Source organism: Anopheles coustani, chromosome 2 (genome assembly GCF_943734705.1).
Source record: "Anopheles coustani chromosome 2, idAnoCousDA_361_x.2, whole genome shotgun sequence".
Taxonomy (NCBI): Eukaryota; Metazoa; Arthropoda; class Insecta; order Diptera; family Culicidae; genus Anopheles; species Anopheles coustani.
Genome location: NC_071289.1, coordinates 50,621,102 through 50,693,190, shown reverse-complemented (window position 1 = coordinate 50,693,190; position 72,089 = coordinate 50,621,102). Strand labels below are relative to the sequence as shown.

Here is a 72,089-nt window from a genome sequence, read left to right as displayed (position 1 = left end):
TGAATATTCCCCCGTTCGATATACCCCCTTTACCACCAGCATCAGCAAACAGAAAATTGTAGTGAGCGCCACTATCACCAGAAGCTCAATGCTGTAAAAGTTTTTTTGATTGTAATAACCTGATCCGCTGTGATCCGGTTGCCGGATTGCTCTAATCGCATGTGGAAAGTTCCAAAGATCCTTAAACTGTTTTGTAACCTCCAACAATTGTGCTTTTGTAGAAGGAAACTGTAAACAAGAAAATAAAACTTAGCTTATTAACTTATTTACGTTTAGAAAACTGTTTGCTCAAATTGATCATCAATTTACTATTAATATTGTATATGGAAATATATATTTTCTTTTCAGCTTGAGGACCTCGTCCGTCACGATGAGGACCTCGCAATGCACTGCCTCAATCCTTTTGCTTCCAATCCGAATCCAACATCACCACCTGAAAACTATCTCGACCACGGCTATATGTTGCCACTAGGTTATATGTGCCCCCCCCTCCCCCCCCCCCCCCCCACACAACTTCCTTTTCGAAAATCTCTCTCCTTGTCCTGGACCATCACTCCGTTTATCTCCCTCAACTTCCGTTTACGTCCTCAGACAATACACCTTCACCTTCCTGCCCAAAGTCCCTCAAATACTAATCGAAAACGGCGAAGGACCAATAAGGGTAGCGAAGTAAGTGAGCGAGGTCCTCAAAGAACTCATGGAGGCGACCGTGGCCAATTCACGCCTGCGGAACAAGAGATGACGTCGAGGATTCAGCGAGCCATGCTGGAGGCCGAGGATTGTGTGAAGGCCAAAAGGCAAGCGATGTGATTGCAATGTGTATATTGGATGTTTGATGTTACAAATGTTGTTTTCCTCTGATTCCCACGTTGTGTTTTCTTTTAATTGAAAACGCGTGCTTCTCGTGCCACTATCCAAGCGCAAGAGGCCTACGATACAGAAAAAACTTAATCTAGCCAGCTGCGTTGGTTCCTTTGCACCCTTGAAACGCAGTCAAGAAACGTCTACTCGAATCTACTCGTTACAAATTTGCACAATTCAAACCAGCCGTTCCGTTCTGAACGAATGTCATGTTGAAATTAAATGAACTTGAACAGCTGATTGTTAGGCTATCTTATTGAAAGGAAAACAATTTGATCGCTATATAATTTTTAGCTGAAAAATGATAAATTTACCTTCACATATAGAGCTGTAGTAAGGCAGGAGCAAGTTTACTTGACTATATTGCTTATAGAGGAACGAGACACCTACAATAAAAAAAGAATGTTGAATTTTGTTTTGATCGCACGCGGATAACTCACCCGAAACCAATACTGCAAGCTACTGAATGTTTCTCCAGTTGCCAAGTAGCGCAACGTCATACACCTAACACAGATGCTGCCTGGGTTTGGTTTTCTCCGCGCCTACCAGCACCAGGTTGGTAATGCAGAGTCACCAATAAGCCCAGCATGCCCAAAGAGACAGCAGACCACGTACTTCGCATCTGCACTAGGTTCAACGTGGAAAGACGTCTTCTCCAGCGGCTCGACGGGTCATATCCAACGCTGCGCGAATTGTGGCAGGCAACCTGCTCCACCATAAGCATAATGACGCACCTGCAGCAGATTTGGAACTACGAAAGCCCACCATGAGACGAGAAAGGAAATGAGACGCTCGTTAAAATGACTCGTGATGTCATGCATCACCCAAAGCGAGGTGTAATAACATCACCCCCACCCATGCCAATCTAATTAAGACGAGGTCTGGGAGGAGATAGAGTGTGGAGGTCGGGGTGAGGGTTTAGTCCGTAAAAATGGGACACTTCCCACATGTCGCGCCCAGGTGGGCGTTTTTTAAAAGTTTCCTCTCCGAAAAAACGTGATTGAAACTAATCACACAACAATTAAGAGTATTAAGGGAGGCCATTGGATGACCCATCACCCATCGATGGAAACAAACTAACAGTAGCACTCGATTGTCTCGCGATGGCCATTAGATTATTGTAGGCGATATCGTGTCCTCAGTAATGTTAAATTAACAGAAAGAGTATGCAGTATAGTATAAGTTTAAATAGAGCCAACAGCGGTGTTCACAGCTGATCGGGTATGTGGTGATCGATCCCCGGAACTCGGCCAAAGATCAAGGGCCGTTGTTGTCGCGTGAGGCATAGGCAAAATGAACGCGCAGCAGACAACAAACTCTTTTTCATTTCGGGCAGCGGACATAAGCCGACATCGATTTATTGCATGCAAGTTTTCTATGCTGTCGGTAGTCTGCTGCTCAATTAGGAACAAAATTCCCAACCAAAAGTCCCGCAACAGATCACCTTAATTAGTGTCTTCATTACGCCCTTTTTGGACGAGGATTTTATCTTTCATCTATGTCCAGACAAAGTAGGCTCTGTCAGGGAGTTTGACATAAAAATGATGTCCGCTCGTGTAGTAGCGCGACGTTCCACAAAATGGGTTTTGCAGTTATTTGATCATTTTCATGCTTGAATTTATCGTATTGTTTGTTCATCCTAGAGTAATGAACAAAATCTGGTACAAAAAACAGATCAAAAAGTAGACAAATCGCCACTTTGACGTTTTAATTCCAGTCGAAAGAGAATCGGAACCAGTCGTGTCGGATTCCGATTTTGAGGAAGGAATGTATCTGTCAATCGCTAGAAAACTTCTGGGAAAATATGACATATAAAGTCCTCGTGTAATAAGAGTATTATCGATCCTGATGCGCTTTGTTCTCGATTTGAAGTCACTAACTTGCCCCGGAGGTTTAGTATTTTCAGTTCGTAAACAGATATGGAACATGAACAAAAATAGCTAAACTATTAACTTTCGACATAAAGTACCGAACAGCTGTTCCCATTACACAGCATTGATTGCTATTGCTATTGCTAATTTTAAAATGAAGCGTTTCACCGGACCCGGGCCTTTTGAAATACTTTCAATTGTTTTAAGTAAATAAAATGCTCGACACTGGGTAACTAGCAAGGGTCTTCGTATAATTTAACAAAAAAAAGCAAAACAAAATGCACCACAAACAAGTGGAGGCGAATTTCCTTTGCACTGTTTTCTCGAATACCGGGATACACGATTCTTCAAGTGTTTTAAACCGCATACAAAACAAAAATTCATATAAAACACAGTCACAAACAAAACGAAAATATCGTGAAGATGCAGAAATCAACCAGAACGCAATCCAGAGCTAACTCCGATGGACAAAGACACAGAAACTGAAGGAGATGTTTGATAGATAGTTTTTAGCAAGAAATAGTTTCAAAGCTTCTTAAGAATGATATGAAGTCGGACAGTACCGATTTCAATGGTTTGAACTGGACTTAGAATAAAATGTTGAATGAATGTTACATTTAACTAAAATTCCATATTTCACCTCTTAGATAGCTTTCACATAAAAACTACATAGTACAGCCCGTGTAACCGGGCAAATGACTTAGTAGTGTTCAAAAAAGATGGTTTGTATATCTCTACTGCCAGCGGAAAAAAGCTGTTGCGTTTGCAAACCGCTTAAAAAATCCGGCCCATGCACGATGGAGCAAAGCCGGGATAAAAATCAAAAATTCATTTTTAGATTTCAGAAAAATGAAACATGTTTTCTTAAACTACAAGATGAAACTAAGAAATGACCCAAAAACTAGAGCCTTTGTTCTTCCAGGTTCTGAGAAACAGCCCGTCAAAGTCAAGATTTGTGAAAATATCGCATAAAAAATTGAAAAAAATCCATCAACTTTGAAGGTCTGTAACTCCTATATTAATAGCCGGAATCGGATTTCAAGCACAGTTTTGGAAAGGTATATTATGATGCTTTATAATTGTTGACTGTTTGAGTAAATTGAAATTGAATGTCAAAAAATATTAAGCATTGTTTCGCAAAACTCCCGGACAATTTTTCAATTTTCTGTTTTTAACCTTACGCCATCGCTAAGGATTGTGAAAGATTGTAATATGATGCATACCCACTTATAGTCTAGAATGTTTGTAACAATAAATGATAGTTTTCTTTGCGCATACGCGCGCATCTTTACATTATTCTGTACTTCATATGTGAAGCTTATAGTTTATCACCTACTAGGCGTCTCCATCATGCCATATGCAACATCGTGAGTGGTAAGAAATATTTGAAACTAGCTTGACGCCCCGACGTTGCTCGGTGACGAAGGGATTGAGAAAAGAATTATGGTTTTACTCCTTACTTGAAAGTTTGAATTAATTTATTAGTTACAATAACGGCAAATTTAAATGTATGAAATTTCATGAATTTCCCCGTGATGTATAAACCTAAGGGTAACTATGTTGGATACACCTTGACATTTGTTTACATGCTTGTTTTGTTAGTGTTAGTAAAACTGAGTTTAAATTGTAAAATTTAGATAATTTTATCAAAAAATAGTGATCAAGCAAACCTTCAACAACATCTGCAGTACTTAAACTTAATGTGTGAAAAGTTTCAGAAGCGACGGTTCAGTATTGGTCGAGTTTTTAGTGTACACAGAACTCCATACATAAAAAAAAGCTAAAATATGTAGTAGATTCTCATTCAATGAAAAATGTGAAGCAGGGCAGTGGTTGAACATCACGTAAAAGGTGAAAGACAAGCCAAGTCACTGGCAAAGAATGAAATTTGGTTTGGTTTGCTTTGAATGTATCAGGTCGCTTTATTTGTTCTGCAGCTCACAAACCCATCTTTTTATACCCTAAATTCCTCGGAATAATGTACCCTACACTAATCATTTGTTCTGTTTGTACCCTTACATATCGTAAACGTTTTGATAAACAATGCTTCTTGCAAGGAAAATATTTAACATGCGTTAGAGTTCATTGAAAGTAAAGTAAGCATCAAACCGTGAGCATCAATCACACTGCGTGTAGATTATATACAAATGCAGAAATCAAATTCAAATACAAAAAGCAGAAATCTTGCGGCACCTTTCATCTTCTTTGTGTGATTCACTAAGCGTCGTATTATTGTGCTCGTGGGGCATTGACGGATCTAGTGGACATAGCATTTACAATCAACCGCTTCATGGTTCCGGAGAAAATACTGCAGCAGACAGTGATGTACTAGTATCGGTATTAACGCATATCTGTCTTTCGTTCATCAGTGACGATTCAGATATCATCTGGATAAACTTGATGCCCCAAAGTGTTAGGTTTTGCAGGCCAATTGTGATCGAGTTTGCGAAAAAGTAAAAAAAAAAAATGTTATACAAACATTAGACGAAATCAAAACCCAAATAACCAGGTTAGTTCCTTATACAATTCAGCTAAATGAAACAAGTTATGTGGCGGTAAACTATTCATTTTACACGAGTTTAATTCATCGAAAAATGTTGGCATATTTAACCGACACTCTATCTATGCAAACATGTTGTATATATGGTGCAAAACCAACAGAAATGAACAGTGTAGAGCAGTTAGGAAATGGATTTATTCGAAATCCTGAGAATTTATCTTATAGAATATCTCCACTGCACTGTTGGGTGAGATTTTTCGAATGCTTGCTTCACATTTCGTTCAGAATTGGATAAAAAAAATGGTAGGTTACTAAAAATTATAAAAACATGTACAATGATCGAAAAAAAAATTTATTGGAAAAGATGAACATGGAATTTGGTGTTAAAGTAGATGAACCAAAGCAAATGGGTAGAAATAGTACGACGGGAAACATTTGTCGTCGGGCTTTTTCAAACATAGAAAAATTGAGCGACATTTTGCAAATAGAAATAGAACTTATAGAAAGGTTTCGAAATAACTTAATAGCCATCAACTGTTCACAGCCTTTAAATCCAAAAACTATTAGTCTATATTGCCATGATACATACATGTTTTACATACATCATTACAATTGGTACAAAATGCCTTCTACCCAACTGGCGGATTTTATCTTGTTAACATATTGTTAGCATGTTGTTAGTTAATTTTTTTGATGGATAACAAGACAAAGTGTTGCACCAAAAAAGGGGGTGGGGTGCAACATTCAATCGGTTATTTTGTGGTGGTGTTAGTGTCAAACAGGGGGTTATGAAGGTGTGCGTGTTATTTCACCATATTGGCATGCACACATTTATACAATGCTTTCGGATATCAAATGAGAAAACAGTGTTGTGTTCTGCGCAATCCGTCGACGCGGAAATTTCTATTCTTCATAAAATTCGGATTCTTCTTCTACACTCTCCTCTCCCGGAACACTAAGGGCGGCTTCTTCCTCCGGTGTTATTGCTGTTGAACGAAACAAACATAGGAAATGAATTAACGAATCGCTGTTTTAACGGTCATGATGTTGCTCTATCACACTGTTTACTTACCGATTCCAAGATCCTTCCAAACGATCAAATTTCTCATCAGTTTTACGGACCAGATCGTCCATGAGCTGACGCCGTCGCGGACTTGTTGATGGATGCACTTTTTCTCCTTTAAGTTTCCCATTGGGCACCATGAACTTTGGAAAAACACTTTACACTTTTCAACACGACTGTTCTGGCGCTAGATGTTTTGAAGACTCAAAATTTCACCGCGTCGCGATTGACAGTCGGTGCGTGATGGCATTCATACAGACGACCATTTTTATTCTCTACATGATTGACCGACATAAAGTGCACCAACACACATTCGGGTTGCTGTGCAGTGTGGGAATGCTACACGATCGGCTCCGCTATTGTAATGTGTCAGACTGAAAGGGAAGATGTGAAAGGGCAGATGTGACTTCCCCCCTAGCACATCGGTTCATCATTAGAACGAGTGGAAAGATAAAGTGTGCAAGAGAAAGCTGACAGTTCTGGACTCGCGGGGGTAGGAATCTGTGGAAACGGGGCAATGTTGCATGTCGCCGTCAGTTGGGTACTGTCCATAAAGTTCTTGCGCATGTAGGCGAAATCATTGTAAACGCCCCAGCACCATTGGGATCCTTAGGAGAGGAAGCAGCAGAAGGTAGAAATAAAATATACAGAAAGAATAGAAGAGAACATGCCCGTAAAATGTTACGAGAATTCAATATTAAAGACATTTTTATGAGAGCATTACAATCATGCGATCCATACATTTCAACAATATCTCTGGCTAAATCGTTGAAAAATAAAAAAAATCCCATACCCAGACGCAGTAAAAACATTTTTCGTAGATTACAGCTCCGTAAATAGTAACAATCCCTTGCCAATTCAAAACCAAAACCATGATGGTTCAAGTTCAGAATATTCAGATAGTAGCTCTTCGTTAGGCGACGTTTCTAGATGACAATGTTTTGAATGATAGTTTGTAGTAAATCTAGTTTGTTTTATATTAAACTAAAAAAAATCTTTGAGTTAATATAAAAAGAAAGATTGAAAAAATAATGCACCCATAGAAAATTCCAAAAATACGTGGTTTTTGCAGCGCCACCTGACGGGATTGTCCAGAAACATCATAATTTTGTGTAATATAATAGTATTACACGATATTACAATGAAAAAATTGCAAAACATTTGATTCCGAATTTTATTGCGGCAATTTGCTCTTTTCGCTCCATAGTGCCATGGCGCAGCGGTAGCGCGAGGTGACACCACGTCATAGGTGTGGGTTTTAAATCCCGTAGCAAACATGTTAATGTCCGTCAAGACATCTCGCTTTACTTGACCACTGGATTTTAATGGCTCAATCCAGACTTGTTAAGATTGTTTAAAAAGTTTGGAGAACATGCTTCTTCCCAAATTCTAGCCAATGGATCACTGTCACCTGCGTTTCCAATTCAGAGATCTGTGAGTCAGGGGGATCCGCTCACTGTCCCGCGTCTGTTTGTGTAACGCTCGCCTCTCCTACTATCCCGACCCCGCCCTGTCCCCAGCCGGATGATCGAGCTTCACTAAATGTATATTACCAGAACGTACGGGGACTGCGCACGAAGCTAACCGAACTGACACTGGCTTTTTCGGAGGATCAGTTTGATATCATCGCTTTCACCGAGACATGGCTCCATAGCAGCATTCCTTCGAGCCTACTCAGCTCAACAACAGCGCATACACTCGTGGTGGTGGTGTTTTTATCGCCTGCCTGGCTACGCTGGGCCCTGTCGAAATCACGACCAGCACCACTACTATCGAGCAAGTTTGGGTAAAACTGACCACGACTTAACCCGCTATCTTAATCCGTGCAATCGGTGTTGTCTCAAAATGTAACTGTTATCTCTTCAGTACATGAAAGCATCTCTGAAGTCACTAATCGCCTGGACGCGAAGGACTTGCTTCTCGTACTGGGCGATTTTTTTAACTGGGCCCAGCCACGTGCTGCCTTGGATGCAAATTATGCTTGGTTTACCGCCTTCGAATATTATGAGCCATATTATATCGCTACTAATGGATTCATGTTCATGGATGCTGCATCTAACAATCGACTTTTCCAAATTAGTGACGTGAAAAACCATTATGATACACAGCTTGGTTTAGTGTTCGCCAACGCAACGGCCACCCATGCACGCTCAAAGATAAAGAACGCCGATGACCAGTTGATGAGAACCGACCCGTACCATCCACCACTTGAATGGAAAATCGCCGTTCGCGCACCCAAGAAACGATCCTCCAACATCCATCCGCATCACACGAATTTTGCCAGAACGAACATCCCAGCACTCCAGACTCGGATTCGAGCATTTGATGAGCGTTTCAGCTGTTCTTCGTGTGATACGCTCGATCAGGCAGTTGATTTATACACCGAGTTCATGAATGGAGCTTTCGCATCTTGTGTACCTGTTTCACAACGCAAACGTAGCCCCCTTTGGGCCGATTCTACACTGGCTCAATAGAAAACAAAAAAATTTGCTGCTGCCAGAATCCATCGCCGCCATAACAACCCTACAATAAGAAGATACCTCTCGTCTGTGACGGGTATTTTCCGCTCATACAACCACATCCGCTACCAGGGCTATCTCGTAGGTGTGCGCAAACAGCTTATTTCGCGCCCTAAATCCTTTTGGGGATATGTTAACAGTAAACGCAAAAACCAGGCACTCCCGCGCTTAATAACCTATAAAAACTACTCGGCCTCCACTCCAGCTGACATTGCGGAACTTTTTGCCACACGCTTTGAGGACAGCTTTGTGCCGCAAACTGCATGCACTACCCTCGCCACTAACGTTTTACGTTCCACGTAGTGTTGGGTCGTGTGCTACTGTGCTATCCAACACACACAGCACAGTAAAGTGTGGCACCACACACGGCACAGACAAAATTGTGGTACCACAGCAAAAATTTACCAAATAATACAGTAATATCAATAATTTGTATGAATCGTTCTTTGCTTCCTTTGTGTACCAATTCCTTAACTACCACAGAATAGCAATAAATTGTCCAGTCTTTAGAATTTTGAACATCGTTATTTACATAATCCAAACACTATTATTTGTATTAAAAAACTGCCACCATACGAAAAAAGGCTGCAATTGAAGCGCGATAGGCTCAAATATACATGAAATAAAAACGAAAAGAATCTAAAGTTCCAAAAACAGGATTTTCGAATAGATCAGCTTTTAACAACAAATGATTTTTTATAAGGAACACATTTTAAACACTGACTCTAATCGCGTTTGGATTATATATTACGGTTAAGCTACAGCCCTTATCGAGCATGCATAATATCAAGCAAAATTATGCACCTTATCCGTGTTGTTCCTTAGAAACTGTGCACTAATTTTGTATTGTTCTATTCTGGGATACTTTTGCATTCTTTTGTGATTTTTTTTACGCGCAGAGTTACAACACTCTGCACACCCTTATTGAATTGAACATTTTGCACACACTGACCATTTTGAATCGAAACGGTTTTGCTGAATAAATAGAGACGTTGTACGACTGTATGACACTTTACTGTGCTACCACAAATGCACAGCACAGTAAATTGTGTGTGGTACCACAGTACGGCACATCAAAAAGTGTTTCTTGACCCAACACTAGTTCCACGTGATGCTATCGAATTTCAATTGCCGGAGATCACGGAGTCTATGGTACTCTCCCCAACCAGGAATTTATACGATTCTCGTTGGAAACATCGTGATATACCTCGCCAACGAATTATATCGCGAGACAACCAACGAGAGGACGACAATTCTCGTCAGATAGCTTCGGCTATCGAAAAAATAAAAAGATGGCTCTCGGGTAGTATCGAACCCGCATTGATCCCAGCTTGATGGATCAATTATCCTATCCTGCCATCAGATAGGGCCATCGGCTATCGATAAGAGATGGGCGCTAAAACAGAAATATAAATTAGGAGAGTCCTCTGGAACGATGCTGGATGAACATCTCTCTCCAGATGAAGTATCTAAAAATAGATTGCGATGATCGTGCTTGGATTGCTTTCGTGCAAAGTGAATTCCCCACAAGGAGAAACGGAGCTTGCAATCGGTGCGATGAATATTGGCACACAAACAAACGATTCGCGCTTCGGATGCTGGTGGATCATTCGTCGATACTAGACCGATGGACACGGCTAATACATCTGAACAGACGAAGCGTGGCGCGGCCGGATCGTTTGAGTTTCATATACGCTCAGTTCATTTATCTTACGAAAATTCCTGGTTGGGTCGTGTCTCGCGAGCATCAAGCCTTCTACCAACCCGGGACCTGATGGTATCCCAGCGTTTGTTCTCCATCGCTGCCGCTTTGAGCTCGCTCCAATCCTCGCTAGTATGTTAAGAACTGGCCAATTCCCAAGCATCTGGAAAACATCTTGGATGATACCAACATACAAGAAGGGGAAACGCAGGCTGAAAATTATCGTGGAATCACCTCATTGTGCGCATGCTCGAAAGTGTTTGAACGTATTATTCACGGTCCTCTACTATCCGCAGCGATGAGCTACATAAGCCCATACCAACATGGGTTTGTGCCGAACCGGTCCACCACAACTAACTTGGCTGAATTTGTTAGTTTTGCGAAAAAGCAACTGGACAAGGGAAACCAGGTAGACGCGATCTACACCGACATAAATGCCGCTTTTGACAGAGTACAGCATAGTTTCCTGCTCGCCAAACTCACTGAATTGGGTATATCACCACCATCGATAAGATGGCTACAATCTTACATCTCTGAGCGGAAGTATAACATACAGGTAGAAGCACAAACCTCTCGTTCAGTGATTAGTACATCTGGCCTGCCACAGGGCAGCAATCTCGGTCCGCTACTCTTCTTGCTGTTCATTAACGATGTGACCGTAGCGATTCCGGAATGCAGGCACTTGATGTACGCGGACGACATCAAATTATTCGCTGGCGTCCAATCTATAAGCGACTGTGATCAACTACAGCAGCACGTCGATAGCATCAATCATTAGTGCATCAATAACGGGTTATTGTTGAGCATCTTTAAATGTCAGGCAATCACCTTGACCAGAGCACGCAATCCAATAAGCTTACCTTACTCCATCGGCAATATCCCACTAGAATGAGTCCAAGTCATTCGCGATCTTGGGGTACTGCTTGACCGTCGCCTTGATTTCATCGCGCAGTAAAATAGCATCATTGAAAGGGGTAACCAGATGCTCAATTTGGTGTTGAGAATAACAAATGAGTTCTGGGACCCGCACTAAGACTTTACAGGGTTTGCCACCTATGTTCAGCTCTAACCCACCGATGATTGAAATAGCTCATCAACTGTTGTCTCTAATGCAACTGGTATTGAAATAGCTCATTGACGGTTGTCTCTAACTCATCTCATTTTGTCTCTAACTCATCTCACTTTGTCTCTAACGCATCTGGGTTGCCTCAAGGCAAAAAACAAGGAAAAACCAAAGTAATTGTGATTATGAGATGTTGTAGAACTCCAAGAACAATAAACTTTTTTTTTTTTGGTATGCTTTAAAGCTATTCTTATGTATTTTTGAACAATTTTGCGTTTGCGTACGTGCCTGCATACGTATCAACTAAGAAGCCTGCATTGTGGTGTTCAACCCGGTGGCATAAACGCACTACATATCGAGTTTTGATTATATACATATCCAGTTATGGCCATTTCTGGCCACACCGTTGTATGGGGGCCCCTCCTTCCCGCCCTCGGAGGGTCACGAAAATTTTCCTGAATTTTCCTGAAATTTTTTCCAAGCACTCGTACCAAGTTTGGTGACGACCGGTCAATCCGTCTCGGAGTTACAGCTTCTGTCCACGGTTTGTACTTTGTGTGGAAAGTTGCCCGAAGTACGATAAAATGGCGGGTGAGGGGTGAGGTAAGGTAGAAGGGAAGAGTGGATCCATTCCCTTTGCTTGCTTCTTCTATTGCCGGTCCCTAGTGAGGTGGTATGGTGTTCGTTCCCCTTGGCTGCTTACCCCAAGGGGTAAGAGCTCGGGTACCAAAATATCTCTGTCCACGGTTTGTACTTTACCCCGACTCTACTGCTGTCTTGCGCTAAGGCAGTGATGTCAAATTTGTTTCACCTCGCGGGCCGCATTTCCTCCCAAAATAGGTTCGCGGGCCGCATTTCCTCCCAAAATAGGTTTGATCCAAACATTCAATCGTGTTTAACGCCTTCTAATTTTTTAAATATTATGTTACTTTTTATAAAATTTACAACTTTTAGTAAAAGATAAGGTCGCTTTAACACTATTGTGCATTTTGATTTTTAGTAAATTTAAGATATCAAATAAGTAAATGTGCATTATTATTACAGCTAACTTATTGCTCCACATCGGTTATTTTATTTAAAATGCTCTTTGACGTTTGTTTATAACACTATTTATTCGCTTGTCTCGAACATCTATGTGATTTTTTTGCTCTTTTTAACCGCAATATATGCAATATATTAACCGCGTGATGTGGATCAAAGTTGTATATCACTTTCTTACAGAAATTGTTTAAATTTGAAGTTCATTCAGTTCTTTTGCAATTCATTAGGTACGGTCACACGAGACGAAACCTGCTCGAATTTGGACGCTCGGCGAACCTTTTTTTGAATGTGTTAGTGAATCGAGCAGAGTTCGCGAACCTTTTTCGAGCAGAAAAGGTTCGCCGATTTTGGTGGATAGCACGAACCTTTGCCGCGAACCTTTTTGACAGTTTGGTTTCCCCATTTGTTTACAATGCTTGCTTTGATTTATTCTTACCAACTATCAATGAAACTACATCAAAGATTCGTTACGTGTGAACGCTAAAAGGTTCGGCGAACCTTTTTTTTGCATTCGTTTGTAATAGTGTGCGAAAGGTTCGCCATCAAAGGTTCGTCTCGTGTGACCGTACCTATTCAATTCACCAAAAAACATTTTGCTATTCATACAAAAGCTAATATTCAAAGATCGAATCTTTTGATGTATTGCTTCAAAGGGGTCGCGGGCCAGATCCGATGTTCTTGCGGGCCGCATGTGGCCCGCGGGCCGTATGTTTGACATCCCTGCTTTAAGGGCTAGCGCAACATTTAACCCTAATATCTACGACCAAAAACATACACCGGAAATGTGAACGAAACATTTCCACCACACCGCAATCAATCGATAACGCTCATTAGTTTGACAAAAGCGGTTTAAAAAAAATATTGGGTTAAGATTAAAACTAATAAGCGTAATCGATCGATTCCGGTACAAAATGCATGAAATACCCTAGAATCACTGCGCCTTGTAAAACGCCGCTGGGTAAAAACTGGATTCTCGCCAGTATAGTCAGATTATATCCAGCTCGAGCCGAAGATAAAAACCGAAGTTGCCACGACAAAAACGAAAAATGGGGGCCCCTTTCGGGGCCCTCCCTCTTATTTTCTTCTATTCCTTCTACACATTCTCATGTCTCGAGCTGTTTTCGGACTTGAACTGCGTTGTTTCCACTCCGGTCTCTGCGCACCTACCGCAAGACCGTCGCTCTTTGTTGAGAACGGTGTGCTAAAAGGCCAATATGTATCTACTGCGTAGCCGTTTGTATGGACTGTATGGGAATGCATCGTAACACGCTCAACCCGCTCTAGCCATTTAAACCTCTCGCGGAGCGAATTCGTATGGCCAACGCGTTTCGGTTTTTGCTCTTCATTTAGCGGTCGGCTCGCGCTGGATATTCAATCGCTCGTGCTGGGTTTTCGATTGCTCGCGCTGGGTTTTCGATCGCTCGCGCTGGGTCTTCGAAGACCCGATCGCGCAGGGCATTTAAACTTCGTATCGTATTGCAATGCGCATGCGCACTTTGATGACTTCACACATGAGGGTTCGGCTAGCCAATCACAAACCGCGATTTTTTCAGTTCGGATCGGCTGCCTCGGCAATAGATGTGCGCGGTAAGGAGAGATTTCTGGCGGTGGCGGGACGGGGGAATTTCTGCGTTGGTGTAAAAGAGACAAGGCTATCACCATCTCGCTCTTGCCCATTGAATTCCCTACCTCGACCCGAAGCTTGTGGCGCTTGGGTATCCGGGTGTGGTGGAAATATTCACCGGGGTAGGTTTTTGGTTGTAGATATTAGGGTTAAATGTTGCGCTAGCCCTTAGAGCAAGACAGCAGTAGTGTCGTCGTCTTTTTTTCGCAACAAGGCCGTTGATCTACTAATATCAGCGCAAGCTGGTAAAGGTGTACCCACTCACACTCGTTACTTCTGCGCGTCTGGTTTGGCCAAACTGTTTTATCGGTACAGTAATAGTGAAACGGATAGAATTTTCGGTCGGAATGACAAGAATGGAAAGTAATGCAAAATCATAAACGGAGTGAGTTTGGAGTGTTCGATGTTTAGCTTCAGATAAGTATCGATCATGGAACGAACCACACCGCTAACAAATCTCTGCTTTCTTTTTAGTAACCACCTGGAGGCAATTAGATACATACAGATTAGAACAAAATTTGTCCAGGATGTCACGCCGAGATGCCCCTGGATCAAACGAGCAACATACACGGGATGGATGGGAATACCGCTGCCGAACATCGGAGTGCAAAGGTAAGTGTTAGATTAGGATCGTTTTTTGCAGGGAGTAGTGTTAGTTTGCTAGATTTCATGATAGTAATTTACGAATGGTCGCAGGGAAGCAGTGTAGTCAGGCAAATTAGGGAAGGAGAGGTATCGAAAGGGTTTGCTATAAAGGTCAACAACCAGCTTAGGGAATTTCTTTTAGATTGGACCTGTGAGGATAGGCCACTGATAGGAGGTGAGGGATGCACAGTGGAGGTAGATGAGACATCACTAGTTAGGAGAAAGTACAATAGAGGCAGGGTTAGCGCAGGAAACACGCAGTGGTTGGTAGGTGGAGTGTGTAGGAGTAGTCAGGAGATCTTTTTGCGCTGGGTAGAACGCAGGAATATGGAATCCCTCAAGGATTGCATCACCAGCAACGTCCGTCGAGGGACCACGATAATAACCGATCATTGGCGGGGGTACAGTCGCTTAGACAGAGTTGGTTATACTCACCGTACTGTCAATCACAGCGAAAATTTCGTGGACCCTAGGGATCCATTGGTTCATACCCAAACCATAAAAGGTTTGTGGGAAATTTTTAAGGGTCATAATAGGACCCCGCGCGTCGACGCGCATTTGGCTGAATTTTTGATTAGGAGATTTGATAGCAGCTCAGTATTTAGGAGAATTTTAGATGGCTGATAGGAGTATAGGGCTTAAAGGAGAAGGAGGTAGGGCATTAATTTTCCTTTCTTTTCAGCTGGCCAGCAAAACCCTATCCCAACCTCCTCGTGGTGCTGGCTGGAATATGTAATGTATTGCATATACCGACTGGGAAGGTGCTTTGACTTGTTTTTTATTTATTTATCTATATCTATAAAATTCTTGTGTCACGGTGTTAGTGTTCAAACTCCTCCTAAACGACTGAACCATTTAAACTCAAACTTTGCACACACGTTCCTTAGGTATGAGAATAGGTTTTTAACTATGTCTCATATCTGTAAATTTTATACTTTTTTAATTAATTACAATTTTCTATCGTTATACATTGGTTTGTTTGTTTTGTTTACATTCAGCAATGACACATAAAGTGAACTACAACAAGTATAAACGGACACAGCAACATGCCTTTTGACATACTGTGGTGGTGAGTTTAATACAAAAGTGGTGAATTTAATTCAAACAAGTCGTTTCATATAAGTGACGATAATAAAATCTTTGTTAATTTTTGGTAATAATAACTAATGTTGTTTATTGGTGTAAGTAGAATATGTGTTCAAATTATTGTTGCTTAGAGCAGTGAGAAAACCTTCTCATTTACCAGTGTTGTGAAAACGAATTTCAGTATAGTTACTACAGCGAGGCTATGAACTCGCGAGTAGGGACGAGCATGCTTATTCGTCACGTTTACATGCAATCCAACGTGGCGTAAGTTTTACTGTTACCAGGACAAAATGCGGCGCATAGTCATGATAGAACAAAACGTGTGTTCAAACATTAATGTCGCTGAATTTAGTCCGACAAGCTATGATTAGTATCGAGGATCGTTGCATGGTAATTAAAAATTTACCGCTAAGTTATTGTTATGTTTTAGGTTCGCCGAATCGAAGTGCATTTAATTTGATGGACACTGAAATAAGTCGTGAACTGCAGCATAATATTGCAGTCATGTTGGATATCGTTTCTCACAACGTATCAATGTTGACTGATGAACAAGCATATGTTTACGAACGCATTATCATGGCAGTATCAACGGGACAAAGTGGTATCTTTTTTTGGATGCCCCAGTCCGAACTGGCAAAACATTTCTCATATCGCTCTTGCTTTCCAAAATACGAGCAAACAATGACATTGCAATACCAGTTGCTTCATCTGGAATTGTAGCTGGAAATGGAGGTAGAACGACGCATTCATCATTTAGGCTACTTCGAAACATCAATAGGAACACAAAAGCCGTATGAAACAACAAAAATCAATCACTCATGGCCTAGGTCATGCAACAGTGAAAAATAATTATCTGGGAAGAATGCATCATGGCAAAGAAGCATTCTCTTGAGGCGCTATACAGAACACTCAAATACGTGAAGTGTAATAAAGATTGTTCCAGTAATACAGTAGATCCCTGCAGTACGCTATTCTCGATATACGCGAATTCGCAATACGCAATTTTTTACAACTGACAGCCCATAGAGTTGCTCGACTTCTATTAGTCAGTTTTACTTTGTTTTGGTAGAATGAAGTTTTTAACATGCACTTTTTAACAGAGATATAATGAAACAATGGAAAATATGGAAAACTTATTAGTTATTTGGATAAAAGATATGTTAAATAAGCGGTTCCCTCTCAGTGTCAACTCTTCAATATGAAGTATAAACTATATGGCAGAGGAAATCCCCAATACGCAAATCGATATACGCTATTGCGTTCGGTCCCAAACATTCGCGTACTGCGGGGACCAACTGTACTGTGTTTCTCCTCTCAGGTGATTTCAGGCAAACTCTTCCCGTAGTGCCACGATCCACCTATGCTGATAAGATCACCTGAACTTGCCTTACTCATCGGTGTTGTGGAGCAATATTGAAAAACTTTAACTAAGCATAAACAGGCACGTCCAAATGCTACAGGATCCATCAGCTTTTACTTTCTCCAAACAGTTATTAGACATCGGCAATACACCTTAGCAGATTCTTAAAAAGCTCTAATAGAAACCCAATTTAGAAAACTAATATGTACGTCATACATGGCTTACCAGGCGTACATAAAACATCGTTCATTCAATTGGTCTGCTTGATTATTAACAAAATAAGGATGATAATCAATAGCAGCTTTACTATAAGCTTTTTACGACGTAAAAAGTGTAAATACAATGAAATTAATGTACTTAAGAAATATAATGTGACCGTTAAACCAATTTTTAAAAAAATCAAACGGGTCGGCTAGTATTTTATGTTTAATCCCACTGCCTGCACAAAGCGTTCGACATGACTTTTTTTTAGAAATGATGACTGATGATGAACAAATATTCCTCGTTGCGTCTTCCTTTTTCATTTACGAGCCCTTTATTTTGACATGAAGATGCATATTTACAAATTACATGCAGGCAAGAGGCGAACCTTACGTCTAGCCGACACGAGAACTGACAAAGAGAACGATTACAAATTATCAAACCCACACTAAAGTACACGTAATGACGATAGAAAACAGGGATACTGATAGCGAGACGACAACGGACTGATATCAATAAGACCCGGTTGACAAAATTCTATTTTTTTGCAGCTGTCATGTAGTTACAACAAGCTTTTCCACGGCAAATTGCTGGGACCCTTGCTGGAACTACATATAATACCAGGCATCCAAAGTCGGACACTTGAAAATCGAACATAATTTCCCTTTGGGTTAAGTTATCTTCTTCTTCGAAGCAGCTAGTGACACGAAACTTCACAGGGGACTTCTCAAACCTTTGTTCTTTGCGAATATGCAAAAAAGAGAAACAAAAAAACTCCAATTGCGTAAATAATGGGACACGAACGAAAAAAGTCTTATTTTCGAGCCAGGCACTAAAAGTCGGACACCTTATTTTATCATAACAATTAAATCAGTAGCTAGTAGTAGGTGATCGTCAAGTGTAGTCGAAATTTTAATCGTTGATAATGCCTAAACAAACAACAGTTGATGTTAGAAAAATCGTCATACACAACATGACGCAGGGCAAAAGTGTACGAGAGATCAGTGAGTTAACTAATATTAGTCGGTCAACGGTGCATGATATCATTAAGAGATATAATGCACACGGTAGAGTTAAAAACAAAACTAATAATAGAGAAAAAAGTCGTAAAATTCGCGACCGAGATGGACGGTACATTATTAGACAAGTTCGGTCAAACCCATTCACGAGTGCTGTTGAAATTCAAAAAAATCTACGTGACATACTTGGGTTATATTTGGATGTTTCAACAGTACGGCGTTTTCTTAGAAAATACAATTTGTTCGGAAGAGTGGCTGTAAAAAAACCAGTCATATCTGAAAAAAATCGCAAACTACGGCTTGAGTTTGCAAAAAAATACATTGATAAAGATATCGAATTTTGGTCCAAGGTATCATTTTTATTTTACTCAATTTTTCTCAAACAACCTTGTTCTAGATAGTAATAGTTATTTGACAGGTTTTGTTTACAGACAAAACAAAAATCAACCTTTATGGATCAGATGGCCGCCAATATGTCTGGAGGAAAGTTGGTGAATCTTACGATGGAAAGTTCACCATAAAGACTGTGAAGCATGGGGGAGGATCCATCATGCTTTGGGGTTGCATGGCTGCCAAGGGGTTTGGGAAACTCCATGTCATTCGTGGAAAGATGGATGCAGTTTCTTCTTCTTCTTCTTGGCGTAACGACATTGAGCCTGCCCGTTAAGGGCTTACGAGACTTTTTTACCCTATTGTACGTGGATAGTCAGGCCTCTCGTACAGGGGAGGGTCCGGTCTCGGTTGGGATTCGAACCCACGCTGTCGAGCTGATGAGCCACGGCGCTCATGGGCCGATTTTCTCAGCGATCATCATTAAATAAAGAGTGGAACATCTTTGCCATACACCGATCGAGCCGATTTTGTAGTATAAAACCGACTAGAAAGAAGCAATTCAAGAAGACGACAGAATCAAGCGCGAAGCCGCAACGTACAGTTGGTATTCGACATACGCGGATTCGGAGATACGCGGTTTTCAAAATTTGACAGTAGATTGGGTTTATAACATTGATGTAAATTCTCCACTTGACAAATGCCTGGTGACATTCTAGCAAAATTCTATAAATAGACGAAGAAGAAACGTTGGACGTGTATTTACTATAAAAAGTTCTACATATTATTAAAATGTCGTCAATCCGGAAACAAACTGATTCCCGCCAGAAATGTTCCTTTAATTTCGCCGATAAATTGAATATTATCAAATTACACGATGTAGGAAAAAGTTTCGCAGCGATTGCAAGAGAAACCAAACGGCCCGAGTCTACCATAAGGACAATAGTAAACTCGAAGCAACGGTTCCTGGAATCCGTGAAGAATAGTGCTACGATGGAGGGAACAATAATCACACAGAGTCGCGACGAAAGCATTATGAAAATGGAGAAAATGTTGCTTGTTTGGATAGAGGACATGACATCCAAAAAGATTCCTCTGAGCATGAGGAATATTCTGGATAAACCGTTATCCTTGTATAATGATTTAAAAAAAGGCGATGATACTGAATCAGCATTCAAAGCAAGTGGTGGGTGGTTTGCACGATTCAAAAAGCGTGTAAACTTACGCAACATAAAAATTCACGGCGAAGCCGCAAGTGCGGATGAAAAAGCTGCAGTGGAGTTTATTTCTAGTTTTGCTAAGATGATTGAAGATCAAAATTATCTTCCGAATCAGATATTTAACGTTGATGAGACAGCGCTTTTCTGGAAAAAAAAATGCCGTCTAGAAGCTACATCACGAAAGAAATGGACACGATGTCAGGCTACAAAGCAGCAAAGGATCGAATTACCTTAATGATCGGAAGTAATCTAGCAGGAGACTTAAGCCACTTGTAGTGTACCGCGCTAAAAAACCACGAGCTTTCAAAAACATTTTTTTTTTATATTGCACGACATCCCCTAGTGGGACAAGGCCTCTCTCCGAAGTGTGTGTTTGTGTGACCGAAAGACGGTATATTATAGATCGGTGGTCAGCCGTTCGTAATACCGGAGGATGCCAGACTCTAGATTCGATCCCACACCTGTGGTGTGGTGTTTCCTCGCGCTATCGCTGCGCCATGGGCACCCCCATATTCAAACATACACATGAAAAAATTACCGGTCACCTGGAAACACAATTCTAAAGGCTGGGTTACGCGATCTATTTTCATCGAATGGTTCAAGGAAAGTTTTGTGCGTAGATATATTATTTTTACCACCAAGAACAACTTCAATTATCCAGCCAATGGATCAGGGTGTCATAGCAGCATTAAAATCCATTTATCTCAGACGCACTTTCGCACAGGCAATAGAATCTATTGATAGAAGTTCATGTACATTGACTCAATTCTGGAAACAATTCAACATTTTACACGCTATTAAAAATATTGGTGCTGCATGGAAGGAGTTAAAATCAGATGCGCTGCAATGTGCTTGGAAAAAAGTTTATCCTGCTTTTTTTTAATGAAGACCAAACTAGCAACTTATCTACGTTGATAGAGAATGGGGTGAATGAATGCGTTGCATTGGCTCATTTGTTAGAAATAGAGGTCGATGTTCCGGAAATTAAAAGTCTTGTATATAGTGTGGGAGATCCTCTTTCGAATGAAGATCTAATTAAAATGCTAACGTTAGAAATACTTGAGAACTACATCGATGAAGATGAAGATAAAGAAGAAGAAGAAGAAGAAGCAGAAAAATGCTTCACATTAAAAGGTCTAACGGATGCCTTAAACCATTTGGAAAGTGCATTATCCCAAATTGAAGCCATGGATGACGACGAGGTTCGATTTAAAACAATTAGCAGTCGAGTACGAGAGGAAATTGATGTGTATTCGAAAATACTGAAAGAGAAAAAACAAGCTACCAAAAAATTAACCATGGACGCGTTTGTACAAAGACAATCATGAACTGAAACATTAATAAAATATGCATAGTATAAAAATATGAATTAATAAAATATTAATAGTATAAAAGAAATATGTAAATTACACATTTGCATAACTTACGATTTTTACGATTATCCCAAATTGAAGCTATGGATGACGACGAGGTTCGATTTAAAACAATTAGCAGTCGAGTACGAGAGGAAATGGATGTGTATTCGAAAATACTGAAAGAGAAAAAACAAGCTACCAAACAATTAACCATGGACGCGTTTGTACAAAGACAATCATGAACTGAAACATTAATAAAATATGCATAGTATAAAAATATGAATTAATAAAATATTAATAGTATAAAAGAAATTTATCAAAGTGTAATTTGATAAACGCACAATTTGAGTTCGTGTGTGACGTTGATTAATGTTTACCAACTGCTAGTTTTCTGTTCCGATCCTTTAATTGTTTATTAAACTGAGTATGATTTTCTTATCTTACCCTGAAGAATGTATCGCTAAATTGTGTCGCTTTGTCATGCACTCTATTTTGGGGTAAGTTACTTCCGCTTGGGTACCGTATGTCTGAAGCCCATGTTATTAATTGAAGACTTCACGATCTCCCGGTGCATCGTTGTCGGCGATCCATAACGGAACTGAACATTGACACGTCACACTATGGGGAAAAGGCGGACATTAGGCGATGGAGAGTATGATAAATTCAGTTACATTTCCTTGTAGTAGACATGTTAACTAAGACCAATCCTAATTTTTAGCCTTTTAGGACTAGTAGATTTCGAGAAATAATCTGTCAAAGTCAAAAAAGTGATAAAAAATGGTCCGAACTTTTATTGAATTTTTATTGATTGCTTGATGTGAACTTTTATTGATTGCTTGATGGCAACCGTTTTACAAGTATTTAAACTATGACCAGGATGTTTTATACATCGTTGGAAAGGTAATATATTAAGCTTTCATAAAAAAATATTTAATATGCACATTTACCATGTCTTATTCACTTTTGCCAAGTAAAACTGTGTGGCATTATGGAAATAATACGCTTTTTCAACTTTGGTAATGCAGCAAAAAAATGTTTCGATGTGTTCTGGTCTAATTAGTGTCTAGAAACATAGTTTAACTCATTTTAAAGTATTTAGCAAAGTTTCACCGCCGGCATGGACCCGGATCAACCCCAACCGAAATTTCGAAAAAAAACACTCTGCTAATCTTTCCTGGTCTCTATGAAAAAACAATGAAAACGATTTGAAAATAAAATGATCTGAACAGTCAAGTTCTTTATTCTACTATGTAAACACGCGTATCAGTCGGTTATCATAGCTGTCAAGCTGTGTTTAATCGTTTTTATTTATCAGTGATCACGGAACAACCAGGCATGTGTTGTCCTATTTGTGGTGCAACTCCTTTTCAGATGAGTGATCTAACTTTGCTTGAAACATGATGTAACGAACAACCTTCCGCATTATTGCATGGCATATCCCCACTACATTGCTTTGCGTTGCGGTTTCATCAATGTTTATTAAATATTTCCTATAGAGTCATATTTAAGAAATGGAGGGTTACTCATGATTACACCGCAGAATATAAAGCGCAGAAAAAAATAATTCGACAAAACCTCTACGATGCATTCGGTGTGAGAGTTGACCAACCTCGAGCAGGATCTTCAGGAACAAGCACCTCAGGGAATGTTTCTGCACCCTGCAAAGCCATCCAGCGGAAAATGACGCGAGTTGCAGTTGGGATGTTGCCTTGGGGCGATCGGGACTCGTTACCTCGGTATGCCACGCGCTGCCTGCTGCTGGGGTTGGAGCCACTCGCCGATAGGAGAGTTAACGCTCAGCAGACGTTTGTATTCAAGCTTTTAAACGGATCTATTGATGGCTCCGCACTGCTTGAGTCCATAAATTTTCACGCGCCATCACGCTCTCTTCGTCCCCGAGCAATTTACAAACAATGTACGTGACGCAGCAGCGCAGAACTGGGATGTAATAATCCAGAAGTTCCGAAATTTGGCCTGGCTGCACAGAGTGAGAGACTTCAACTTGGTGCAGAGGGTGATACTTCTCAACGCCTTTCTGTTGACGAAGTCGTGGTACGTGGCCTCGGTCTGTGGTCCCCGTGCAGTGAACATAGCCAAAGTTATGAGACTAGTAGGATCTCTCCTCTGGAGCGATTCAGGTGGCATACGTGTTCCCCTTCAACAGCTGGCCTTGTCACGAGATCGAGGTGGTTTAAACCTCCATATTCCAGCGGTAAAAGCAATCGCACTGCTCACCAATAAATATGTGACCGAACACCAGTGTCTCGAGTATGGAACCCAACATATCTTGGTTGCAACAACATATCCATGGCTTCGCACCGTCATCCAGAAACTGGCTTATGTTATGGTGCAGACCTGCGGCAGCAGCCGTCAAACAAGGCGTTCCGCATAACGCTAGTGGGCAGACTGCCTGACGCCAAGTTTATGGCCCAATTCCCATCAATAAAATGAAATAAGGTGTGGAAAAACATCCACGGCAACAAGCTCAGCTCAGAACAACGATCCGCACTGTACCTGTATGTGAATGGCAAGATTGCGCACGGAGAGCTGCTGGAGAGGATGGGTCGGACATCCTGGGCGGCTTGCATGTATTGTGCTGCACGGCAAACCCTGGAACACAAGTTCGTCGCGCGTGCTTGTGCTAGTGTCGCGTGGAAGCTGCTGCTGCAATGCATAAAGGGTGCTGCTCCAGGATTCCCGGGCTCGTTCCAGTCCCTTCGGCCAGTGTAGGAGCGGATACCATATCCACAGGATAAAATTATCTTAAGTTTGTTTGCTAACTACGTCATCCACATCGTTGGCAACAACGATGCTGCGATTGACATAACAGTATTGAAATGTAGCCTTGGCCTGGAACAAAGTGGTGGAACCCACAGCATCACAGCGAGCGGCTGCTGATTCGGGTCGGGGGCTCCGTGTTGCGATCAAAGCGCCACATTCGCTGCAGTTGGAGGATCACCTATCTAGGTACTTCGACGTGAAGGCGGTCACCGAAAAGTCGACACAGATCAGCCGGGCCCTGGGATTCCTTCTAAAGAACCACGGTGGTCCGTCTTCGCAACGTCGGTGATGTGGTACGCGGCCCCGGTTTGGTGGTAGGCGACGGAGCTGCAGTGTTACCGGCGCAGGCTGAACCGGGTACACAATCGGTCGACAAAAATGGTGGCCAGCACGTTCCATGCGATAAAGTACGACGTAACCACCGTGGTCGCTAGGCTACCGCCGATTGTAGAGCTGATCCAAGAGCACCATCGGTGCCACGAGCGCAGCACCCGCGACTTTTTAGGAAGGAGGAGCGCGCCGAGCCCGTATCAACCAACAACCTAGCCTGCTCCACAGCCAGGAGGCGTGGGGACGGATGGACGAGGCTGCCAGGCTCATCTGCTCCGAGCTACAGCGGCACTGGAATATCGAGCAGCAGTCTGGCGGTGGGTGGCTGTGCGGGCGGCAGCGGTGGAAGCGGCCCGAAAACGCGCAAAGGCGGGGCGCTTCGGGCGAGACCCGACCCTTCGCGGACGAATCCATCAGATAGACGATGAAACCAGGCGAGTCTTCCGGACAGCTACTGGGCAACATCCGGCGACTTCGTGGACGCCAGCACCGGATGCCGTAAGGAGTATACGCGGCCACGATGGCGCGCAACGTGGCGCCGCTCCATCGCGTCGCCAGACCAACAGCAGGCAGCGGAAGCGGCGCCAAAAGACGCAGAGCGAGAGCTCCGGAGTGCCCGACGCGAGCGCCGGTACAGTGCCAGACGCTCACTTCCACACAGATCTACCGTGCAGGTGCATGCTGTGTGGGAGCATTAACGAGCTAGAGGAGGCACTAGCAAAGTTTTCGAAAATGTCTGTGATATGAGTTAAGTATTAGGATTTGTAGCGAAAAAAGAGAGAACCCTCATATAAAAGACCCTCCAACGATAAGCGACTTACCCACCCCACCGCACGTCTAGCAGCCTTTTGCCGCCCGTGCTCCTGCACAGGAATCGACTATTCCGGACCGATGACAGTGGCCAGTGGTCGAATAACAGAAAAGCGCTGGGTCGTTTACATGCCTAACGGTCTGGGCTATCCATATCGAGACGTTTGCCTCCTTAAACTCAAGTTGCTGCATAATGGCCATCAGAAACTTCATCATGCGTAAAAGGACACCGATAGAAGTCGTTTGCGACTGGAGGACTAATCTTATCGGTGCAAGCCGTGAGTTGAAGGTAGCACTCTCGTTAATATGAATATGTGGGTCCATTAGAAAAATAAAGTAAATTTTTGACAATAGTTCTTAGTTCTATTTATGTATTCAATTTGTCGGTTAATGTTATTTTCAAAAGTTGTTGATATTTTTAATAGTGAAGAACAATCAGCATTCATCTTGTTTCGCTCTTTTTTGCCGAAATAATGCGTGTAATGTGAAAAAACATGTGGTAAATGTTATTTTACATCACTTTCCACAAGATTGTTGGATGACCCATTACCCATCGATGGAAACAAACTGACAGTAGCACTCTATTGGCTCGTGATGGCCATTAGATTATCGTAGGCGATACCGTGTCCGTGTTAAGTAAAGTCAACTGTTCGAAAATTGTAAGCAAACGCTACCAACCGCCACACACCCGTCTGCCTACGCCACAATAGCAATATATTTATCAACATGGAGCAGAAAAAAATTCCAGATGTTAAGTCCAAAAGCAAGGCCTTCCTAGTGTGGAGAAATTCAAAACTAAATTTGTCCAAGAGATAAGTGATGCTTTGTATGAAGGATCCAGGGTTCACTTAGAAGATTTGGCTAACCTGGTGAAGAAGCACGGGATAAAAGAGGTAGATTCTATTGACAACAGGGCAAACTGGGTGGAATCCCAAGTAACATTTCCAAGACCTATTAGACTTCAACAAGTTTTATCAATGTTTTAACATGGGTGTACCAAGTCCAATTGGTATTATAGAGGTTTCTCAGCAGGCAAAATAGTTTTAATAATTTTGACATCCTTAAAACCTTTTGAGGATAGCTATAAAACCGCTCATTAAGTCTAAAATCTTAGTAGACTTGAAGAGTCTGTAAATACGCTGTTAAGTCCTTCTTAAAAGCTTCTCTTAAAACCAATCAGTGATTTTTGGTCTAGAAAAGGTTTTAAGGGATGGTTTTGACAACGTTCTGTAGAGTGGGCCCTCTTACACTTAAAACGGGTTTATGAAGGTTTTATCACAGCCTTTAAGATATTTTACTCTTGAGATGAGACTTAATGATGAGCATGAACAACATCGTTAGAACCATGATAAAACTTAAAATGTTACTTGGGATTCTTCCTTGTCCATAACGATAAGAGATATCGTTCAAATTATGGAGAGGGACAACCGTTGCTAACGAAAGTGCATGAATCAGGGAAAAAGAATGAGAGAATTGAACTAGTGGTTGACGAGACAGGGCCCCTTGTCTACGAGTTCTCCCCAATATCTTGGAATTCTGTTGCCGAACTATTGGGAGAGGAAAAGGTGAAAGTAGCTTTAGATTTGCTCTCCCTGCAATATCCGGAGTACGCCAAATGGCCAAGATACCCACTATAAACAACTTCAGATTCCATTTGGCTAAAGAGGCTAGTGTCACTTTCGACATAGGTGCATTGCTGTGTGTATTGACCTACCTTCCTGGGTATGGAGCTGTCATACAATCATTTTTCTTCTTCTTCTTCTTCTTCTTGGCGTAACGACCTCTTGGTCAGGCCTGCCCGTTAAAAGGGCTTACGAGACTTGTTTCCCTGTTGTAGTACGTGTATAGTCACTGCTCTCGTACAGGAGAGGGTCCGGTCTCGGTTGGGATTCGAACCCACGCCGTCGAGGTGGTGAGCCCCGGCGCTCATGGGCCGATTTTCTAACCGGCGCTACCGCTCGGCTGTCACGGACCCCCTTTTTTATATGTATGAAAAACATTATTTGAATCTAAGGTACTGATTTTTTTTTTTTTTTTTGGGACATACATACACGTACATGACGAGGAAAACGGAATGGCCGATATGCTGAGCCGAGTCGGAACAATTTCCTCGGACAAAATCGACTACGAGCAACTGGCGCAATCAAAACACGCAGCTTGTCAGCTTAGTATTTTTTTTTAAGTCCACCAAAAAACACAACAGTAATACTTAAAAATATCTGCCTACCGAAACTTCCGTTACCTGGATTGCAACACAAAACCAGCGTTTTCACCCAACCACATCGACCTCATCGGTTCTTTGCCACCATCAGAAGACAATTATTATTGCCACATGATGATCGACTTCCTAATCTAACCGCCGAAACCGTTGCTAGTACCGTAGAAGCACCATACTTGGCGCGGGTCCAAACTTGGCGCACTTTCTAATATTTTCTTCGATATTAGACTATTTCCAAAACATTTCAGCCAAAAATATGTAGTCAAATATTTGTTTATGTTTGTACAATACATCCGCATCAAAACATGTTATTGGTTTTTGGTTATTGAATGTATATTTAATTAAATGAAAAATACCATCCCTCAAGTGCGCCATTTTTTACCCGCGTTAGCAACGCTGCTAAGGAGATGGTGAAACTGTTTCCAATCATTTATCCGCAAAGGAAAAATTATTAGGGATTTTTTTTATCAGAAACTGTTAAAACGTAAGTATTTCCAATGAAACGTGGTTAGATTCGGCACTTTTTGAGGTTTTATACCAATTTTGAAGCAAAAATATTTTGCGCCAAGTTTGGCTCACAGTGTTCCTAATTATTCACCTCGGAGAATATGACTGTTCGTACTGCTAGATACTTTTGAATCATAGAAGGCTTTGATGAATGAGATTATAAAAGTTAGCGATGAGATAGTTTTATTTTCACAAGAGAAGCCAAAGTCCGCGGCAAAAACAAAGCTAAATTGTTTTTTAAATTGCTGTTGAAAAGTGTTTCTATTGTTTTAAGTTGAATTTTTAATAAAGCTGTTGAATTCAATGAACTACATCCACTTTGTTTTAAGTGCGCCAAGTAAGGAACACATCGCGCCAAATATGGAACATTGCAAAAACAATGCGCCAAGTTGGGGACATAATGTGCCACACAAAGGGCTTCTGAAACTTGAAGAAATATTAATTTAAGAGTTTCTCACTTATTTTACTTGCTTACTTGGTAGTTTGGCTAGCACTGTGCAAAACGTAGTATGATTTGAACGAAAATTGATTTTTGTTATTCAACTTTTTATGCAGAATTTCCTTAACTGCGCCAAATATGGTACATCTACGGTAGTCGTCAGTAGAACTGAATCGCGGCGTGCAAATTCGGCGTGCTGGAGAAAATCACAACCGATTAAACCAGACAACTCACAACAATTCTTTTTATACCAAAAGTTGTTGCCCATAAAGAATTAGACACGTTCCTCAACATCAATCATATAAGATTAACCGAGAATCCAATTACTTGGTGGTAAAAAGAGGCCAAAACATTCCCAAAACTGTATACTTTATACAAGCGTCGGATTTGCATCCCGGATACGTCGGTTCCTTGCCTAAGGATCTACTTTCCAAACCAGGGAACATAATCATCGAAAAAAAAGAACAGACAAGTGCAAAAACGGCTACAGGAAATAAGGCTCATACAAGAAAATTTTTGGTTCGTAGAGCCAGGCTGGCTATGATTATTTATTTATTATTTACCATGTGAATACAACAACCCATTAAAATATTTGAATCAATCTCGTCGAAAGATTCAAAGAACCCAACATTAATCGAATGATGTCGCAATCGCCCAACAATGGTAATAACCAACGTATTCTAATTTCAAACTGCGTTCTAAAAGTGGCGCTTGGAATGAGAAGTAATCTCGAATCCTTACGGGGAGTCGTGAGAAACAAGTATACAGCAAGTAATTATTCACGAGAAAATCAAGTCTACAGCCCACATTGATAATTTGATTTAAAAAATGGCTAAGCGTTGTGGTCTCTTTCAATTAAGGGGTGGGACCTATGCTTGGTTAGTAGGATTCTGTTATATAACTCTCTGATTATGCTTTACCTTGGCTTTTGTTCGTCAATCCTGTTTCCTGCTTCATAGACCCAGTTTGACAGGCTACAAGGTTGCAAAATAAAGCCATGAGATATGTATAAGGTTGTAGTCGGTTCAATTCGTCTCACTCGGGGTCCACACTACAGCGCGACGTCGCCTAACAGGAGCTGAACTCCATATAAAAAAAACCTTGCGCAATGTCGCGCGAATCGCGCTAGGTTTTTTTTGCATGGAGTTCAGCGTCTGTCAGGCGACGTCGCGTTACGCGACGGTGCAGTCTGGAAAGCGTGTCAGACTATGATCAACATCTTGGAATGTGAAACTAAGAAACGTGTACCAAACTGTGATATTCGTTCATAAGCTTCATCAGGGTAATTTACATTAACCGAGAGTGGCGAGCCATACTACGATAAGTAGTATTCAGCGTAGGTTTACTAAATTAGGTCTTTATTACGCACCGTGGTTCAGGCCTACTAATCAAATATGCTATCGTGATCGTTGCTCACTATTAGGTTTGCAACCCCTGTCCTATAGGCGAAATGTGGCCCTAGCTACGTTTATAGCCAAACTATTAAATAACGAAATTGACGCACCATCCCAACTAGATAAACTAAATATTTCTGCGCCGCAGAAGGCCCTGAGATTCAAAGACGCTATCAGAGTCCCACATACAAGTACGGCATATCATATGCAAGTATCCGATTATCGCTATGTCAAAAATGTTTAATATATTCAGCGCCTACCATGATTTTAATGTTAGCACAGCTAGTTTCAAAAATAACATACTATTAAGATGGACGTCTAGCACTAATTAAAAATGTTCAGTTTATGATTTTGTTTTAAATTGGATGAATTGGAAGATTGTAAACTTAGATTTAATACCAATTTTAAGTTCAAACAGACCTAATTGTCCATTGAATAAAACTAATAGCAATAATAATTTATTATTATTATTTATAAACTACCAACCACAATTGTAAATGCGGACACACTACCTGAGTTTAAAAAATTGTGTGCAGCTTATGTTTTTTTTTGATAGGGTATGTAAGTAATTAAGATAGAATGTATTGTATTTGTACACAGCATTCCACAATCAGATGATGATGATTAAGAATTAAACTCAATATAATTTTTATTTTACAGCCTTTTACGATGGATAGCATAAGTTGAAACGCGTTGAACGCCTTTGTAAACTCCGTTATCGCGTCTGGAAACCGGAATATGACATCTTGCAATCCTTCATCGCGTTTGTCACCTTCATTAATGATTCTTTAAACTCGAATATGATATTTGTAAACTTCATTATCGCCCTGTCAGATTGGAGGCCGGTTTGTTTTGGGTTTCATAGATGCAAATTGTGTACACATACATATATAGTCAACCATTCGAAAAAGACGTTACTGTTCACAAATTGTATCCACGCTGTGAATCAATTATTTTAAACGATTGAACGGTTCTATTGAATATCTGTTATGGAAATGGTATATTGTGGTATACACAAATCATAGGAGGGCCCATAGAAACGGAAATGTAAGGTTTATTCTTACCAATCTAGTAAGCTTAGATGTGCTGCGTTGAAGGTAATTGCAAGTGAGAATTTCAGATTCCGTGATAAACAAGCTCAGCGAAGGAGAAACAGGATTAATTTGCCCACTGAGGAGTAGTGAATTGGCCTTTTATTCCCCATTGAAACTGGCAAAGAAGTGTTGGCTCACGTTTATGCCAAACTCGTATATCGAAACTTTTACAATATCGAGATGTTCCTATGTAGCCTTTAAATTTAAATGTAAATGTGATATGCAACTAGTACCTGTAAATGACCAGTGATTTATCAAATCATCCTTTGAATCCTTGCAGAGTATAATAAAAACTATAGTTTGGTCGAAATAGCAAACAACAATGCTTTTCTGTGGTTTGAGATAAACTGATCCTCTGAAAATGTTTTGAACTGTGTATGAAAATGTTTTAAATCTAGGCCCTGCATGATTATTTGCATGGTATGCAACATTTTTGCGTAGGTTGTAGGAATTTATACATAGATCACCACAAAAATGAACAAAATATAAATAGCTTTCTTAGACTAGATGGGGTATCACAGATTTCTCAAAATAAACGCCCTAGTCCCTGCTCTTGCCCTTTGGTGTCCCCACACAGCATACACCTATACGGTAGTGCTACATGGGGGCGGGCGTCTGGCTATCGAGCCGTGGTTCTACTTATCTAGCCCCTATTGGGCCTCGTTTCCGTTTTTTTGTTTAAGCATTCCCGCGCTGGGATCGTTCTCTCGCTCGGGATGCCTGGCGCTGGCGTGCATTTCTGTGGAGGCGTCTTGCCTCTCGCAGGCTTCCCTCGGCGTCGTCTAGAGCCACTTGCGCCGCGTCCTGGTGCTATGGGGTCGCGTCATGAACCCGCAGACGCGCCAGGTTGCGTTGCATGGTGCTGGCGTAAACCCCGGTTGGCATCCGCTATGGGCGTCGTCGGAGTAGCCTGGTGCTGTCCAAAAGCTGCCTTGCTCTACGCCGGAAGGCCAACCGCGTGTCCGGGTCCATGGCCTGGATCCTAGCCCGTAGCGTGGGGTCACGACCGAACCTGCTCGTTCTCGCTCGATCTTGGGCCGCTGCCCGTACCGCTGCTTGTTCCGTTGCTCGCCGCCTGGCCGCTGCCGTTTGCCGCTCAGCGATGGCTTCCCTCTCGGTGATCCAGAGCCGCTGGAGCTCGGAACAGATGATTCTTACTGCCTCCTCCAGTCGAACCCAGGCCTCCGTGCTATAGAGCAGGTGTTCGTGCATGTTGTCGGCGGTAACGGTTGCCAGCCCATGTCCAGACAGGAGCCGCTCGCGCACCCCGGCGAAACGGGGGCACTGGAACAGCACGTGTTCCGGCAAATCCTCGGCGTCAGGGCAGGCCGGACAGCCCGGGGATTGGGTAAACTTTTTGGCTGCGAGATACTGGCGGAAAAAGCCGTGCCCCGTCAGCACCTGGAACAGGTAGAAGTTTACCCGTCCGTGTTTCCGGGCCATCCACCGCTCTACATCCAGGATCATCCGGTAGCTCCAGCGGACGAAAGCTTTCTTAGGCTAGTCTTCGAACAATGAGGGCTCATTCAGAAAGCGGTAGGTTTGTTCGTTGCTTGTTGATTTCATCAAATGCCGTCGTTGCAGTGAAAGTTGCTGTTCATCGTCTTGAGCTGACACCATGCTTGTTTTCACATATGCACCCAGCAGGACCAGTGCCTCCAACGTGTCATTCTTTTCCAGTTTCAATGGGGAATAAAAGGCCAATTCACTACTCCTCAGTGGGCAAATTAATCCTGTTTCTCCTTCGCTGAGCTTGTTTATCACGGACTCTGAAATTCTCACTTGCAATTACCTTCACCGCAGCACATCTAAGCTTACTAGATTGGTAAGAATAAATCTTACATTTCCGTTTCTATGGGCCCTCCTATGATTTGTGTATACCACAATATACCATTTCCATAACAGATATTCAATAGAACCGTTCAATCGTTTAAAATAATTGATTCACAGCGTGGATACAATTTGTGAACAGTAACGTCTTTTTCGAATGGTTGACTATATATGTATGTGTACACAATTTGCATCTATGAAACCCAAAACAAACCGGCCTCCAATCTGACAGGGCGATAATGAAGTTTACAAATATCATATTCGAGTTTAAAGAATCATTAATGAAGGTAACAAACGCGATGAAGGATTGCAAGATGTCATATTCCGGTTTCCAGACGCGATAACGGAGTTTACAAAGGCGTTCAACGCGTTTCAACTTATGCTATCCATCGTAAAAGGCTGTATGTATAATTATTTTTTCTATAGAAAGAGGCTGCACAGAATTGAGACACACGCGCGTCAAATGGACTTGTATGTAAGGAGAATGGTAAAACGCGAGACACTACAAGACCGACTGGAAGAGAGTGACCGGGATATCGAATGGGACAGAGTGGGAGTCCAGAAAGTCTGAGTTCAGAGTTCAGAGTGTAAGTGCATTTGTACTTAGAATCTAAGTTAGTAGATATGAATAAAGTAGTCGCAGTCAAGCTCTCAAACGATGAGCACGCACCCAGAAAAGGCAGAACAAATTGGCGACGAGGAAAAAGTAAAAAAGTTTGAATTTAAAAAAGAAGTTAAAATGAGTTTCACAATCGGAAGTATAGAGCCTTACGTGCTAGGCGACAGTTTTACTGAATACGTTCACCGTATCGAAATGTTCTTTATGGCAAATGATGTACCGAACGAGAAGAAGGTTCCCATCTTGGTGATAATGGCGGGAGCGTTATTATATTCGGTAGCCGTCAAGTTTAGTGTTCCAGGCGAATTAGTGAAACTGTTAAAAAATCATTTTAAGCCAAGTGTGAATATTGTAGCAGAACGATATTAGTTCTATTAAAATATAAAAACGACTCATTCAAAACCATCCCGAACGTATAACAAGAGAGAACGTGACCTTTTTTCGGCGCGCCAATGTTGCTGCCGATAACGGCAAAGTTAAACTTAACAAGCCCAAAGTACTTCCTAACGATGCCAAACAAAAGCCTTGCGCGTGTAATTCACTGCCTACTACCGGCAAAGAGCAGCTTGATACGGACGAATTGGCCCTGAAAACAGTGTATTGTGAAAAAGTAATGTATAGGAACCATTTCAAAGAACTGGTAAGATGGATACCAAGTTGCAGTTGTCTTAAAAAGATTTAGCACCGTAACATATTTAATAACTATAAACGGCAATGGATGGTTCACGTTAACCAAATACGAAAACGATATAGTGATCAGAATCATGTTATAGATAAAACTAGAGTTGAAGAAACTATCACTAACAAACGTAAAAGGAGCGAATCTAGTTCCCCTCCTGTCCGTCGCTCGAATAGATTGCGAGGACAGCCTAGATTAAAATATTCGAAATAAACATAAGGGAGACTGTAGTGTATAATGTACTTAAAATAAGTGGTAGTGTAAGTTTATTTGTACTTAGAATCTAAATTACCAGATACGAATAAAGTAGTCGCAATCAAGCCCTCAAAGATGAGCACGCACCCAGAAAATACAGAACAGCAAGGTGGCTCTTATTCCCACGCAGAACAGTATATGATGTTCAAGATCCGAGCATCCAATAATAAGGGCTTATAACGAATTAGGAACTTATTGGAGGGACTGCGAATGTCGAGCGGTAGCGCGAGTTAAAAAAAACGACAACTGAGTGCCAGAGGCGGCATAACCAACGTTCAGGCATGACCAACAAGAGCCCAAGAGGCCAAGAGGAAAAAGAATGAATCAGGAAACCTGGTGGACTTCAGTTCATCAGTTAGTGAAGTACGAGCACTTTCGAAAATTTCATCCCGTTCAGCTAGGGACAATAATTGCAATTAGAGGAGTGCGGGTTATTTAATATGCATGACAACTGGGCCAGATAAATGAATAAATAAATATATATATTATAAATAAATAAATATATAAATATAACAACAGTCATTTACTGATCAGAAAAATCTTCAAAAATGGCGAATTAGTGGCGAATCGAAATTAAAAAAAGAGCTATCAATTCTACCGCTTCAAAGCATCCGGGTAAGACTCCAAAGCAATGTATTCTAGAGTTAAATACATTTTACAAACTAATTCCGACCTTACCACAAGTATAGACAGCCTTCATTTAATGCCATTTAAAAGTGACAGCAGCAAAATTATGTTGAGCATAATATGTGCGAACATAACCCTTTCGAAATCAAATCAAGCGTATCGTCCAACATGAAAAATTGTATGGGGAGGAGAACAAGTACAATTTCATTCATAACATTCATCAGTTAACAAGAATTTAAAAAAAGCAAAGAAATATCAACAACACTCACCATTTTAAAACGATCAATTAAGAAAGAACTCCCATCATGTTCGTCTCTGTTATTTAACATAATCACCAACAAAACCATGACTGAATCGACACTGAAATTGATTGAAGTATAAATAAAAGCAATTACCACTAGAAGTTATGATCTTCATAGCCATACATAACATGCATACTTACTTAGTATCAGAAGAAATTTCAACTTCAAAAAACTGAACAACACACAACACTGTAAAATTCTGATTATCTTTGTTTTCACAAACATCAATACACTGAAATGGATGAACGGATAAAAAATAAATTAGAAAATTATGTTCACATATTAACAAAAATTAATTATAATTAACAAAAGCTTATGAGTAACTTCTGCTTTCTCTTCTACTTCATATAACATGCCTGGGAGATAAAAATTGATCAATAGTATAATACTTCTGCATAGTCCAAGACAAACCGATTATAATATCACTTCTCAAAAAATTTGCTATGCACTAAACCGGTAATTCAAGCGTATTACTCTGCTTATTAACACGTTAGCGCCGAGCGCAACGGCGAGCGAGCAATGCTTACACATTCAATCATGTCTCGACGATAAGGTACAAAGCAAAACAGAGGAACGCCGGCCTGCCAAACCGTCTCTGTCGGTCCCAGCGAACTGACGCCGATACACGGGAAAGAACGCAGTCGTAGCGCTTCACGTGTTAATCAGAAGACTTATTAAGCATAGGTTCAAACCGAATAACTGTACACAACTTACCACACTATGCATTCCTTCTTTTTATGTAAGCACTTCCTTCGTGCTTCGAGGGAGTTAATTGAATTTTAAAGTATTCATTTCCGCAGGTATCTTCATTTCCACGTGTTTCTTCTTAAACTCTGTGCCCACTGCGCTAGAAAGAGAAGGAAAAGCATATATTTGAGAATGATTTATTACAGAACAAACTTCTACAGTACGTCGGTGCATCACCTTATAAATCCCATTCATTCGCTGTTTTTACAACAAGCCTTACAGAGTAGCTTACATAATGCATTGAACGGGAAGCCCACAACTACATACCATTGTTTGTCTCTTTTTGAGGTGGCAAACTTTTTGACGGATTAAATCAACAACATTCCATCACTGTGCTTTAAAGAACAACATTATACTATATAACCAAAAACTGAAACCGAAAAAGTTCGCATTATTTTTTCCTAGCACGGTAATTTGACGTCTATTTCACAACCGGAAAACCAAGCTAACAACTTGCCAGCTCTCACGGATTCTATCACACATGTGACATTTATTTTCAGGAAATCGCGTTGCCCAATAGAAAACTCTGACAAACGGTTGTAGAGTTCTGTACTAAAATCACATCTCATCAGCTTCAAGGTGGGTTCTAACCATGCGTTTACACTGGCTAGCGACACTTCTGCGACCGGGTTTTCTGCGACCGATTAACCCACGGTTAATGAATACGGTTATCTTCTTCTTCTTCACTTCGTCGAGGATTTACTAGACTACGGCTATTGAATCCAGCTTCCTGGGCCTTCGCAAGTTAACCTGGAGACATAGACCTCTATCTCGGGGTCCACACTACAGCGCGACGTCGCCTGACAGGAGCTGAACTCAATATAAAAAAACCTTGCGCGATGTCGCGTTAATCGCGCTATGTTTTTTTTTGCATGGAGTTCAGCGCCTGTCAGGCGACGTCGCGTTACGCGACGGTGCAGTCTGGAAAGCGTGTATGGTATTAAGGACCGGCTACTAAAGGCCATATGTCCTGGAATACGGTTATCGAATAGGGGATTTCATGTCCACCATATTGATTATACTCAAGTGTCAAATATTGTTTTTAAACAAAGGGAAAACCACGAGCACTGACGACAATTTTCCCTTTTCTGGAGGACCCAGCCTTACTCATCCGGTACCTTGATGAGAACGCCTTTCTCGGGCAACTACGTATCGGCAGCAACTTTCTGCACTTTTCGGCGGCAACCAGATAGCACAAGCCTGCTTCAGATAGGCATGTGCTTCATTCACCTGCTTCACTAGCTTGACCAAGAAGCAAGACAGCGTTTCGTCGTCCACATTGCCTACTGTTCCGTCGAACGAGCAAATCTGTCTTGGTGTGCGCTCAAATTACGCAGGATTTTTCTTAAAACAGACACAATTACCACAACCGCAACAGTACTCCACGTAACACACGGCAGTTCAAGTAGTAAACAAAAGTAACTGAACTGTCAAAAATTTCTTTTATTTTTCTATCGACGATTTGTCAAAATGCTCTAGACGATCAGACCAGAGTATTTCATTAGACCATGGATTAACCTGTGGTCACAGCTTTGCGCAACCGCATGCGGTTGCGTTTTTGATCTGTCAAACGAGCACAGCTTTTTGCCAAAAATAATACTTTAATGTTGCATATATCACTTATATCAGCATACATTATTTAAATTAAAAAACGCATTAACAACATGAATTCGTACGCCAGTATATTTATTTACTATATCAAAACTCTTTCTCGTCGAACAAACTACGACAATGACCATTTTTACAGACAAATAACGGTCTTTTTGTAATGTCGCAGAAAGTTGCGACTAAAACGTTGGCCAGATCGTCCAACGCCGAGACCCGGTGCCGGCGGAAGTTTCTGCGACACTTTTGACATGCAAGATGACTGATTTGGACTACTTTTAATTAATTTGACACTTCTTGTTAGCACAAATCTGTCGCAGAAAACCCGGTCGTAGAAGTGTCGCAAGCCCGTGTAAACGCACGGTGAAACGGGATGTCGGGCTGTAGTGTGGACCCTGTGTCAGTCTGGTAGAGAAGTGAACTGTGCTGTGGATATGAGCGTTGACTGAACATCCATCCATTTTGATCGACTGTCATCGACATCGACTGTCAAATTGTTCTCAGCAAGCGTTATTTTCCTGCTCGGCCTGCGACGTTAGCAGAAGCTGAATGCAGATTTAGTTTGTTCGAGTGTAGTATTGGGAAAATTTTCAGCCAAAATGCAACATTTGGAGGATTACCTTGAAAGTATGTTGAAAATCATGACGCCTAATTAAGTAACAAAGATAAATCCACGATGCGTAAACATAAGTATCTGAAAATGTCTGCAGTCATCAAGCACGCAGCAAAGGCCATCTACCAACAATCAAATTCAACAAATTATAACCTCATATTGTAACTATTCTCACTTCCAAAGCTTTCCTTAATACAAACTATAACTTTATTCTGACAGGATTCACTTTCCATGACAAGCTTCCGTCGCAAAATGAAAGTCGTTGGTGCAATTTTAGAAAATGTAAAACAAAGTAGTAACTATCGTATCTTTTTATATTCGATTCCAGTGATCGAGCATCTACCCCAGGAGCTTCAGGATGGGTTCACGGAAATGCGTGAGATGGATTTGACCGTCCAAAGTATTTGGCTAAGTATCGCTAAGTATTTGGAAGCAAATATTCATACATTTTCTCTCGCGCTTCTGCAGATAACACTGATTCCCTGGATAAACGGGCCCGTTCACTGTTTCAACAGTGTTACGAAGGGAAACTACCAACTGCAGCGGCGGATGCAGAGTTCAACGCAATTCGAGGCGGCTACAACCGCGTGCTGGACGATTCTGATGAAAAAATACAACTGGCAGGGCAGATGTACGATGTGGTTGAACGATATATGCGCCGTCTCGACACCGAGCTGTACAAATTCAAGTGTGAGCTGGAAGCGGATCACAATGGCATCACAGAAATACTAGAACAACGTTCGTTAGAGGTCGACAGCAACGCTTTGTCGAACGGTGGCACGAACCAGAAGGAAAACCCCTTCTATGACGTCCATCATTCGTACTCCGGAACATCTTCCGGGCGCTCGGATAGTCGCTACAAGTCGGAGTCGGTAAAGCGCCGTGAGAGCGTGGCCGTCACTGCTGCCGAAAAGCGTGCCGCTGCTGCATCCGGAGCTAGCGCATCGAATGTTGCTCCGATCATGAATGTGCACATTCGTCCGACAACCCCGGACACGGCGGTACCTGCCAGTATTGTGTCGGGCACGATCGTCGTCCCTCCTGCTGTGAATGTTGGTGCGCACGCTTCGTCTTCCACATCGAACATATCCTATAATTTGCCAAATTTTTCTCCGGCAGGAAATGCTATTGCTGCCGCTGCAAGCCAGGCGATTGCGCAAACGCAACAAATGCAGCAGGGTCGTCAAACGGGCAGTCTGAAGGCATCGTACGAAGTGATTGGCGCAAAGGGATCGCAAGAGCTGCTGGTCAATAGTGAGCTGGCGGGGGCCACACACAACGGCATGCAGGGAGTCGAGCGAGAGTCGAGCGTTTTCTCGAACCAGCGACGTACGAAAAAGAAAGATCTTACGAGCACGCCAAACTCTGCAAACTCTGCGGCGGGTGGTGTGCAGGGCACAACTACCACGACCTTGCTTTCTAGCAATTCGATCGTAACACCGATACTCACCACTCTGTCGAATCAAACGCCGTTTGCAATTCTAGGCCAGCAAACAACCACGTTGCAGCAACAACAACAGCAACAGCAGCAGGTTGGAACGGTCCAAGTAACACAATCGCTTGTGCAGCCACAACAGCAGCAGAAGGGATCAACCCTGGAACCGTACATAATGGGCACCAATTGGCCAATCGCGGTGCAGCAGCAAATAAATCTGCACCATTCAAACACGCAAGTTCCTTTACAACACCTGCAGCCAGTATCGCAGCAACCGATGTTGCAACAGCTCGCGGTCCGACAGCAGCAGCCGGCGGCGATGAAACAGGAGCTGCTTCCTCAGCAAATTCAGCAGCTCGACAACATCGAGAATGTGCAGCAGAAGCACATTCTCTTACCAACGACACCGCAGCAGGCGCAGCAACGACTAACGCACCCACAGCAGCTGCAGCAACTATTCCAGCAGTCGCTGCAATCACTGCAGTCATTGACACCGCAGCAACCGGTTCCGGCAACATCGCAGCAGTCGGGTCAGCAGCAGCAGCTGCCTATGCAGACACTCGCGCATCCGCAGCTCATGCAGGCGCAAGACGGGTCCCATTCGTTGCCATTGGCGCCGGTGCCGGTGCAGCCCACGTTGAAAACGCGCTCAGGATGGAAAACTATCACGAAGCCTACATTGCGCCGCTATATCCCTGGGCAAACTCCGCACAACTTACAACGGCAGGTGGTCCATCTGCAGTCACAGCAGCAAACACAATTCCAGCAAATACAGCAACAGCAGCAGCACCATCATTTGCAGATGGTACAGCAGCATCTGCAGCAAACGCAGCTGATAGGGCAGCATCAGTTGCAGATAACTCAACAGCAGCAGACTCCGCCACAACAACAGCAGCAACAGCATCACCATCAGCTGCTCGATCTGCAGCAACAAAAGGATTCGCAACTGCAGCAAGCGATCCAACAACAGCAGCAGCAGACCCAGCAGCAGTCACAGCTTCAAGTCCACCATCTGATACAACAGCAGCAACAGCAGTTGACTCAAAATCAGCTGTCGCAAAAGCAACAGAAGGTGGTAGAACAGCTGCAGGCGCAACCGCAACAGCAGTTCCTTGCAGGTCCCGCTGGATCGTCGGCTTCCGGTGTTCTTGCGAATACGGCATCGGCGATGGCACTGCTGCCCTCCTCCACTGCAACCGCAGTGTCAACATCGTCGGTCAGCTCGTTGGACGGCAATCGGGGTGAAGCCACCAAAGGCGACAGCATCAGCGGCGCCGGTAGCACCACCCTGACTGCCTCCAGCGGCTCCAGCACCTTCGGCTCGGTCGTCCTGAAAGAGTCTGGGATGGTGGTCCAACAAACGGCCGAAGGTGAGTGGTCTTACGATCCAAACGAACCTCGTTACTGCATTTGCAATCAAGTTTCCTACGGCGACATGGTGGCCTGTGACAACGAAGACGTAAGTACTGTCAACGGAAAGCTATGACACTGTGCCAGCGCTGGTGTCGGTTCTATTTTGAAATTCACCTTTATCTTACAGTGCCCATTCGAGTGGTTCCACTATCCGTGCGTTAATATAACGTCCTCCCCCAAGGGCAAGTGGTACTGTCCGCAATGTAGCAGCTCGATGAAAAGACGGGCTTTCCGCAAGAACTAACGGTATTCACTGGTCTCTCGTGTATCGTCGATATTCGGGCCAAGCGTCATCTGCAGCTTTGTTTATGTTTTGCAATTTGGTGTCGTTATTCGCATAGCATCGTAGATGGCGATCCAACTGAGAGCAATCTCGATGTAATGCGAATAACGATAAAGACGAAAAACTGATCCATTTATACATACGTCCTTTAACATTAATTATTTTTTTAATTTTTTATTACGTTAGGGAAAAAACTTTTGTTTTGAAAATATATTTTTTCATTTAATTTATTTTAGATCCACTTGCGTTGTGATTCACTCGAAAATCCGCAGGTCGTCCCCTTCTCTGGCAAGCGTTCTGTTCTACGCAAAGGAGGCGGTGGTTGTTTTCCCTACGGTTTTCTGATTTCCACGCGTCGCCTAGCAGCAGCGTGAAAGCATGGCGGAGATCTTTGTTTTGCTCCTTTGTTGTTTCAGTTTACTTTCCTTGTTATTATTGTTGCCCACATAATGCACGGTTTTTTGTTTTCTACAGCCAGCACGACAAGTGCGCAAGAGCGCAGGTTGGAACGGTTCAAGCGACACTGCCGTTTGTGCTGCCACAATAGCAGCAGAAGAGACCTACCCTGGTACCGTACATAATGGGCACCTATGGGCCAATCCCGGCGCAATAGCAAATACATCTGCATCATTCTAACACGCAAGTTCCTTTACAACACCTACAACAAGTGTCGCATCAGCAACCGATGTTGCAACAGCTCGCGGTCCAACAGCAGCAGAAGCTCGCGGCAACACAGAAAACCGTACAGCACCCGACAGCGAAGAAACCAAAGACGCAGCAGAAGCACTTTCGCTTAGGCTGTGGTCAGAGCTTTATGCATCAACGCATGCATTTGCGTTTTGACGCTGCGGCATGCGTAAAATGATCACAGCTTAATGCAGGGTCGTGTGGTTGTCAAATATGCTGGGCGCTTGAAACGTTAACAAATTTCTTTTCAAAATAAACAAACATTAAAGATTGCCGTAACAAATATTGTATGTCGTATTTAGTATCAATTTTTATTCGAAATGGGTGACGACGAACTTCGTGGTTTAATGCTTGCTGGCACAAGTTTGGCTTTACGATATTCGCTTTTAACCCAGTGTCGGGGTATAAATCCATTGTTGGTAATAAGAAGTAGTGAGAGAATTTCACTTGCTGTTCTTCTTCTTCTTCTTCTCCTTCGACGAGGATTTACTCCTGTACGGCTTTTGAATCCAGCTTCCTGGACCTTCGCAGGCTAGCTTGCGACGTAGACCTCTATAAAATTAAGTACTGGCTGCTAAGGCCATATGTCCTGGTTTTCTGTGTGTCTCTTTACTGTCTGGTAGGGGTCATTTTTCTGCTCACTCTTGGTCAGAGGCAATATACATTTGTGTTGATGCTCGTACACTTGTGCATAACGTCTTGTTGCTGTCATTTCGCCGTTATGCTTACAGTCCCTACTTGGGGATTCCAAAGAACGACCTTTCCCGTTGATTGTTGCTTTCCAGCTACACTGGGCCCAAAGTTAATCCGGACGCTCAAAAAATGAGCATGCGTCCGACTTTGTGGTCGATTTTAGAGTACTTAGAATTGATAACAATGATTTTTGTTCATTGCATCTTCTTGGTGTACTTTCCTACGAAGTACGTGCAAAAAGAACGGTAAAAAAATCGTACCCAAGCGGCGCAATAAACAATAGAGTGCAAAAAGTCAGAATTTTGATGGCCAAACGCAAAGTCGGACAGTTATATTTCATCGTAGTTTTGTTAGCTAAAGTGGTGTGTAAGTTAGTTTCGACTCTTGATATTTGTTATTATCGATGCATACGACTCTTGGGCATCGTTAGAAGCACTCGGATGATTCGATTTATTATATTATTGAAGTTTTTATTGAAATATGCGTTACACTACTTGGTTGGAACGAAACATCATCATTTATTCATCATAACGATGGAAAAAGTTTTTAAAAACATATGAAATTAGACTTACATTAGCAAACTAACAATTTCAGACATCATTAAAAAGTACAAAACTTCAAAAAGTATCGTAAAATCACCAAAGAACTGCTCTTTGCAGTACACAATTCAGCAGAGGGAAGGTAGAATGATTCGAAAAACCATTTGATGTAAACCATTTACTGTTGTCCGTCTACTAATTCTCACCTACTACCCCTAATATTATGTAATTTTTCAACTCCTTTAGCCTACATGCACTTTCATATTATTAAGGAACGTTCAACAACTCGGACAGTTTTGGTTAAACCCTTTCCCTCGAACGCACCATATGTTTCGCCATCCATCTGAGAAAAAATTGGGAATTTTTGTGTCAACTGTTAACAGGACTTGCACAAAATATCATGATTGTTTAACTTTAACTATCTTTTCAACGTAGATTTATATAATTTGTTCCTAAAATCATTATCTTTATCGACATCAGTTCTAGCAACAGAATCGTAGTTTTCAATTTTTCTCCGATATTAATGATTTCTTTCCCGGGGTTCTGGCATGCAGCCCTTTCCAGTGTAAATAGTTCCTAATAGTTAAAGCACTTAACAAACACTTTTAGTAAAGTTTCTTTTAGATCTACGACTGTAGTAAAAGGGTTGAATCGATTGGTTCTTCCTCCCCTTTCCCGAATTGTGTGCTGCAAGGAGCAGTTCTTTGGTGATTTTACGATACTTTTTGAAGTTTTATACTTTTAAATGTTGTCTGAAATTGTTAGTTTGCTAATGTAAGCCTAATTTCATATGTTTTTAAAAACTTTTTCCATCGTTATGATGAATAAATGATGATGTTTCGTTCCAACCAAGTAGTGTGACGCATATTTCAATAAAAACTTCAATGATATAATAAATCGAATCATCCGAGTGCTTCTAACGATGCCCAAGAGTCGTATGCATCGATAATAACAAATATCAAGAGTCGAAACTAACTTACACACCACTTTAGCTAACAAAACTACGATGAAATATAACTGTCCGACTTTGCGTTTGGCCATCAAAATTCTGACTTTTTGCACTCTATTGTTTATTGCGCCGCTTGGGTACGATTTTTTTACCGTTCTTTTTGCACGTACTTCGTAGGAAAGTACACCAAGAAGATGCAATGAACAAAAATCATTGTTATCAATTCTAAGTACTCTAAAATCGACCACAAAGTCGGACGCATGCTCATTTTTTGAGTGTCCGGATTAACTTTGGGCCCAGTGTATTTCCAACTGGAAAAAGCGGAGCGTTGCCCAGTCCTTATACCGGGCTCACTCGGTGGTTGATTGTGATGGGTAGGGAAAGGTCGCCTTAAACGTATGTCGTTATTGCTGCTTTTTCTAGAAACAAATCCTATTCTCTACAATGAATTTGTAGATGGCTTTCATGTATCTTACGTCTTTTTTCTTAAAACTTGTTTCGAATTTGTCTAAGCCAATCCTACTTCTTTGTCTTTCTACTCTATATTTCAGTCGAATACTTTATGTCTGCCAGTCTCAGGTACGCCGCATACATCACAGTTACCCGACTCAACAATTTTCATCTTGTTGAGCCAAAAATTGCTGCAGTCGTGTCCCGCCAACAGTCTGTTGAGCCACTTAATTTCTTTGGCCGTTAGAGCCACGCTACACGAGCCGCAAACTCAAAAACTTTGCGGCGCAAAGAGGGGAACAGCCGAAAAGTTTACGTCAGAAACTTTTCAGCTCCGTGAGCTGAAAACTGTACCCGCAAAGTTTTTGGCAGCTAACCGCAACTCAAATGCGCCAGTAGAAGAAGATGAAGAATAAATAAATGTAAACATAACAAATCTCGGTAAAAGAGTAAATGAGGCCCCGGCCGCCATGTTTTCGATCGTGGCTACACCTCTTGTGGTCGTTTAAACTGAATGTATGCAATTGGTGATACATTAGTTCGTTAAATTCAACCTACGAGTATTTGAATCGTAGTGTGTACCGTTAATTTCGGCTACGCAATCAACCTAGGGAGTGCGGTATGAGGGGGGCCCACGGGCCCCCCTTATTTCTCAAAACTATAACAAACTCTCTTTTTCGGTAGACCTAGCGCAGTCCGCTCGCTGCACTCGCTGCGGGCGCGCCGCCGTTTCCAAATCATTTCTTCGGCTAAACTCATTGTTTCATGCTGTCCATTATGTGTGGTATAGTTTAGATACTAGTAACTTACAGTAACTTAACATGTAAAAGTATATTAACCCGCATTCACCCTCTACTGCGTGATTAGTTTAAACCGTTATGTTCTTTGAAGCGAACCGTTAGCGATCAAATATTTGAAAAGTATGCATGCGTCGTGCTTTGCATAGCTTCAGGCGCTTAATGTGAACCAGCAGGAAGAGGAGAATCTAGCCCGGGGCCTCATTTACTCTTTTACCCAAATCTCAAAAACAAAATAAACGAACATATGGTGATAAATTTACGTGTTTATTTTGCAGCTACAGAAATATTTTGTCATTTTATAGCTAGAATACCAATTATAAATTCACTGTAGATCAGGGGTCGGCAAAGTCCGGCCCACCAACTTATTTTATCCAAAAGTTTCAAAAAGTTTAATGATAAAGATTAAAATATTTTATCCTACCACTTTTTATGTAACTTGAGAACATCAAAATCTTCCTTCTTTATGCGAAGAAAGTTAATTATAGTTTCATTTCCTTGCTCTGCTACAGTATTGTCCAACAAACGGTTGCCATCTTCTTGCCTACGCACAATACGCCTGTGGCATTCCCTGTTGCGTTGTTGCAAGTTTTGGGTACTCAACTCGATGACCCGCGATAGGGTAGTTAGACACACTTCACTCATCAACCGATGATCCATCTTTTACTTTTTGTGTGAATTGAAATAAGATCTTGTTTGCTTTGAAGGAAGAGTTAACTGAAAAATCAAAAACAAAAAGCTCTTTGCGCCGCAAAGTTTTTAAGTTTGCGGCTCGTGTAGCGTGGCTCACAGAATTGGTACCGCAAAACGCGGCTACACGAACCGCAAAGATTTTGACGTAAACTTATACGGTTTTTGAGTTTGCGGCTCGTGTAGCAGGCTGGTTAGATTTAGCTTGTGATACCACATCTTTTCCTCCATCACCTTCTGCAGTTTGTAGAACGTTGTTCCCTTGGTAGAGATGGCCCTTGTATACTACTCATTTGTTTCCTGCAGCATTTGTTTTTTTAGTTTGCCAATTGCATCCTTTAATCTTCTTTGATTGAAGATGTAGTTACTGCGTTTCGCACCTCTTTTTGCCAGCTTATCCGCCTTTTAATTCCCTTCTATTCCCACGTGACTAGGTATCCATTGGATGCTAGCCCTTGTATATACGCAATTGTGCAATATGTTCGCCACAATTTTCTCCACAAAGTTGGTCCTTGTGGCATTGCTCAAAATATAACATGCTACCATGCTATCTGTGTACACCACTGGACTGTTAATTTGTTATACTGCAGCGATTTCCAGGGCTCTGTCAATCGCAATGAGTTCCGCTGTTCCTATCGATACCTCGTTCTTTAGTTTATAAGCTAATTCGGTATAATTCCAAATGAAACCCCCCCGACGCCGCATCGTCGTCATTTTTTCCACGTGTGCGCCTGAAAGTATGCAATAGGTGGCACATCAATTCAGTTTGAATATTTGAACAGTTGAATTTCCGTTAGAAGCTGTAATGACTTGAACTAATCGGTTAAACTGAGCAAGATGTAGATCATAAACCAATGAGTTGGACTGAAGAAATGAGTTTGAAACGGCGGCGCGCCCGCAGCGAGCGCAGCGAGCGGACTGCGCTAGGTCTACCGAAAAAGGGAGTTTGTTATAAATTTGTGAAATAAGGGGGGCCCGTGGGCCCCCCTCATACCGCACCCCTAGGTTGATGGCGTAGCCGAATTTTGATACACTCATGTAAGTAATGCATGAGGGAGTTTATGTTGTACATCCTTTCCAGTATAATCATCATCTTTAATTTAACGAGAATTCAATTCAAACGGTTCACACAACGGCATTTGTTTCACCAATTGCATACCTTTAAGGAGCATCCGCTCACAAATGGTGTAGCCACAACAGCGATTTCGGCTGGGGGGGCTTCATTTGGGATTTTACCGCGAATTCTTTGACCTCTTGCACATCTGGGAGTTGGATGTAGATTCCAATCCCACATCCTGTGTCTGTGATACTGGCATCTGTGAATATTCTGGGGGGATTTTGGTCCTTTTTCCTCATGTGCTCAATGCAGATTTGTTTCATCACCTGAGGGTTTGCTTCCTGTTTTGCTAGTTATTAGTCCCAAGATTCGTTTTCTTATCTCTATATCACAGTTTTTCATTTCATTGTATCTTACTTTGCTAACCGTTTTGACGAGTTCCACATTGTCTAGAAAAGCCTGCTCCTGTACCGAGTGTCGTTTATGCTTAGTAGAAAGATAGACAAAGAAGATGTGATAAGTGAAATTCATTGTTATCAATTCTAAATACCCTAAAATTGATCGCAAAGTCAGACAAGTGTTCTTTTTTTGACCGTCCCACTTAACCCCTGGTCACAGCTTTGCGCAACCGCATGCGGTTGCGTTTTTTTTCCCATGGGAGAGATAGGAGCTGTCATGGGCTGTCACCGCAGACGCAAGACCTTGCGGTTTCTGTACTAAAAAATCAAACGAGTTTGATTCTTGCCGCAGACTCTTGCGTTTTATATGTCAACAGTAAATATTGTTCCTAGTAGACCGCATGCGGTTGCGCAAAGCTGTGACCACAGGTTAAGAACCCCCAGCAGAGAGTTCTTACCGAGGAGCCACACGTAAACCCCTGGTCACAGCTTTGCGCAACCGCATGCGGTTGCGTTTTTTCCCATGGGAGAGATAGTACTAAACTACTGTACTAAAAAATCTTACGAGTTTGATTCACGCCGCAGACTCTTGCGTTTTTATATGTCAACAGTAAATATTGTTCCTAGTAGACTTTAATGAGATTGTATGCTCATATAAGTGGTATATTCAAACATTAAAGTATTATTTTTGGCAAAAAGCTGTGCTCGTTTGACAGATCAAAAACGCAACCGCATGCGGTTGCGGAAAGCTGTGACCACAGGTTAGGTCTTGCGTCTGCGGTTACAGCCCCCATCTCTCCCATGGGAAAAAAATGCAACCGCATGCGCTTGCGCAAAGCAGTGACCACAGGTTAACGGATGAAAAACGCAAACGTATGACCTTGTATAAAGTTATCACCAGTGTTTTACCAGGGTAGGTGGTCGAATGTTAACGTAGGTATTTTTGCTCGTAGACCTGAAGGTTAACTTTTTTTTTCTGTCAATTGTGAAAATTGCTACCGGCTTAATTTTGTTTTGTTTAGTACAGAGCTGTACAACTGCATATCAATAATTTCATTTGTCAGATTTGTGTCAGAAAACAAGTCAAAATAGCCATGCGAGCTGTCATGTGTTACGTTTCCGGTTGAGACCATGGGGTCTGCTTTCGTGCTGCTGAAAGATGCAGTTCTTCGATTACAGTTTCCTTTCCCAGCGAACCTTAATGTTAGACCTCTATTTGTTTTCCGTTGACGAACTGATTGTTATTTTATGATGTGAAATAAGTGATGTGACAAAAAAGTCGGTTAAAGAAAGTAGTGAATCCGGCACGTCGATAGAAGGGCAGGCAATGGTAAGAGCAAGTTTATGTGTGTGTGTGTTGATAACTTGTTCAGGTTGAAGTAATAATAAAAACGAAAGAACGTGGCGAAATAGCTTTTTCCAATAAAAGTTTATGCTGTATTGTGATTATTATTCTCAACTTTGGTTTTTTTTCCCCTTCGCATCGCAGTGAGGTTTGGAGCGCACATTTTAAGAAGAAGCGACATTTTCAGTGCAAAAAACAACGAAATCAACGGTCGGCATACACAACGATTAGTACGAGAACCTGTATTTTGCCATGACGTTGAAATTTAATTACATCATGTAAAGTGAGGAGCAACGTTAACGAAATCATTCGTGCGGTGGTGGTACGTATTGTTACTAATCCTACTGTTATGTGATGATTAATAAGTTTTGTAGAGTTATATTAATGTGGATGGTTTGATCGATATTTCAATCACTTCAATGAGCGTTGTTAATAGCGAATGGTGTTGACAAAAGAAATTGCTACTTGATGTTGAAGATCGTTTACTAAAAAGTATGTAATTCTTCATGTTGTAGGTCAATCAAGATTCTTGAAATCGAATTTTCGATCTATGCAGAAATGATACAACATTAAGTAATTGAAAAATTGATTATTAACCATTTCACATGTATGCGTGAATCGCGTATTGGGTTTTTCTGATTTGGTTTTGTATCCATTTTGCCATTTCAGTATATACTCGTGAAGTTTGTGATTGTGATCAATAGCGTCCACGAAGACGAGTGAGAACTTTATAAATTGTGGTGAGTGTTGATTGTTTCGCTTGTTAGATTTTTAAAGTTGTACTTAAAGATAATTAACGCTAACGTTTCTAACATTTATATCAACTTCATAATTTATTCAGACACGGGCGTTTCTGTGATTGTTAAAGATAAGCTGGTGAGACATACATACCGGGTTTGCCACCTTTGTTCAGCTCTAACCCACCGATGATTGAAATAGCTCATCAACTGTTGTCTCTAAGGCATGTGGTATTGAAATAGCTCATCGACTGTTGCCTTTAACTCATCTTATTTTTTCTCTAACTCATCTGATTTTGCCTCTATCGCATTTGAGTTTGTCCCTAGCCGAAAACTTGGGAATAAACAAAGTGAATGTGGTTGTGATACGTTGTAGAACTTCAAGAACATTAAACTTTATTATTTTTGTATGCTTTCAAGATATTCTTATGTATTTTTGAACTGTAGAAATGGCATTTGGAATACTTAGTGGAAGGTTCCGCGTACTTAGTAAACCGATAGAGGAAAAGGAGGAAAATGCAAAAACATTGTCATGGCTACGATTTATTTGCACAATTTTATAAGGAGAGAGGAACGTATAAGAACCAGTGATTCCCGAATCTTGCTCTCGTCACAAACCTATACAAATTTGTCAAATTTTCCGGCAAGTAGTGCACGCGCCAGTCAAGTAACCATAGGCATAAGCACGAACCAAATGCATATAGCAAATTATTTGTTAAACAATTAAAACAAATATACTACTGAATGTAGATGCCGCTTCGGATGTCTAGATACTTCGGATACTCAGTGAAGAAAATCCTTACATACACTCATTAGATTTTTTATTCATATTTGTAAGTATCGTTTACTGATAAAAGTTATGTACTTACTGTGTCTATTGTTTTGCCACATTCCGAGGTGGAGTTTAAAAACCCATGGCATGGATTTCAGATTAAATTTATATAAATTTCTACGATTTCGTGTTGGCGTGAATAAATTTCACATAATCTATCGAATAAAATGACGGTGGTAGAATGATATTCATTTGCCGAGGTATGTTTCGGGATAGGGAATGAGTTTTGATAAACATTGGGTTCATTTTAAAATATGATTTTGAAGTAAAGCAAACGGCCGTTTTGCATTTGGGAAAACATCGCATGAAATGTTTCACTGGCAATGGCGAGTCGACATAATTTTGCTTGATAAATCATTTCGTATGTTTGGATCGTTTACCAAATGTCAAAGTGTAGAAAACGGTAGCAATACATTTCCAGTTCCGGTCTGATACAATGACTCTGAAGTACCCAGTCTCCCGAACACGTGCTTTTTCGATAAGCTTGTCGGCCGGGTTTTATTAAAAGCTCGGCGGCCGAAAAAACCGGCGTAGGCGGCCGAGAAAGGTGTCGATTTTCAAGCGCTTCGGCGTGTCCCTTTAAAAAAGTTCTTATTCGTAAAAGGTCGTACGGCAACGTTGCCACTTTTATGTGTGGGTTGCTCGCCCTGTGTGTTTGCCTCGCGTATTATTTCTCCGATACACGTATTTTTGCTTCTCTTCCGACAGTCTTGACTCTGCATTGCTAGGGAATAGACGTGCTCTCCGTTCACTCGCGAATCATGCGCCGTGGTTTTGCTGCGCTGTTGGATCCAACGCTCGACTCAAGACTCGATGTTCCGTTCAATGCCATGCCTGGGATCTGAAAGTAAATAGTCGGTAATGTCTGGGCTATTCCTTGCCTCGAAAACGGACACGTTATACACCAAATATTAATCGATGCTGTGTGATGTGCCGTTCGCTTCGTAAACGCATTGCGAATGAAGAACGTTCATTCTTTAATGTGTTTTGACCACTATGAATTGAGGATCGTACATTTTTCCACAAAATAGGGTTTTTTTTGACCGACATATTTTTATTTGAAAAATCGTTTGCGCATCTGCTCGTAACTTTCTGATGCCGATGGCTCATCTGGGACCTTATGAAGATTATTTAAGGTCCTTACACACGAATGGTACCTGGAACGATCTTGCGGTCTTCCACAAAATGTTAGTTCGGAACAATACGAAAGTTTTTTACTCGTACAGGATGGCTCTAATCCCGTTCTTTCCATCTTGAATCTGCTCAAAAGTTAAAATGTGTAACTAACTAAAATTCAAATATCCGAGCATGGATGGATTTATGTTCATCGATCTGCAACAGAATTACAAGTAGCAAAAAGATAACAAATTAGAGCAAAACCTAAATGATGGACATCCAGAGGTGCATGAAGAATAGAAAATAACATACGCTTATGGACGCGGTGCGTGGGGACGCAGCGTGTGTGTGTGTGGCGCGGTGCAAGTTCTACGCGTTGAAACGCATACGCTCTCAGCTCGCCGTGCACCGCACACACTCTCATCGCGTGTTGTCTACCCACGTACGAGTGGAAGCAAGAGCGAATGCGAGATTAGAGCGAGAGATCCGAGCCAGTGGCCGAAAATTTTAGGCTGGGTAGGTTTTGCACGTAGGCAGGCGAGGCGTTAGTTAACTTGTACATTTGGTTGTTTTTAAAATTCGGCCGTAGTTTTGTAAAGTGAAAGAGATTTTGTGATAGTGTATTACGCCAGGGTGCTTGCTCCTTCTAGTGACGTAAAATAGTGTAGAAAGACGAAGTGTAGTTATGTAAAAAAGTGTAGAAAGGTGATTTTGTTGTTCCGATCTGATTTGACTCAAAAGTAGGCTTTGTATGCTAGGTGTGCGTTTGCCAACTTGTACATCTCAATTTGGGCGTAGTTTTATAAAGTGGCGCCAGTGACGGTGTATTACGCCAGTGTGCTGGCCCCAAAATACAAATGCGCAGCGTTCTACAGTTTTGAAACTATGGTGTAGCAAAGGCAAAGTTTGTATAGAATTGTGTTTTTGCTTTATTATTATGTTTCAATGATCGTAGTAAATTGTTATTGGCCGTTAATAAATCTTGAGTCCTGTTTTCCATCTGTATCAATTAAGCAATTGAGAATGTCGAAGCTTTTGTCTAACTATATTTTAACTTCAATTGAACGACTTAAGTGGTCGTTATATGAGAAGCTGCACAAGTTTAGTCTAGCTTTACATAATTCTCATCTTTTTTTCTTTACAGGTGCAGAAAATGTACTGAATACACAATGTTCTAGAATATTCATATTGTTTGGCGGCAGAACAAAAAATGAATACATAATTTAATGGTGAGTAAGCAGATTAATTATTAGTTTGATCACCGAAATTATTGGCATTGAAACTTGAATATTATTCGTTTTAGGAGAAATGGCAAAAGATTGATGTGAAGATTTTAGGCGACAAGTAACAAGTCGCACGGAATAGCTTTGGTGTTCCGTAGGCGCGATAAAATTCTTACCGTATTATTCCGTGTATAACGACCCCCTTTTAGTTCACAAATTATCAAAGTCCGATTAAGTGGGTCGTTATACACAGGTAGTAACTTTTCTATTCGATCATAGAGTGGAGGTTAAAACACGTACAACATTGTTACAACTGATGAAATGTAGAAAACAATTTTTTAAATTTTTTTCATAAACATAAAAATTTGTTTTTGGGGGTCGTATACACTGAAAAATACGGTACTTTGCTATGTCGACAATGAAGAAAAAATAGTAAACAGCGGTTGGCTGGTATGTTGCAATGTTTCGTTTCGTCAGAAATATGTGCAATGTGATGAAGCCCGCGCTTCTCATGACACCTTCCAGAGCGATGTTGCATAGAAGGCAGGAGAGTCCATCACCTTGCCTCCACTGTGGCTTCTAGTAGCCGAACCAGCTTCTCGGGAAAGTTGTGCTGCCGCATGGTCTTCCATAGCTCCTTCCTATATATGGCATCGTAGGCCGCCTTGAAGTCACTTCTGGAGGATCTGCCGTAGTGTGACGATCTGTTCGATGGTGGATTTCAAACTTCTTGAGTTTGCCTCCAGTTACAGTTTATCGGATACCGATAGCGGCGAGTGGAAGGATGGCTGCGTGCGTTGCAGCTTCCAGTGGATGATGAAGCTGCGTCTCCACAACATCTCCCCCTTTTATTTCCGATAATCGTTAAGCCAACGAGGAACTCTTCTTTGCCTAGAAGACTTTTGTGGCAGCATTAGCGGCTGAGTCGAGGCACTCGGAGCTGCTTCCGTAGGTCCGCATGACGGCTGACGTAGTGGCGCTTGCGAGACAGCTGTGGATGGTGCAGGCGGCGGAATCGGATCCACCGGGTCAGGAGCTGCCGGGCCGATGAAAGAACTGCTCGGTCTCTGTTCCGTAGGCGCTCCCCAGTCGCCCATCACTATGTCGCAGGGCAGATGAAGGGACGTAGGGCAGATGAACTGCGACGGGCTACGAAGGTTTCGCTTTCGCAGCTGATTTATGTGCCGCCTAATTGTACGCCCATCTTCCGTTGCTACCTCGTTCAGCACACGTCCACATCTTCGAATAATGGTCCCCGGAATCCATGTTGCGTTTCCTGAGAAATATTTTGCCAGAACCTTATCACCTTCGTGGAAACTTCTACGACTCTCGCTCTGTTGTGACTGATGAGCCGTCGGCTGCCGCAGTAAATCGAGCGCAACCCTCGGCTGTCGACCTAACATAACTTCGGCGGGCGCCTTCCTTTGGTCCAGGAGCGGGTGAGGAGTCGTTCTGTAGTTCTGTAGAAAATTGTCCAGCGCCTCGTCTGATGAGGATCCATCCATTTGACCCTTCTTCAAAGCCCTTTTGAAGGTGTCGACGAATCGCTCAACCTGACCATTCGACTGAGGATGGAAAGGTGGCGATGTGACATGCTGGATGCCGTTTCGGCTGCAGAATTCCTGAAACGATTCACTGGTGAATTGCGGTCCGTTATCACTCACCAACGTTGATGGCATCCCAAAACGAGCGAAAAGACTACGCAGTATTGCTATCGTTGCTGAAGACGTCGTGCTCGAGGTTTTGATGATCTCCGGCCATTTGGACAGCGCGTCCACTACCACCAGATACCAAAAACCTTCTATTGGACCGGCATAGTCCACGTGCACTCTGGACCAGGGACTCGATGGTTGTGGCCATGGAATGGGGTCCACCCGTGGAGGAGCCTTGGATGCCGCTGCACATGGCTCACAGGATGCAACGTAATCCGCGATGTCGTCGTCTATAGATGGCCAGTAAAGGAAGCTCCGTGCGATCGCCTTCATGCGTTGAATGCCGGGATGGCCATGATGAAGTTGCTCCAAGCATCGCTTGCGCAGGATTTCAGGGATGACCAATCTCTCCCCGAACAAAAGGCAACCTCCCACCGTTGATAATGCGTCCTTCCTGTAACTGTATCGCCTTATTTCTGCACCAAACGATACTTTTGCAGGCCATTCATCTCGAACGTACGAGTACACTTGCTGTAGTACTGGATCTCTTTTGGTGCTACGCTCAACATCACTGAAAGCAAGTGGAAATGAGCTGACGGGATTTACGGCTACAGACTTTAAATCGTTTTGTAAGTCGATGCTTGCTATAATGTTTTCTGCTTCTGGCTTTGCGTGATCCTCCGGTCGTTTTTGCCGGAAAACAGGTAGACTGTTTTCTTTGATCCGCAGCGCAATGCGTGCTTTAGTGCACTTTCCTGGCCCGCGAAATACCTCCGGAAACTTGGGCTCTACATTCCCATCGATTTGCGGAATCGTGGCTAGCTGCCCACAAAATGCATCTAAAGGCATCGAACCCAATTCGAATGCGTCTATCAAATCGGCTCCGAAAAGTTCAAGTTCAGCTTCTGAAACGCGAATTGTAGCCTTTTTTGTATTTTCGCCGATTCTAACCGTTGCTTCGAATGCGCCTGTTAGTTTTAGGTTCGACCCGGATGCTGTTTTCGCCTTTACGCTCGCGTTTGTTAGAGGCGGGCTGCCGACGCGTTCCCAGAGGCTATGGCCAATTAATGTTATGTCTGAACCCGTGTCCAGCTGTAGCTTTAGGTTGGTTCCGTTTATAATAACATTTATGTACTTACGGCATGAGGCCACGGTATATATGCTGACCGTTACGGCTCTCGTCACTGGCCGGTTTTCTCGATATCTTGTTCGCCGGGTGCCGCTGCTTTTGCGGGAACAGAAACCTTCCCGATGCCCGATCTTTACGCATGATCTGCATTTGTGTGTCTTGTACGGGCAGTCTCTGGTCCAATGTAGTTCGCCGCATAACCAACATGGCCTGCTTGGTTGAGCACTTCGCAGTGGAGAACGGTGATGCTGAAAGCTTTTCGATTCTGTAGTATCATTTGCTTCATGCAACATTTGTACTTGCCGTTCGTGTCCCTGAATAAAGGCACTGTCTCCTTTTAGGTTGGTCGGCACTCTGCGGTAAGCTGGTCCAAGGTTACTTCAGGGTGATCCTCTATGCGCGCGAGTAACCTTGTCCGGATCTCGGCGTCTCTCTCGTCCTTTAGTCCACACACGAGGATGAGGCATTTGAACTGCTCTTCATTCATTGCCGGTAACTCGAAATCAACACACGCTCTGTTGACCCGGCAAGCGTAAGCCACTAGGTCCTCTGTTCGCCTTTTTTCCGTCTGGAGGCACCTATATCGCTTGCTGAGGGTCGATTCCGCCTTCCCGAACAGGGCTTTCAGTTTTGCCGTCGTCTGCTCGAAGGGGAGTTCCCGTGGGGCAAGTGGCAGAATAAAACTCATGTAACCAGTATGCTCGGTGGTGCCCAGCTTGCGCACCAGTAACCGCACTTTTGCCGAATCGTCCAACCTGGACGCATCAAGACTGGAGAGATCGTCGTAGCGGGAAAACCTCGCTTCGAACGTGATGCCATTTTCGACGTCGAAGCGGAACTCGCTGATGTTTCCCGCCAGAGAATCTACGATTAACTCTGGGTTACTCACGGGTTGCTGCTGGGGCGGTATGTGTTGCTTTAGAGCTTGCATCATAAATTGCTGCTGCTGCTGCATTTGCTGAGACATGGTTTGCAGCATCTGGTAGAGGAATGCGTTTTCAGCTGCTCCCGGGAGACGATGCGCGTCCTCTCGCTAGGACGGTCGGGAAGCGAAGCGGCCATCCTGTTGATCACCTCGTCCGCTATCGGATACCGATAGCGGCGAGTGGAAGGATGGCTGCGTGCGTTGCAGCTTCCAGTGGATGATGAAGCTGCGTCTCCACAACACATGTCTTCCTGTGTTGCAACTTCTTTACTTTCTGTAACTCCATTTCCGATTCGGGGACTCATGCCGGTTTCTTTATCAATTGAAAATTACGTGCCGTGTGGCCACTTAAGCTGCTAATTGATGGATGCAATATTTCAATGCAATGAAAAAAAATTGACGTTACTACCAAAAGTGACCGTCATTGCAATAAAATGTGCTCACGAGTCCGACCGACGATCGCTAACCGTCCGCGGTCATTCCTCCTTAAAAGCGGATCGCCGGGTTGCAATTGCAACTGGTTGTCCCGCTTTGCCTTCTCGGCCACTTGTCATTAGACCCAAACGACAGTTGTCGACGCCGGGGGATCAGTATTCGGGGCCTTGCTTTAGAATACGATGGTGCTATCAATTTTTTAAGGTGGTCAATGCTTGCCGTTAATTTCGTTAAATCCATCGTCTGTGCAGGTAACGCAAGCGCCTTGACGGTTCGGACGGCGGACAACTCGTGAATCTTCGCTTCCGGATGCGATACTCTCAGCGCAAGCCTTACGGAATCGGGTTTCGTTCTACGATGATGTCCGGTCCACTACAGGCCGATTCGACTTCGATTCGAAAAATACTGATTTGAGATTAAATTTATATAACTTTCTACGATTTGGTGTTGCGTAGGCGTGAATAAATTTCACATAATCTATCGAATAAAATCACGGTGGTAGAATGATATTCATTAGTCGAGGTTTGTTTCGGGATACATAAGAATGATTTTTGATAAAGATTGGGTACATTTTAAAATATGATTTTGTAGTAAAGCAAACGGCCGTTTTGCATTTGTGAAACTACCGACTCACATGAAATGTTTCACTGTCAATGGCGAGTCGACATAATTTTGCTTGAAAAATCATTTCGTATGTTTGGATCGTTTACCAAATGTCAAAGTGTAGAAAACGGTAGCAATACATTTCTAGTTCCGGTCTGATACAATGACTCTGAAGTAGGTTTTGCACGTAGGCAGGCGAGGCGTTAGTTAACTTGTACATTTGATTGTTTTTAAAGTTCGGCCGTAGTTTTGTGAAGTGAAAAGAGATTTTGTGATAGTGTATTACGCCAGGGTGCTTTCTCCTACTAGTGATGTAAAAAAGTGTAGAAAGACGAAGTGTAGTTATGTAAAAAAGTGTAGAAAGGTGATTTTGTTGTTCCGATCTGATTTGACTCAAAAGTAGGCTTTGTATGCTAGGTGTGCGTTTGCCAACTTGTACTTTTCAATTTGGGCGTAGTTTTAGAAAGTGGCGCCAGTGACGGTATATTACGCCAGGGTGCTGGCCCAAAATACAAATACGCAGCGTTCTACAGTTTTGAAACTTTCCTAAGGTGTAGCAAAAGCAAAGTGTGTATAGAATTGAGTTTTTGCTTTATTATTATGTTTCAAAGATCGTAGTCAATTGTTATTGGCCGTTAATAAATCTTGAGTCCTGTTTTCCATCCGTATCAATTAAGCAATTGAGAATGTCGAAGCTTTTGTCTAACTATATTTTAACTTAAATTGAACGACTTAAGTGGTCTTATATGAGAAGCTGCACAAGTTTAGTCTAGCTTTACATAATTTTCATCTTTTTTTCTTTACAGGTGCAGAAAATGTACTGAATACACAATGTTCTAGAATATTCATATTGTTTGGTGGCAGAACAAAAGATGAATACATAATTTAATGGTGAGTAAGCTGATTAATTATTGGGTTGATCACCGAAATTATTGGCATTGAAACATGAATGTTTTTCGTTTTAGGAGAAATGCCAAAAGATTGATGTGAAGATTTTAGGGGACAAGTAATAATTCGCACGGAATAGCTTTTGTGTTGGGGGGTCCGCGACAGCCGAGCGGTAGCGCCGGTTAGAAAATCGTCCCATGAGCGCCGGGGCTCACCACCTCGACGGCGTGGGTTCGAATCCCAACCGAGACCGGACCCTCCCCTGTACGAGAGGGACTGACTATCCACGTACAACAGGGAAACAAGTCTCGTAAGCCCTTAAACGGGCAGGCATGACCAAGAGGTCGTTACGCCAAGAAGAAGAAGCTTTTGTGTTCCGTAGGCGTGATAAAATTCTTACCGTATTATTCTGTGTATAACGACCCCGTTTTAGTTCATAAATTATCAAAGTCCGATTAAGTGGGTCGTTATACACAGGTAGTAACTTTTCCATTCGATCATAGAGTGGAGGTTAAAACACGTACAACATTGTTACAACTGATGAAATGTAGAAAACAAATTTTTTCAATTTTTTTCATAAACATAAAAAAATTGTTTTTTGGGGTCGTTATACACTGAAAAATACGGTACTTTGCTATGTTGACAATGAAGGAAAAATTGTAAACAGCGGTTGGCTGGTATGTTGCAATGTTTCGTTTTGTCAGAAATATGTGCAATGTGATGTTCATAATTTAATTTGAATTTTTAATGACGGCAAATTTCCTTCCAAATAATGTGGTGAGTTGATAATTACTATGAAACATGTGAAAAGGTACGATTGAATCTTTAATTACTCTGCTTTTTGGCTCATTTCAGTGTAACCGAATATTATGGCGTACTATTGGTACTTATCAAAAGCTGCATTATAACTAGGCATCGTGATGAGGTTGGGTTTGTGATGTGACGTGTTGTTGATGTTGGATAGTGAATGTGTGCCAACGGTAAGGGATAATTGCTACGGTATGTGCAACGGAAAGAACATCACTACTGCAGTCCAAGGTAAATGCTTAAATTTTTTCCTAGGTTGTTTTGGTTTGAACTTGATAGTTTCATAAGCCTCATAAGCCTCAGAGAGGCGAAAAACTTTTTCGGAACTCACGTTTTTCGCGACTGTGAGTGCCGAAAAACTTTTTCACAATCTGTGGATGGACTACGAAAATGGTAGCGAAATAAGGGTGAACATGTTTTGACAGCTCAAATCTAAGCAAACTGTTCTGCCGTGGTGCGTATTATCACTGGTTCTACCAAATATTGAACGTTTATTTGATATGTTAATTAAAGAATTATCAATTTCATCTAAAATCTTCAGATAGAAGACAGTGTTGTGAGTGCCCTACCATAAAGAGCCCGGCCATGGTGAACGTCGTGAAAACGGTGTTGAAGCGAAAAAAAAACCGGTTTTTTTCGGGTGAAAATTATTTTTCAGCTGTCGTGGCCGTGAAGCTATAGATTTTAGATTGAAAATTTTCTTATAAAAAATATAATACATTCAGTTTAACGTAAAAGTGCGAATTTATTGGAGCCTAATTTACAGAAAATTAATAGCAGATATCTGGCTGGAAATGTGCACGGAGCTATCAGTTTTTAAGGAAAGCTTTATACTGTATTTTTTCTTAAAACTCTTGCACACCTCAGCAATGCCTGCCAAGATAATACCAAAGCAATACTTGACAACCTCTGTTTTTCTGCCAAAATAGATTGCCTTGGCATTGCTCATGTGTGAAGTACCACCGCAAGTTATCGACAAGTTGTCGACGACAACATTGTTGTAAATTTCATTCTATACTCGTTTTTACATTAAAAATAAACAACACCAGTTGTGTTTGAATGCGAATGATTGTTTACGCTTGGTATATTGGTTTGTTTACCATTTCTGTTAACTCACTTCTAACCAAGTAGGTCCCGCGAAGGAAGACCTCCTAGCTTGGATATCGGTGTGTAACGGGAAGTTATATTTCTGCCGGCTAATTGTCAAAGTCCCTGGACTCTAATACTTTCCAGCTAGTTGCCCCTGCGTGTAGTGGAGGCCTATGCTTTGGAAAGGGAGACTGGGTGCTTCAAGCTTTCGGATATGGCAGTGAAAGAGATAAAAACCAACGAGGTTACTCTAGTCGGAGTTTGATTTAACACTAAATTTATTTCAAAATTGATTCCGTTTATATACCAGAACAAGCTGACCCGACGAACTTCGTCCCGTCAAATAATTATGCAGTTTCTAATATTCTAAAATTTGAAATTGACTACCTGTGATGTTAAATTTTGTTTTAAAAAACTGTATAGAGAAGAAATTAGAATTCATTATATTGGAAATCATTTTATTGTGATTTTATTATTGCTTTTATTGTAACGCACCTTGATAGACAGCATTTTTAGTCTTTTGTTCGGGTGCGTAAATGTACAATGATGCCGGTTTTCCAATGCGTGAACATGCAACATATAGCTGGCCATGAGAAAACCAAAGCATTTCTAGATATAAGCCACACACTTCCAGCGACTGCCCTTGTGACTTGTTGGTTGTCATCGCAAATGCAAGATTCACTCGAAATTGAATTCGGTTGAACTGAAATAGCATATCGTTCGATTTCAAGGGAATTCTAGGAATTAAACATTCGGTCCGCTTATAAGCCCCTTTTCAAATTCTTGCCTCTATGCTATTGTTCATAAGCTGCGTCACAATCAATCGTGTTCCTTTACAAAGTTTCGGCGCATGAAGGTTTTTCGAAAATTCCAGTGGATAATTCACGGCTTCGTCTTCATTTTCAACACGGTCGATTGATTTGTATGATCGCAAATCTCCCGGAACTTGGTTTAGAATTGTCCAGTTGAGGTCATTAACTTCTATATTTTTCTCAGCTAATATTGCACGTGAACTCAATCAATCGTTAGCATAATTTAGGGTGATATTTGGATACACATTAGTTATGAGATCCTCTTTAGTTGAAGTGAATTGGCAAATGGTAGTCGGAATTGATATTAATCCACTGGATATATCAACCGGAATCTGTCCATTTCCAATTCTTAGAAGCTCTTTGGAGAAAACTCTTGCGCTTCTATCCTGTTGCAAGTGCACTCGCATATTCGTTGTCAATCGTATGGTTTTTACGTATTGCCACAAATACGATGACTTGAGACATGCATTTACTTCATCTGCCGGTGTTGATTTTGGAATAACAGGAAGTGTTTGTCTAAAATCGCCTGCTAACAGTACCGTTGCGCCACCAAAACGACCGTTATTGTTCCGCAGATCTTGCAATGTTCTGTCAAGTGCTTCGAGGGACCGTTTGTGAGCCATTGTGCACTCATCCCACACAATTAGTTTACAATTTTTCAATACTTGGGCCATAGCTGATTGCTTGGAAATGTTGCAAACAGGAGTTTCACTGACTTGCATGTTTAATGGCAATTTTAGTGCGGAGTGTGCCGTTCTTCCACCTTCCAGTAGCGTTGCAGCAATTCCCGTGGATGCGAGAGGCCAACGCAATACGATTTTGAGATCGTATTGCCGCCAGAATCAAGGATATTAAGAACGTTTTCCCAGTTCCGCCGGGCGCATCCAGGAAGTATAGTCCACCGTTTCCATCATCGATAACCTTCATCAATCGATCATACGCACTCTTTTGCTAAGTGTTCAAAAGTGGGACATTTCTTTGAACTTGTTGATCCAACGCCTTTAGGTCGTCATCTTGGATTTGGCGATTTGGCGCTGGCATATGAATTTCTGTCAATAATTTGCCACTCATACGCAAACACAAATCTTCAATCAACGCCAATGCTTCATTGTAGATCTTATCGTTCATTTGTAACTCGAAATCTCCTGTTGTTACTCGAATGCGATGTAAAATGTCTTCGGCGATGTCATTTTTGTACGTTTCCCATAGTTGGTGTGGATTTGAAGGCTGACATGTCGAAATGATCATCGCGAAAAGTGTAAGAACTTCAGTGGCATGTGAAGCAGCTATGGCATCGTCCATTGTTTGATTCCACTGATTATCATGTTCAAATAATTCTAACTGCTGGCATGCTTCTCGAAAAGTTGAACACACCATACGATTCACGGTACGTAATGACTCAAACGATGTTGGACCGCGTACATTAACCAACAACAACCGAAGATAGAAGCAATCATCGTTTTTTTGGGTGGATTGTGTATATTCGTCCTAACGCATTAGTTGAAAACACTACTGGATGTCCGTCTACTGGTTGGCCTCGCTTTCTACGTAACCATTTCTTTGACGATGCATTCCATGTGTAATATCGAGGCATTTCCGAATAAACCAATGTTTTTGCGAAAGGATCGCTGGCGCAGGTAAAAAAAAAGCTCGTCAAAGTTGTTGCTGGTTGTTTTTCGGCTCGTTGTACTGCATTTTCTAAGTTGAAATACACTCTTTGACCATTCTCCAAATGAACTGCGAGATGCACAACAGTAGGAAATCGCTCATAAATTGCAAACGAAAATATTCTCCATAGCGCTTCATTGCAGTTAACGTATCGTCCCATTTGATACTTGCTGATCTCATCTCGCTCAAGATGTAGGTAATTTATGTAAGATAAGATGCGTATTTCAAAATTATTAATTTGAATACTACGTTTATGAAAAAAAGCCTTTTTTCGAGTTTTCTAATTTTTTTGCTTGATCTTTTAAATTTTCAAACTTTTCATTTTTCTAAAACCTTAAAATGACCAAAAGGAACTGAACTACCACCTTGACTTATAAACTTGACTTGATAAACCTTCGCCAGTTGTTTGGCTTGGTTTAGTCACCTTGTTCAGCAACGAACAAGACGAGCGAATTGTAGCGAAAGCTGAACGTCTTGGCACAGAAGCCAACGATCGGGCTTACAAGACAAAGTTCGCGTAGCGTACGACAGAGCTGGCAGGTAGCGGCTGTATAATGAAAAATGAATTAAAAAGTACATACAGTAGAGAGCATGTGGTATCGGTATACGATAATATCCGAAATTTGAGATAATAATAACATTAAATTTAATCATCAATGTTGATGATGTCCCTCCTCATTCCCATGCATCGGAAACGGCATTTTTTATTTCAATTTTCAAACGAGAGTGTGTTAGAAATTTCTTTCTTAACCACTATATCGCGCGCGATGTTCAGGGCTATTCACTTCCGTTTTTTTTTTTTGCAAGCTAACATTATCAATTCATGATCATCAAAATAAAAATCATCAACATTTATGTTAATTTATGTTAATTACTTAATTATCTAAATACCACCACCTCTTACATGCTATTATTTCTTAATAATAATATCTTGCTCTACAAGTAATGTTAGCATTTGTTACTAAGTTTCTACTCTAATAAAAAAAGGCCTATGAGGATTCCTAATATCATGAAGGCGTAGCACCCGCAAGAGGCTTGAAAGTAACACGGTCATTATTGCACCCAAGACTATATTATATGTACAATTTAAAAACAAATTAACAAAATTTTACTATTAAGCTATGTACTACTGCAGTATTTCTTCTTCTTGGCGTAACGACCTCTTGGTCATGCCTGCCCGTTAAGGGCTTACGAGACTTGTTTCCCTGTTGTACGTGGATAGTCAGTCCTCTCGTACAGGGGAGGTTCCGGTCTCGGTTGGGATTCGAACCCACGCCGTCGACGTGGTGAGCCCCGGCGCTCATGGGCCGATTTTCTAACCGGCGCTACCGCTCGGCTGTCGCGGACCCCGCAGTATTGTACTGCAGTATTTACCAGTCGTTAATAAACTCAAAGTACCTGCTGTGTTTCACATGGGTAGCATTGAATGTTAATGTCTGATCAAGCGAAGTCTGCTTACGTTACTATATTATAAAATAACCTGTTTCTTTTTCTGCCATTGTTTTCAAGCATGGTGCTCCGCAGGGCCTTTCATCACGATGGTCTGGATGGTTATGATATGGAAATAAGGTAGCCATTGAGAAGGAGGAACTTCAGAGGATGGTCAAGTTTTATCGATCCGCATTTTAACAATTTTTAAAAATATCGAAAGGAGTTTAGAATGAATGTGGAAGTTGTTCACATGAATCAAAAGTTTTTCTATTGGTATTTTAGAAGGTTTTTCTTTGTTCTACTGCCGCTGAATGTTCTTTGCCTGCCACTAGTTGCTACTATACTTAATCTCCGTTTAACCTACGTCAGTATTCATGCCTCGTACCGCGGGAGGTGCGTTGTTACCAAGTAGTAATTTTTATTTTGAGTTGTAAAAATAAAACGGATGAACTTGTGCCTGTTTTTTTACGACCCCTGAAGATTTAAAAATACGTTAGAATGTACGTATCCTACGTACGAAAAAAGAAAGAGAAATAATATGATCATGCTACCCTGATTTTGTATGTCGTTTTAAGATACTTCAAGTTAGATTTGTAAGAGAGAAAAGAGTTAAAGTTAGATTTGTAAGAGAGAAAAGGGTTAAAGTTAGATTTGTAAGTCATCGACTTTCTATGCGTGGTAAAGCACATACGCTAAACAGTAATGATAATGGTGATGATAATTAAAGGATGTAAAGAATTGAGAAAAAACGAAGCAAGTTGTGTTATTCAAAACAAAAACAGTAGTCGGTTGGATGATTCACTAAAAACATAAGACCTGAAAAGCAGAAGTCAGGTTGCCCGCCTGTAGAGATCAACTCCTATCATCTTCTGATATGTGACCTTAATATTGTGCTCGAAGTGCGTACTGTGCGAAAAGTGCTCACTGTGCGAAAAGTGCGCACTGTGCGAAAAGTGCGCACTGTGCGAGAAGTGCGCGCACTTCAAGCACTGTGCTGTGCGGTGCGCACAGTTAGGTGTGTGGTGCGCACAATGCGCACAATCGCACTTTACCCAACACTAGCTCTGAGCCGAACAATTGAAATCAAATTTTTACGAGCGGGTGTTAGAAAATACATCTAATACCACGCTAACGCTCGCGATGCTCAGGGCTATTCACTTCCGTTACTAAAATTGATTTAACATCTTCATCAAAACAAATCATCATCAACATTTATTTATGAAACTCAATACCTCCATCATATAGTTCGAAACATTCCTCCAAAATCCAAGAGTTAGTTTATTTACAGGTTATTATTAGTAAGAAAATGTTGATGATGCCCTCCACATACCCATGCATAGCTCTGAGCTAAACGATTGAAATCAAAATTCATACGAGCGGGTGTTAGAAAAAACATCTAATACCAGGCTAACGCGCACGATGCTCAGGACTATTCACTTCCGTTTCTGAAATTAACTTAACATCATCATCAAAACAAATCATCATCAACATTTCTTTATTAAACTTAATGTTTCCACCACATACATGCAATCATTTTAAAACACTACTCTCAAATCTAAGAGTTCGTTTATTTACAGGTAAATTAGTAGGTAAATGTTGATGATGTCCCTCCACATGCCCATGCATAGCCTTGAGACGAAAGAATGAATTTAAATTTAATACACGCGCGATGCTCAGGGCTATGCACTTCCGTTTTTGCAACATCATCAACATTTACATATTATACTCAGTACCTTCACCATATACATGGTATTAGTTTAAAACATCCCACCAAAATATCCCAAGAGTTAGTTTGTTTACAGCTTTAATTAATTTTTTTTGAATTGTAACCTTAATTCCGCCACCACAAGATATATATTTTAAAGAAAAAATGTTAGTATTGTTAGTGGATGTTTGCCCTATTAAATAAATCCTATACACTTCAAGATCCCTCCTATCATGAAGACGCAACGGTCGCCAGAGACTTGAAATCAGCACGGTTATCATTATACCCATAAACTATTTTAGTTTTTAATTCAATAATATCAGTTCAGCACTACTATGTATATTTGCTAATTAACTAATTTATTTTTACTATATACATTTACTAATTTATTTTTATAAAAAATACTACTATATACATTTATCCTAATATGTACAATGGATGGGATTTCTGCCAGTTTTGCATGGTCACCCGCAGGATCCTTATCCACAGTGACTTGATCATAATGAATTTCTAATTCCAAACGATCAAACAAATCACTGTGGGGGCATCAAAGCGGCAAAAGCAGTCGTCCCACGTCTCGGGTAGCGATTAACCAGTACGAAGGTGGTAGTTGCAATTAAAAATTCATGAAAAGGGTTAGTAAAATTTGTTAGTCAGGCATAAAAGTATGTAGCAAAGGAATGAAAGCAAAGAATTCAGAAGGTGATAAAGTAGGGTTGACAGGATAGCGGGAAAGAGAGCGAGCAGGTAAGGGAACATAAACTAATTTACAAAGTACTGATGAAAGGGGTACTACCACCCGCCGAGACGGAGTGTTTTTATGAACTTGACAAATTTTCATAAAGGAGGACGATAATTAGATAGGTCCAGCCTCGTCCTCCGTATTGATTTCATACATCTCCGTCTGAGCAGTGTACTGGTTTCCAGGCAAAAAGACGCGCGTACTATTTTTTTTCGCTTCCAAAAACTTAACAATGCCATTGGATCTGGTAAAAAACCATTGATCTTCCTCATCCCAGCACCCTTCGCCTTCAAGATAGGAAACTTTGGTGGTTGGCAAGCGGCAGTATGAATTGATGCATATAGATGCGTTCGTTCTGCCACTTGCTCCCTTGCCACTTGTTGCGCAAACATCTGGCTCCCGATTTCACACAGCGTTTGAGGTGTTGTAAATGGTTCTCAAAGCAATACGCTGAAACATTATTAAGCGGTCCATGTACCACAACGTCTCCATGCACGTGATGGAGATTGTGGACATTGCTCGTCAAATGGAATCGACTATAGTGGGTCTTAAACTCCTTAACAAATTTTGTAAGGAGTCTTCCCGCCAATGGCCAATAGCTTTTATGTGCCGATGATGAAAATATCGTCACAGCGCTAAAGTAGAGCAAGTAGTGATTATATGCATCCAAATACATAAAATATCTGTAGACCGCAACACTGATATAATCCAGAAAGGACCTATATTCGGTTCCTTTTCAAAGTGGGATATGATCGAGGGACCGAAATGGTCGGTTCACCTCAGAAGGAAGCAGTGTATTCGAAATGTACGAAGACACGCCTTTCTTCTGTTTGGAGGACCACCGACCAAAACGCTCAAAGGTGTTGTTGAGCAACCCTTTGAGAATTTTGCGGCTAACTCCCAGATCAATCAGATGGAGACGGTCGCTAATTGGAAAATTGACTATCATATCTACATTTTGCAAATCTTCAAGAGGTGTCCGTATTCCCTTATGGTGGTCCTTATCTTTTTTAGCCCGCAAGCCAGCGTCCGTACGCAATTCGGCATACACGGAGTCAAAGATAACTTTATTTTTATTGGTTTGATGTGTACTCCTAGGAAGGAACACTTTGTGCAACCATGCTTAGCAGAAAATCCCATCACTGATTTTATGTATGACCGTGCTGGAGAATCGGCGATAAATGCACTTATAGATAAATTTACTTCTTTATCGCCGAATTTCAAGCCTCTTTCCATAAGAATGTTCATTTCCTGAACAAACGGTCGCAAATACTGTTCGACACTCCCCGGTTTTGTTTGCCCGCAGCAACGGGCATAACCGGAGCGTCTGGCAATTCTTTCACTTTTATAAGAACTGGCCAAAATTGAGTAGCCGAGCTCTTAAAAAGTGGAAGCCCGTCGACTAACACTTGGATTGTAAAATGTGATACTTGTAGGATGATATCTCGAAAATAGTTTCTTAGAACCGTCTCCAACCCTTGATACCACAAGTTTCCACCAACAATCGGTGCTAACTGCTTTCCGACGTTGGTGCGGGTTTGGAGGAATGTTCGTAAATCGCGTGGAAATTTCAATTTAAGAAATTTCGAGCACATCACCAGGAGCAGGCTAGCGTATTCAGGGGACAAGCAAGAAATAACTAAAAAATGTCTTAACGGTTCCTCGAAACTAGCAAAGTTATTGAGGAAGTGATATTTGTTGTCCTAGTAATCTTCGCTTGCATCTTCATGATCGCTATCTAAAGGGTGTCCCAGAAAGAATAAGCACGATTTCAAAATTAGGTAAAAAATAAAACCTGTTCCAGAAACTGAATTTTTGTTTCATAAATTGTGTTTGGGTTCTGTTCTGAACTATTTGCGAAAGATAAAAATTTTAAAAATTTAATCGTATTCTAATGACCGCACTTTTGATCTGTCGCCTCCGATATGGCTCAGCACATACTTGTCGTGAACGGTTTTCGACACTTGTGAACGGTTTTACACTTTTTTTAAAAAACTGTTGATGTTTTCCGTAGCTTTAACATGTTTTCTCAAGTGTGCCTTCGTTAGCGCCCAAAATATCTCAATTGGTCTGGTCTTGGTCGACTCTTCGTCGAACTGATGCATGAGGGTTGAACACACAGCAGCTTGTCGTACAGTTTCCGGGCCCGATGTTTAATGCATGCAGCCCAATTTGCAGTCCGTTTCGATTTCTTTTGGATTTTGTACGATTTTAAATTCAATCTTGCCTTGTCTCATTGGACGTTACTTTTTAACGTACCCATTTTTTGAGCCACATCGCGAATGGAACATTCCTATTTTTGCTTGATTGCTTTTGCTCTTTCCCGGATCAACTGTTGGTCGATAGGACCAGGTTTTTGACCACTTTTCGGCGTATCCTCGAAGCTGGACTCCTCCCAAAACTTTTGGATGGCGGTTCGTACGGCTCCGATACTCACACCTACCGATATCGCCAATTTCCGTAGCAAAATGTTAGGAGTCGAACACCATTTGTGCAGAACGCTTTTGCGCTTTTTGACGGAAATGCCTCGCATTTTAACAGAAACGGTTGAAAAAAATAGTTTCGATGCATTATCCAGTAGGTTTGAATGCAAACAATTAAACACCCGAAGAATCAACTGTTTGGCGTCATCCGTTTTCCAGAAACGTAATTTAGAAATCGTGCTTATACTTTCTGGGACACCCTTTACTCTAGCTTGGTTGTTATTTTCCTTATTACTATTCCGTTCGCTAGCTCCTACATTATCTTCTTGAACTATTCTATTACCACCATAACCACCGTTACCAGTACTTACACTTTGTACAATATTTACAACGTCCGTCAACATCTGGTGCGGGTTCGGATCATCCTCATCATTTAAAATAAAAATAAATAAAGGGAATTAGAAATCGTTTTTGTTGAATGATAATAAAAAAGTTCAATTTTGGTCATAGGTATGGAAAAAAAATGGAACGATTTCTACAGCATGCACAGTTAACCTGAGGAAACCTGCTCGATAGAAACCTTCGAAACGGTTTTAAACGGGAAATGAAAAGGATAAAAAAGAACGACGCCAGTTCTGGGCTCCAAGCGTTCGATTGATCAAACATAACAAAGAAACACTACATTAATAATGTATCGTGCAAAGTTGTTTACAAATTGTTTGCACCAAATCCGTGTTCAATATGCACGAGCAGGGTTCTTAGCTCGATCGAATCACTTTTGCTGTGTGTCTTACTCATACCGCATTTAGAACATGGGTGAAGTTAGTAGGAACCGAAAACATATCCTACGTTGAAAATGTCCCTGCAGATCATCTCTGTTGCATATGATCTGTTCAATTGTGTCATTTTATAGGAAAAAACAATACAGTTACAAATTAAAAAACCTAATACTACGTAGATGCGACTCGATTCGGCGTAGGCGAAAGCTTATTTTCCATAAGCACTATAACTATATGATTGATAAAGCAAACAAGATGCTAGGATTTGTCATTAGGAACGCCAAAGAGTTTGATGACCCAATAAGTCTCGAAACATTATATGTTAGCTTAGTTCGTTCTAGTCTTTAATTCAATAGTCTGATTTGGTTCCCGCACTTTGACTATTCGCACGATGGAATTGAAATCATCCAGAAAAGGATCACGATGATGGCAATACGATGACTCCCTTGGCGAAATTCAGATTCATAACACCCCCTTCGTATAACTCGCGTTGCCTGCTTCTTGGACTGCAAATACTCAAATAAATTAAATGAAAAAATAAATTTTCAAAATAAAAGTTTTTCCGTAAACGTACTAAAAAATAAAAAAATAATGTATGTTGAATGAGATATGTATTTATGTATCAGTTTTTCGTTTTTGTCGTTATTCGCATAACATCGAGATTGCTCTCAGCTCGATCGCCATCTACGATGCAATGCGAACAACGACAAAAACGAAAAACTGATACATAAATACATATCTCATTCAACATACATTATTTTTTTATTTTTTAGTACGTTTACGGAAAAACTTTTATTTTGAAAATTTATTTTTTCATTTAATTTATTTTATACTTTTACGTATTACTTGAACAGCGAAAGCAGGATTTATTCTTTTATATGAAAATTGTCATTAAGTTAGTTGAGTCGGAGTGTTATAATTTATTATCAAACTTAAGGAAGGAGTAGAAATTCACTGCCTGTTACTGCAGGATCTGGCGCAACTCAACATCTGGCGAACCTGTGAACAGGATCAGGATGTCCGAGTACCAATTATCAAGGAGTAAAAGTAAGACTGCATTCTGTTTTAACGTTTGCTATGAGCACTGAAGAAGTGCTCTCGTTCTACAGCACTGCTGCGAGAGAACACAACATGCGATCTCTCAATGTCACATAGCGCTCTCCCGGGGGAGCTGCTGAAGGAGACCAGCACGCTATCTGTTCAAGTGTGCCAGAACGGGATCGCCAACGCACAGTCATAATCTGGGAGCGAAAAATGCGGGTATTACTAGCACACTCATTCATTATTGATCTCCTATCGTTTATCTCTGTCCGATTCATATTTTGCGACATCCGGGAAGGTGAATGCATAAAAACTTTTTAAAAACGTCGACTGATAGCACAGGCAATGTTTGTGGGTAATCTGATTCAGGGTGAGATTGATGCCCCAAACCTACTAGAAGTATTTAACTTTAACGCACCTTGTGATTTACCTCCAACAGTACGCGTTATGGCCAGTTTGCTCCAATGACCGTTATGAGTAATACTTTTAATAGAGCTTACTTCGCTTACAGCTTCCAATTTCTGTGATAACGCTAATACTTTGAGTTTCACCTAACAATGGACCCGAATTTTTCTAAGTTTGTTCACGTGCGTCTACACTAGTTTTAGTTTTAGTTGTAGTTTTAGATAATCATTGGGACTCTGTTCGGTCCGTTGAGTGTTACATTATAATAAACAAAAACCGGGGTTTTGATAATCCTGTCACATTTCGATGCAAGTTCAATCTTCTAACTGTACTGAAGCTCTAATTTACTGAATCTACCACAACTTTACTGGATTAATCTAGTAGATTAAAAATTTTAAATTTTAAAGTTAAGCAAGTTCAATTTAAAATTTTAAAGCAAATGTTTACATCAACATGGGCCCCTGTAACCGCGCTTATTTACCTAGTTTCTTTTAAAATGTTTCACTAGTGTTTTCCTCTGCTAGGTCACTTCACTGGCACTATAAAAAATTAACTTACCAAGTGGCCATCGGAACGTTGATACTCCCGGAGGTAGGCGAAG

The 72,089-nt window shown here is 41.5% G+C and overlaps 1 protein-coding gene, 3 long non-coding RNA genes and 1 pseudogene across 6 annotated transcripts; 3 read left to right on the top strand and 2 right to left on the bottom strand.

Moving 5' to 3' along the window:
* Nucleotides 1-21,555: 21,555 nt before the first annotated feature.
* On the bottom strand, nt 21,556-36,518 carry LOC131265918 (uncharacterized). 3 transcript variants are annotated; one of them, XR_009178325.1, is made up of 5 exons: nt 36,360-36,518; nt 36,060-36,192; nt 35,486-35,577; nt 35,313-35,403; nt 21,556-21,636 (listed from the first exon to the last, which is right to left on the bottom strand). It is a non-coding gene; the product is annotated as an uncharacterized LOC131265918 (long non-coding RNA). The 3 variants fall into 3 exon arrangements; XR_009178324.1 differs by lacking the exon at nt 21,556-21,636 and adding an exon at nt 21,910-22,078; XR_009178323.1 differs by lacking the exon at nt 21,556-21,636 and having other exon boundaries at nt 35,092-35,403.
* Nucleotides 36,519-38,296: 1,778 nt separating this feature from the next.
* On the top strand, nt 38,297-41,574 carry LOC131264564 (putative uncharacterized protein DDB_G0271606). The gene is made up of 4 exons (XM_058266844.1): nt 38,297-38,324; nt 38,639-38,710; nt 38,779-41,204; nt 41,286-41,574. The coding sequence occupies exons 1-4, from the start codon at nt 38,297-38,299 to the stop codon at nt 41,400-41,402; spliced, it is 2,643 nt and encodes an 880-aa protein (XP_058122827.1). The 3' UTR covers nt 41,403-41,574.
* Nucleotides 41,575-48,838: 7,264 nt separating this feature from the next.
* LOC131265923 (uncharacterized) lies at nt 48,839-53,281 on the top strand. The gene is made up of 5 exons (XR_009178331.1): nt 48,839-49,031; nt 49,191-49,368; nt 49,716-49,786; nt 52,876-52,960; nt 53,035-53,281. It is a non-coding gene; the product is annotated as an uncharacterized LOC131265923 (long non-coding RNA).
* Nucleotides 53,282-58,509: 5,228 nt separating this feature from the next.
* LOC131265917 (uncharacterized) lies at nt 58,510-59,865 on the top strand. The gene is made up of 3 exons (XR_009178322.1): nt 58,510-58,589; nt 58,664-59,363; nt 59,442-59,865. It is a non-coding gene; the product is annotated as an uncharacterized LOC131265917 (long non-coding RNA).
* Nucleotides 59,866-63,378: 3,513 nt separating this feature from the next.
* LOC131264563 (uncharacterized) lies at nt 63,379-67,789 on the bottom strand (annotated as a pseudogene).
* Nucleotides 67,790-72,089: the final 4,300 nt, after the last annotated feature.

Excerpts from the sequence above, each read along its gene's own strand:
- LOC131264564 (XM_058266844.1), top strand. The coding sequence starts at position 38,297 with ATGCAACATTTGGAGGATTACCTTGAAA. Across the intron at positions 38,711-38,778 it reads GATGGATTTGACCGTCCAAA|ATAACACTGATTCCCTGGAT; the intron begins GTATTTGGCTAA and ends GCGCTTCTGCAG. Across the intron at positions 41,205-41,285 it reads TGGCCTGTGACAACGAAGAC|TGCCCATTCGAGTGGTTCCA; the intron begins GTAAGTACTGTC and ends TTTATCTTACAG.